Below are 72,089 nucleotides of genomic sequence, written 5' to 3'. Positions count from 1 at the left end.
GCAAAATTCCATAGGAACTATGCTACCTTCAAGGTCGGGCATTGTGAACAACTTTGGATAAGTATTGCTCAAAATTCTCAGCAAGTTCTTTACGTGGAGGTTTCTAGATTTGGACTGTGAGTGCTCCCCTGAATGCAGTCTTCAGATGACCATTTTGAAACAACAATAATACTGAAGTTAGTTGCAGGACATGTTACTTTCTCAAGCTTTATAAATCTGTTATTTAAAAAATAGTATGGAATTAATTACCTAACACATATATCTGTCATTTAAAAATTCTCATCCTTGTGTTCAAGCCATTTCATGGCTTCATCTACCCTATTTCTGTAGCTACCTCCCACTCCTGCAGGCTCACAAAATAATCTGGTGTGCTGGCACTTTGGGCTCTCCTCCTCCAAACCACCCGCACCCAACCCCCTGCTCATCCATCCCCCTGCGCCAATGCTAGGTGGCCTCTGGGCTGCCTAATCTTGTGTTATCCCTAATTTGAAAAGTAGCCCACTTAGGTAGTGGGCCACTGGTTCTATTTAAATGAAGTTTAGCCTTCAAAATGGTTTTAGACACTATGGCATCGGAGGCTTGTCAACATTCTCTGTTGGTTGGCTGCCCAAACGTTTAAATATACTGGACTTTGTCTCTGAGGGCTTCATTATTTTCTTCAGAATGTATATCTTGCCAAGCTGATAATTTGCAAGATTTTTAAAGGCCTCAACCCTTGTAGACTTCCTCTTGCAATGGTTGCGAGTTGGTGATTGTTACTTACCACAATGCTGATATAAGGGGCAAAGGTTCATCACTGTAGCATTGCCTAGTGCAGGGGAGGGAACATGTAGATGAGTACAAACTTGGACGTGAGGCCCTGTCAGCTACTTCCTGCATGACCTGCACTGCATTCCACTGGGTACAGGACCATGAGGATTTATCACCCATACATACTGGAAGGCTCTGAATCACTGCCGTCTTGATGTCTCATAGCCCAAGCAGCTGATAAAATGCCAGGAAGACCCATTTGGATCACTAAGATCTGACCAATAAACAACAGGTGCAAAGATGCAAGATGGACCCAGCATCTGTGTTCCTTAGAACGACATGCTCCCAACTTGCAGGTAAGGTCACTTTTAAGAACTTCTACTTTTTCAAAGTGCCTGTAATTTCTTTGAAGCTGCTATTGTGAGTTCCTGGATTTGACAGAGAATGTTGATGCATCCTGCTAGAGACAGCAGCTGATTTGGGTAACCTGTCCACACAAAGGCTGTAGCAAATATGGGGACAGCAATGACAATGTCTCTGTGTGTGCAACACATCAGAGTAGGTGGAGCGGAGACTGAGGACAGGAAAGCACTGCATGAGGCCTCTGACAACTTGGAGCCAGAATCATTCATATTCATTGATAGTGACAGTAGGCTGACTAGCAAATCATTCATTGTACCCAGCATCTTGAGGGTGTGGTACATTGAGTAGAATGTCAGATTGGCAATATGTTGGTAGGAGTTATCTGGGGAAGATACATTCACTAATGAGACCACCCACGTGAGGTCCTTAGACTTTCTGGCACTCTTGCCAGGCCCGTGGGTCCAGAAGGTGGGCATTGACTTCCCCAGCCATTTGTTCCCACTCCCTTCATAGCATGGTTCTTGAGGGCCTTCTGCTTCCAGTGGCCACCCTTCACCAAAACCATGGCATGTCTCCTCCTGTTCAGCTCCATCACTATTGCCTCCAGCACCCCCTCTATGCCAAGTATATCCTTCCTTAGTTAAGGAGACTAAAGTTGTACACAATACTCCTTGTGTGGTCTTACCAAAGTTCTATACAACAGCAGCAAGACATCTTCACTCCTGTATGCAAATCCTCTTGCAATAAAGGCCAACATACCATTCACCTTCCCAATTGCTTGTTTCTTCTGCATGTTAGCTTTAGTGACTTATGAACAAGGACACCCAGGTACCTTTGGACATTAATGTTTCCCAAACTCTCACCATTGAGGAAATTCCTGCAAAGTGGATAACTTCACATTTTTCCACATTATATTCCATTTCCCATGATTTTGCCCATTCACTCACTCAGCCTACCTAAATCTCCTTGAAGCCTGTTGCATTCTCCTCACAACTCATATTCCCACCAATTTTTGTTTCATCAGCAAACTTAAAAATATTACATTTGGTCCCCACATCCAAACCATTGATGTAGGTTGTGAATAGCTGAGACCCAAGCACTGATCCTTGTGGTACCCCACTAGTCACAGCTGCCAATGTAAGAATGATCCATTTATTCCTACTCTGTGTTTTCTGCCAGTTAACCAATTCACAATCCATATTGCTATATCACCCTCAAACCCATAAGCTCTAATTTTGCTTACTAATCTCTTGTGTGGGAACTTACTGAAAGCCTTCTGAAAATTCAAATACACCACATCTACTGGGTTCTTCCTTATCTATTCTGCTAGTTACATCCTCAAAAAAACACTAACAGGTTTGTCAGACATGTGAGGGGACTAAGACTTTACACTGTATATCTTAATATATATATATCCTCATGCCTATTTCTAAAGTTTCAAAAACTGAACAAAAACCTTTTAAAATGGCTGAAGCTATCTCTGTCTGCAACACTCGAACAAAAGAAGTTCCCTAGCAATATTGAAGAAACTCACACCTCGTTATCTCTGAAGAGACACGAACAGTCCCCTGGGAGCTGCACAGACCAAATACAAAGGAAACTGTACAAAGCCCATCTGCATTTAATAACCCAGGCTGGCCAAATGGAGTCTACTCATCTGCTAGGACAAAGGACCCCGCAATCTTCCTTTCAATTCTTAATGGTCGGGACATTTAACAATCTCCGGGACCCAGTCGAGGAATACACATCTCTTATCAAAGGTAATGAGGAGAGATGGGAGTCATGTGACATGGACCATTATTTTGTGAAACCAGTAATATTGCCTTGTGGAACTGGAGGCTCAGTTTGCTATTTACCATCCTACAAGTAGCCTCGCAGAGAAGGAGCTACGTTTGAATAGCTAGCCCTATTTACACTGTTTCTACAAGGACTTCTGTAGCATCACCTACAAGACTGATTCATCTCTGCATGCCTACCTCATTGTGTGAATTCACCAGCATTAACTTTCAGTCCACCAACTTTTGTGAAGGTCGGTGCCATGCCAATTGATCTGAAAGGCCAATAGGGTATGTCTCAGCAACTGATTCAGAAGACAAAAAGGCTACTCACAAATTGAGAAAGAAGGATTATCTATAATTTCTGGTGTCAAGACATTCCACCAGTATTTGTACAGTAGGCACTTTACCGTTGTTTCTGACTACTTTTACGTCTCTTTAACGATGACAAGGCTATTCCACCAATCACATCGGCAAGAATTCAACATTGGGTGTTAATCCTCTCCCCCTAAGAATATACCTTCAAGCACCGGCGTGGAACACACACACTGAATGTGGATGCATTTAGTCACCTACCTTTGCAAGAAAATGTTGCACCTCCCCCAGTACTGCAGGGAATTGTCATGGCATTGAATTTCTTGGATACATTGCCAGGCTCGGCGAAACGGATCAAGTACGAGACCAGTCAGGATTCACTGCTGTCCAAAGTAAGGTACAGAATACTAATAGGTTGAGATAATGAGCCAGTTTCTGAAGAGATGAAACCATATTTTATACCAAAAGATGAGTTGAATTGCCAAAATGGCATCATACTTTGGGGATCAAGATTAGTCGTCCCTGAACCAGGAAGTTGCTCCAAGTTGAATTACACAGTGCCCATCTGGGTAGATTTAAGAAGGAGATGCTCACAAGGAGTTGCGTCTGTTGGCTTGGCATTGATGCTGACATTGAAAGCCTCACCAAGCACTGTTCACAGTGCTAACTGTAACAAAGGTTGTCTGCTGCAGCCCCACTGCACCCTTGAGAGTTGCCTGGCCAGCCATGGGTACGAGTCCATATTGATTATGTTGATCCATTCATGCGCACAATGTTTTCCCTCCTTGCTGATACACAAAGTGGATGGAAGTGTTTGATGTGAAGTCTCCAACACCACAAGCATCAGTTGAGAAATTACCCCAATGTTTTTCCACCCACGGGATACCTGAAGTCTTTGTGCCTATTAATGGAGCAGCCTTTACTAGTGCTGAGATTCAGAACTTCACCACCCTCAATGGCATCAAGCACATTAGGCTGCACCTAACCATCCAGTATCCGACTAGCTGAACTATGCGCCATCCAAACCTTTATGTCTGGCCTAAAGAAGCAGTCAGGAGGGACCCTGGAGACCCGAATCACAATTCGTTCTGGGCTGCAGGACCACTCCACATGCAACAACGGGACTGCCACCAGCAGAGTTGTGAATGAGCCATCATCTCGGAATGAGACTGAGCCTCATGTTTCCAAATTTTCTGAGGAGGGTAGAGACCAGCCAAAACAGTCAGAAGACAAGCCATGAATCATGTAAGTCAGCACGGCCATTTTCAGTGGATGAAGAAGTATACGTGAGGAATTTTGGAATTGGGTCAATTTGGGTCCCTGGAGTCATTGTATCCAGAACTGTCTTATCCAGTCTTATCAAGTGGACATGGAAAGAAGAATCTGCTGGAAACATGTGGACCATTTGAAAAAGCAAGCATTGTCCCACCAGCCAATCCTTCCAGCAGGAGCTATATTGCCATCTGGGAATGTTGTTGACCACCCCAGAATTGATGCACCAGCTCATCCTGTTACAGGGCACAACTGACATCTCTATGGAAACAGATGAAACTGATGTGCCTGAAGATTGTAGTTTCTACTGACAGCACTCCAGTGGAAGCACCCCAGACAAAGAAGTTACTTCATGCCACTAGTAATCGGAAACCACCAGAAATTTATAATGGACTAGATTCAAGTATTAAATGAATTATCTGGGATGATGTAAATTGAGTATTGACATTTGTATAAAGGGACTTAGAGGGGGAGGGATTTAGTGATTGTCCCTTTAAGGATCAATCTGGAGAGTAAGGGTCATGTGAGCCGGGGAACCAATTGGGGAGCTTGATAAGGGATCACCTTGGTAAACAGGTGTTTCAGAACCTTCTCAGGAGCTGGTAGCAGCCACGAGGCTCCAAGCCTCTGCATAGTCCTTAGTTGGAAATAAATGTGTTTTTTCCCCTCTTACCTGGTGAACAAAGGTTATTACAAGAAGGCAGTTAGGGTTGGACAATAAATGCTGGTGTTGTTAGTGATGCTCTCATGCCATGAATGAATGAATAAATGAAGTGTGACAAGAATCAAGCCTTTTTGTCCCTAATGGATTATTTGATGGATTCTTTCCCTTTGGTTACAGTACATAGCAAGTTAAATGTTTTTTTTTCATAGAAACCCTACAGTACAGAAAGAGGCCATTCGGCCCATCGAGTCCGCACCAACCACAATCCCACCCAGGCCCTACCCCCATATCCCTACATATTTTACCCGCTAATCCCTCTAATCTATGCATCCCAAGACACTAAGGGGCAATTTTCTTTTAGCATAGCCAATCAACCTAACCCACACATCTTTGGACTGTGGGAGGAAACCGGAGCACCCGGAAGAAAACCACGCAGACACAAGGAGAATGTGCAAACTCTGCACAGACAGTGACCCAAGCGCGGGCGGCACGGTAGCACAGTGGTTAGCACTGCTGCTTCACAGCTCCAGGGACCTGGGTTCGATTCCCGGCTTGGGTCACTGTCTGTGTGGAGTTTGCACATTCTCCTCATGTCTGCGTGGGTTTCCTCCGGATGCTCCGGTTTCCTCCCACAGTCCAAAGATGTGCGGGTTAGGTTGATTGGCCGTGCTAAAATTGCCCCTTAGTGTCTTGAGATGGGTAGGTTAGAGGGATTAGCAGGTAAATATGTAGGGAAATAGGGGTAGGGCCTGGGTGGGATTGTGGTTGGTGTAGACTCGATGGGCCGAATGGCCTCTTTCTACACTGTAGGGTTTCTATGATTTCTAAATGTTAGGTCTATGAGCTCATTTTCCTAGCTGTACAGAATATATATAAAAATATGTCTGATATTCACGCCACAGGGCAAGGTAGAGACATGCATAGCTTAGGAGTGTCTTGGCGGACACATTTTGATTTTTCTCAATTAAAACAGAGGTTTGACATGTTGATACTTGTATTTGGAACGGGCTAACATTTTATTTAATTCAAACGTATTATGTGATTGACATAATGGGGGTCATTTTAAAATACAGGGGATAGTAGGATTTATTGTCTGCCATGTCTGTATTAAAGGTTTGCGAGGAGTTTGGATAGATGATTTATTAACAGGCAGTTCTTTATCAAAGAGTTTCCAATTGCGGGTTTGTATTTAGTTTCCTGCACTTGGCTCCTCATTCAAAGCGCATCGTGGAATGTGCCATGCAAAATGGTGAATTGGCCATGCTAAATTCCCCCTGAGCGTCTAAAGATGTGTAGGTTAAGTGGATTAACCATGGTAAATGCACAGGGTTATGGGGATAGGGCAGAAGGGAGGGCTTGGATGGGATGCTCTTTCAGAGAGTCAGTGCAGGCTTGATGGGTGAATTGGCCTTTTTCTGCACTGTAGGGATACAATGGTTCTAAGAAACAATTAGCCACATAGGAAGTAGTGACTGCTTTGAAGACCAATTTTATGGTTACTAGTTAGCAGAAGTAGTAGTGGCTGTTATTTTAGTATTCTGAAGAACAGTAATTACTGTAAAAATACTGTTTGGCATAGAGTATTATTCATTTACCTGCTTAATGTTTAATAAATTTATCCAGTATTTTAAGGTTTCAGTCTGGTAGAGTAATTACTTTCCTATCTTTCAAAGTAAAGTGGGTTACATGACAGGTCATTCTATATTCCAAGAGGTTCAATGATAAGAGTTTTCTGTTGAACCCTGGGTATTACTAAACTAAAAACAAAATGCTGAAGATGCTGACGATTTGCATACAGACAGTGCTGACCTTTATTCTGCTATTCACACCTCTTCATGACCAATCCTTTATTCTTTAGTACTATCGTTCTGACTCCTTTTGCCTTTCGTTCTATGATATCTTTGTAATATAATTTCACTCACAATTCCGGACCCCTTTTGCTTCACCTGCCCCTCCCCTTTTCACATTCCTGCCTCTCTTGGGTTCATGTTGAACTTGAAATATTAACTCTGTTTCTCTCTCCACAGATGCTGCCAGACCTGCTGAGTTTTCCCAGTACTTCCTGTTTTTATTCCTGGGTCTGGCTACATTTGCTGAGTATTCTGTTTCACAGGGGATACAAGAGCTGTTTATGGGAATGACCAGTGACACAGAACCAAAGAAAATACCTGCCATAAAGTGGTTGATTTGAATGGGAGATGGAGTCAGTGCATGAGGGCGGAGGTGGGGTGGGGCAGGACCAGGATAGACACTCCAGAGGCTGTGCACCAAATCCCCAACCCAAACCACCCCCCCACCCCACCCCGCCCCCTACCCAAGGTGGGTAATGTGTAGCCTTCACTTTCAGGGTCTCATCCACCCGGACCATTAGGCCCGGCTCCTTGTCTCTCACATTCCCACCCCCCTCCCCCTCCCCCACCCCATATGCCCCGCAGCCACCCCCATCCGCCCCGCAGCCACCCCCATCCCCCCATACTGCAGACTGACACTACACCGAAAGCTCATTTAGCAGCAGACAGCAGTCTTCAAGACCACCCACACCAATCTTGACCCCCCCCCCAACTTGCTGCACTACTGCAGCCTTATACCCCAGCACCCTCTCTTCTCTTTCTCTAACACCCATAAGACCATAAAACATAGGAGCAGAATTAGGCCATTCGGCCCATTGGGTCTGTTCTGCCATTCAATCATGGCTGATATTTTTCTCATCCCCATTCTCCTGCCCTTTTCCCCATAACCCCTGATCCCCTTATTAATCAAGAACCTATCTATCCCTATCTTAAAGACGCTCAATGACCTGACCCCCGCCATTCCCCTTGCTCCTCTCCGGAGCTGGCCGGCAGGCTCTGTCCCCTTGGACTCCCTGGTGTTCAATGGGGACAGTGGTGCTCACTTCCTCCTTCCTTCCTCTTGGGGGTCACCTGGAGTAGTAGCAGTACTAAAAGCAGTAGTGATTTGTGCTAGCGTGATATCACCCCTTAGTGGGTGGGAAGATTCAATGAGGGCTGAAGATGCGCCGTTAACCACACTAAGTACATGGTAAATGATTCAAATTCATGCAAATCACGCTCACGCCCTTCCTAGACGTGAACCTGATTGCGTCATCGGGGAAGATTGCGATCTGAATTCTCACTGGCGCAATCCTATTTTTGGCCGTGAGATTTAGCGGCCATGACGGGATTTGTGCCTGAGGCTGACATTGCTGCTAAATCTCGCCTTATAACTATGACTCTATATGAGACCTGAGAAAATTCAGGTTTGGGCACCAGCACACCCATCACTTTCTTAAAGCAACAACTACACAACTAATACTTTATAATCCTCTCTGGTTATGGGGGGGTTCTAAATTGACATCTGGTATTATGGCTAGCCTGCTCCCCTCACAGTAATTACTTCCATACAAAACACAAAGTCTCTGCTCTCTAATATAACACAGCCTCATATCCCCACATCCCTTATAACAGCTTTCCCATGCCATTTGACCATGCATTTCTCAACTGATATCCTCCTCCAAGCTAGTTCCTTACAACATCAACATGGACCACTGGCTCACACTCTGACGTGTGGAAATGAGGTGACATTGGCAGGAGGATCATGGGAAGTTAAAACACGAATCAGAAAACTTTGGGGACTTTTTTCAAAGACGCACGAGCAACAAAAATACCCTTCCTCCTCAATTCTCTCCTGAATAATACTTCCACTGCCACCCATGCTTCCAAAAATGCAATGAAGTTCACCTCGTAATTCCATTGAAAGGTGTAATTTAACAACAATGTGCCAGATACCAAGTTTTAACTTTTGACTGAAACAGTGGGGTTGCTGTCACACTGCAGGGAGACAGGGGGATTGCCAAGTATTCAAACTCACAGCATAAAGCGGAAAAATGTCCAACAAAAATAATCCTATTCACTTTAACAAGTCTACTGTAAAGATTCAGCAATCTGGTCAACCATCAAGAGAAGCAGAACCACAGTTTTAGCGCTTACATGTAAGTTATAAAAAGTTCAATACTTTTAATCATTGTGGGGTTGGTTAGCTCAGATGGCTAGAGTGATGCAGAATGATGGCAATGGCAGGTTCAATCCCCATACGAGCTGTAGTAGTTCTTGGAACACTGCCTTTTCACCTTGTGCCACACTTGTATAATCTAGAAATGTATATATAAAACTAATTGTCTCTCTCTAACAGATGTCTATGGTCTTTATGGATTATGGCTAATCACCTTACTTTTAATCATTGGCACAGTGGTTAGCACTGTTGCCTCACAGCGCCAGGGACCCAGGTTCGATTCCCGGCTTGGGTCACTGTCTGTGTGGAGTTTGCACATTCTCCTCGAGTCTGCGTGGGTTTCCTCCGGGTGCTCTGGTTTCCTTCCACAGTCCAAAGATGTGTGGACTCAGTGAATTGGCTATGCTAAATCGCCCCTTAGTGTCAGGAGGACTAGCTAGGATAAATGCATAGGGTTGTGGGGATAGGGCCTGGGTGGGATTGTGTTGGTACAGGCTCGATGGGCCAAATGTCCTCCTTCTGCACTGTAGGATTCTATGATTGTCGATATTACTTGGTTGCTCCAAATTTCTTATTTCTTAGTTAGTTAGTTTCTTTTACTTCTTCTTCTTGTCTTTCTTTCATCTTATCATTTATCTGATTTTAAACTTTGTGGGTTTAACTTAGATAAACACAATTTTTTTTTGAATAAGCATAGGAAGAAATATCTGAGACAGTTTGATTAACGCTGAGTGTAAATCAATCTGTAATTACAGTACCACTCTTTACTTAGCAAATGTTTAAAAAGGCCAATGTCTTACTAGCATTTTTCAAATAGTCCTGTCCTTGAGTTATGTGAATTAATTCGAGCCAAACTTGGCTGCTATGCTAAATTACAGCTCATTTACTCAGCAGCGATCCAATAATCCGAAATAGTTGGACAGAAGGTGACTTTACACTGCGTGGAATGCAATAACATGTAAAACTAAATTTCACACAAGCTCTGTCATTTGAATGAGAACCAATTACTTCTACGTTTTAAAATCTGAGTTCTGAGTTGTGGTAAAATGACTCTGAAAACCTGTAGTCCACTATGAAGAAAATTTAAATGTACAATGCCTCACAGATGCTCTTAAAGGAATATCACCTATTGGTTAGTTTATGGCTTTATTTAAGTAATATCTGTGCATATGGAACTCCTCTATGGGGTCCTCAGTGTCTTTCATCTTGTTCAATAGACTTGCAGGGAATTTATACAATGGGGTGATAAGGAGATTTCTTTCAGGAACACCTACAATGGCAGGAACTGTGGCTTGTCAAATGTCTTTTTACATCTCCTGTAGTAGAAGGATCTAGTATATTAAGAGTTAATCTGCCCCTGACTATAGTACCATCTATCAGTGATGTAAGAAAGCACCTGACCTAGAGCTTAGGACAGCAGTACGCAAGGTCGCAACATGCAAGGTTATGTCATGTAATCCTCTCCATATCTGTGCCCTCTGCTGTAAATATGTACATAGTTCAGTAATGTCAATAAAGACTTCTTGGAAACTTCTACAAGGCTGCTTAATGGTGTCTAAACATTACACAGCATAGGTAATGACAACCCAACCAAACATCTCCCATGAGTATTTGTGAAACCATTTTAACCATTTTCTCAAGCTGCCATGCCACCAACAATGATTGGTACACATATATCCTCAGGTCCCTCTGTTCCTGCAAATCTTTTAGAATTATATCTTTTAGGTTATATGATCTCTCATTCTTTCTACCAAAATATATCTGTGTTAATTTATCTGCCACATGTTTTTGAACAAGGGTGCAATGTTCTCCAATGTTCTGGCACCAAGCACTTGAATACAAGGAGTTTTGGAAGGTTACGGCGAGTGCATCCATAACATCTACCCTGACTTCCTTCAATATCCTTGGATGTATCCTATTCAGTCCCAGTCACCTATCAACTTTTAATTGCAAACAACCTTTCTAATCGCTCCTCTTTATAAATTTTTAGCCCATCCAAAGTCACATTTACCTTGTCTTAGACTACAATGTTGGCAGCATCCTTGTGTTATGACCAGGTGAAGAAGGGTTAAATAATTCCCTTCTTTTCCCTCTCCTCATTCAACCAAAACAAGTTCTTTTGTCTTTGAAAAGGGCATACTTTGCTAATTCAGTGAGTACTTAACTGGTTATGTGCTGTGATCATAAAATAACCAACAGGACAGTTTTCTTCTGGTACATTGATAGTTGCATAAATGTTCAAAACGTGTGTACAAAAAAATACTTAATACTTCCTCACTAATCCAACAATGTGTGAAAGCAATCTCAAAAGGATGATTATGCATGTATTAGTTTAAGCTTCACCCTTAAGGCAAACCTGTGGGCTAAGTTCCAGTTCTGCTTGGATCCATCCACATTGCAGACCTAAGCCCATGTATTTAAGTGCAGTGAACCACAATGAATCTGAAGAAGAAAATAATTTATGTAATTTCAGTGCAAGATACTGTAACGGTCAAATACTTGTAGAAATTTTGGAAGTTTATATGGGTAGTTTATTTTTTTAAAGAAAACCATAAAGCTGGTTGTGTGTACTTTGAATGTAACTTACTTTGAGCTGACTAAAAGGATACATGTACCTCTACAGGATTACTTCTCCTCTACCTTATATCAGGCTGGAAAGCCCAACTGTTTCCAGTAGTATCTCCTAATTGAACAACTGACACTAGAGGCTCAGTAATTCCCTGGAAGAAAGCAGGGTGGGGGAGGACTGAAGAACATTAAAAATTGGAGGAGTCAGCCATATGGTCCCTCCAGCCTGCCTCATTGTTTAAGAAGATCATGGCTGGCCCTCCATACCAACTCCACTTGCCCATCTATGGTGGCACAGTGGTTAGTACTGCTGTCTCACAGCGCCAGGGACCCAGGTTCAATTCCGGCCTTAAGAGACTGCCTGTATGGAGTTTGCACATTCTCCCATTGTCTGCGTACATTTCCTCTGGCTGCTCCTGTTTCCTCCCACAGCCTAAGGATGTGTGGGTTAGGTGGATTAGGTGTCCCTTTGTGACAGGGGGATTAGCAGGATAAATAAGTGGGGATACGGGGATAGGGGTTGAGTGGGATTGTTGTCAGTGTAGACTCGATGGGCCAAATGGCCTCCTTCTGCACAGTAGGAATTCTATAAAAATGGAGGCATGTAACTTCCTTAAGATATTTTGGTGATAGACCCGACCCTGCGAGCAGACTGATCACACCCTACTGATCAACCTCTGCAAAACTGGAAGAGGGAGGATTGGAAGCTGGTTGGGAATGGCTGTACCCCCGGAATCAGGCTCAAGGCTCTTCTCTATATTACCTTCAGCATTTGAATATCCCCTTTGTTTTCCAGTGATCAGGACCAAGTGCAGTTGCACCGATAGGGGAAGGTCGTTGAGCTTCTTGTTCCTGATTCACCATTCAATTTGGTCATTGATGACTGTTGCTTCATCTCCATTTGTCCTTCATTGCTCCATAGCTTTGTTCTTATGTGGCTGTAACAAATTTAAATTACCCCTCCTTATCCTTCTTTACCTACCTGTAGCATTTGACACAGTTGAACACATTATCCTCTTCCAATGCCTCTCCACTGTTATTCGGCCGGGTGGGACTGCACTCACATGGTTCTATTCTTATCTATCGAATCGTAGCATGAGAATTACATATAGAACATAGAACATTACAGCGCAGTACAGGCCCTTCGGCCCTCGATGTTGCACCGACCAGTGAAACCATTACCATCAATGACTTCTCTTCCAGCTCCCACACAGTTTCATATGGCATCCCCCAAGAATTTATTCGTAACCCACTTCTATTTCTCATCTACATACTGCTTCTCAGCAACATCATCTGAATATACATCAGTTTCCACATGTAAGATGATGACGTGCAGCTTAACCTTACCAGCACCTCTCTCGACTTCTCTGTCACTAAATTATCAGACTGATTGTCTGGATAAGCATAAATTCCATCCAGTTAAATATTGGAAACACTCGAAGCCATTGTAGTCAGTCTTGTCACAAACTCCTCGCCCTAACTACTAACTCTATCCCACTCATTGACAACATGTTTGGGACTGAACAAACTCAGTGGGGGCAATTTTCCCAAAAGAATTCTAAGTGTCGAATTCACGTCAAAACTGGAGTAAATCCCACTGGTTTTTCAGCAGGAATTTCAAAATGAATCTCCCACTCTGTGCAGTGCAGAGTGCCTCAGCGTGAATCACGCTGAATATCAGTGGGTGGGGCCTACTCTTGCTGAAGAGGCCGGCAACATAGCGCTGAGCGGGGCACTGTGCATGCGCCGATCTGTCAGTGCCGAGATCAGCACATGCACAGTGGCCTCGCACTGCCGGCCTCTCGATCGCTGGCCAGCCCTGTGATCCCCGCATCGTCAGTTGTGCAATACCCCCCCATGGCCCGATTGCTGGTCCACCGAACATGCCCGGGCCAGCCTCGACCCCTGCCCCCAGCCCGATCTTCTGATACCGCCCCCTCCCCATTCGCCCCCCCCCCCCCCCCTCCCCACACTGGCAGCCCCGATCCCCTCAGCTGGCTGACCCCTTCCCCCACCCCGATGGCCAGCCTGGATCGATGGCCTTCCTCCCTCTGTCACTCAGCTCAAATGTTCTCGTATGTCGGGAAGTTTGGAAAATCATAGCCAGTGCATTTTGTTAAGAACATGATTGATGGTAAATGCCGAATTGTTCCAAACCCAGAGGGGAATTAGAAACACTTGCCCTCAACTGTATCTTTGTAATTTGGTATAACGTGAGAAAAGGTTTGGAATCCAGAGAATGGTGCCCCAGGTATTTTGTGACGATTTTAAATAAACTAAATGTTTATTAGCAGTAAAATAAACAACAGTAACATAAACTAGAAGTACACTTAAATAAGACCACGGTATCACTAATTTAAAAAAGTTTCAAACAATCTTCATTTAGCTACGTTCAAAGCTAACTCTCCCCTTATGGTTCCACAACACCTTATAGATCTTAAAATATGCTGGTTTCGAAAACATTCCCAATCTGCAGGTTTTCTGATTTTCTTTGCCACATCAGCTTTTTTTAAAAATCTAATATTATCTTTAACTTCCTTACTCAGCCAGAGATATGCTATGTTTTTGATTTTTAAAGGGATGCATTCTTGGTGAACATATCGAATTGACACAAGGAGGCACGGTGGTTAGCACTGCTGCCTCACAGCACCAGGGACCCGTGTTCGATTCCCAGCTTGGGTGATTGTGCTGAGTCAGCATGTTCTCCCCGTGTCTGCGTGGGTCTGCTCTGGGTGCTCCAGTTTCCTCCCACAGTCCGAAAGACGTGCTGGTTAGGTGCATTGGCCATGCTAAATTCTCCCTCAGTGTACCTGAAGAGGCGCTGAAGTGTAACTTCATTGCAGTTGCGTAACTTGGCACTAAGAAGACATAGGGCTAATAAGAGCCACAGGGTTGGTGGATTGATATGGACTTGGCCTGGAGGGGGTATAGAAAGTGTGAAGGGGAGTTAGGGCTGTTTTTTGTTTTTTTTTCAAAGCTGTGACAAGGTTCCACAGCAGTGAAGAGGGCCTTTCTGCCAAGCCGACCTCCACAGCCCACAACTCCTGTGCTGCCTCTGCACTGGCTCCAGGGTCACCCGCCACAACTCCCATTACACCCTGCCACTCCCAGAATGAAAATCTGAAGCTTCGGGGCACTTTTTCCTGGGTTTGTGGAGTTTGTGGAGACTAGAACTGTCCCATCTCTCTGCTCCTGATCCTGGAACACAAATTCAGGCCAAAGAGTCTGCAAAGGGGTATAGATAGAATCATAGAATCCCTACAGTGCCGAAGGAGGCCATTCGGACCATCGAGTCTGTACTGGCCCTATTCCCGTAACCCCACATATTTACCCTGCTAATCCCCCTGACACTAGGGTCAATTTAGCATGGCCAATCAACCTAACCCGCAGATCTTTGGACTGTGGGAGGAAACTGGAGCAGCCGGTAGAAACCCACGTAGACACGGGGAGAACGTGCAAACTCCATACAAACAGTGACCCGAGGTTGGAATTGAACCCGGGTCCCTGGCGCTGTGAGGCAGCAGTGATAACCATTGTACTTCCATGCCATCCAAGACAGTGAGTGAGTGGTTAAGTGAGTTGGCAAAAATTTGGTAGATTGAGCATAATGTGGGAAAATGTGTGCTTGTTCACTTTGGCTGGAAGAATAAAAGAGCAGAATATTATTTAAATGGAGAGAGACTGCAGAAACCTGTAGAACAGAGAGATCTGGGTGTCCTGGCACATGAATCACAAATAGCTCTCATGTAGGTACAGCAAGAGATTGCGAAGACAAATGGAATGTTAGGCCTAACTGCAAAGGGAATGGAGTATGAAGTAGGGAAGTGTTGCTATAGCTATACCTTAGTGAAAATACAACAGGAGCACTGTGTGCATTTTGGTGTCCTTACTTAAGGAGGGATATAATTGCATTGCAAGCAGTTCATAGAAGATGTACTTGGCTGATTTCTGAGGTGAAATGATTGTCTTATGAAGGTTGAGCAGGTTACACCAACACTCATTAGAGTTGCAAAGAATGAGAGGTGATCATATTGAAACACATAAGGTTCAGAGGAGATGTGACAAGATGGATGCTGGGAAAATGTTTCCCCTTGTGGGGGAGTCCAGAAGTAAGAGGCATAGTATAAAAATAAGGGGTCTCCCATTTAGGATGGTGATGAGTATTGTTGAGAAGTGACATTTTTTCAAAGCTTTACATCTTGCACTCAGCAGGACAGTCACAAGAGTATCGATGTCAGGGAAAACAACAACTTTGTACTGTGTGAGAAGAGAGTGCTGATTGGTTGGCAGGGGGAATGTAATTGGTAGATCGAATGACATATTCCTGCTCCTTTTTCTTATCATCTTATGACTTTCAACACACCATTGTCAACATTTTAAAAGATAAGAAATAGGAGCAGGAGTAGGCCATTTGGCCCTTAGTGTCTGCTCAACCAGTCATTAAGAACATGGCTGTTCACCTACCTCAACAATATCCCCATTTCCTTAATTCCTTTCCATTCCAAAAAACTAAGTCTTGAATATACTCAATTGAACATTTATAGCTCCCTTAGGAAGAAAATTCCAAAGGGAATTTCCTCCTTCTCTATATCCTCACTTACCATTCTGCTGCCTTCCTTTCCTGTTGTTCCTCACCTCTGATGTGTACCTTTCGGCACTTAGCATACCCCATTCTCCCCATCCTCTCGGCACCTAGCATACCCCATTCTCCCCATCCTCTCGGCACCTAGCATACCCAATTCTCCCCATCCTCTCGGCACCTAGCATACCCCTTTCTCCCCATCCTCTCGGCACCTAGCATACCCCTTTCTCCCCATCCTCTTGGCACCTAGCATACCCCATTCTCCCCATCCTCTCGGCACCTAGCATACCCCATTCTCCCCATCCTCTCGGCACCTAGCATACCCCATTCTCCCCATCCTCTCGGCACCTAGCATACCCCATTCTCCCCATCCTCTCGGCACCTAGCATACCCCATTCTCCCCATCCTCTCGGCACCTAGCATACCCCATTCTCCCCATCCTCTCGGCACCTAGCATACCCCATTCTCCCCATCCTCTCGGCACCTAGCATACCCCATTCTCCCCATCCCCTCGGCACCTAGCATACCCCATTCTCCCCATCCTCTCGGCACCTAGCATACCCCTTTCTCCCCATCCTTTCTCTTTTGCCCAGCCTTTCTTGAAATTTCAAAGAAGAAAATGAGTTCTTTGTTTCTTAGAGTGCATCTATCAGCCTAAAAACACAATTGCAAATTTGTAGATACAGCTCTACATGTTCTGAGGTCCGGGTTCCTGAGGATGTCAGATGATAGAGGACAGATTTCAGGCTGGGATCAGCTGAAAATAGGCAAAAGATCTTGTACCGAGAGCAGGGAGAGGCTAGACTGGTAAAAGCAGAGAATGGGCTGATTCTGACAGACAAGAAACCAAAGTTGGGGAGCAGGTAGATGGCTGCTGAATCCAGCTAGGACTGGATCTGTTACAGTGTGCAATACATTTAGGAGATCACATAGGCTACTGTGCAGCAAAGGGTCAAAGGAACTACCAAACAGAATTGAAGGAGAGGGAGCAAGCGATGAACAGTCACAGTTTGGATTGTCAACGGACTGAGTAAACAACAGGAGTGGAGGAAAAGTGGCAATCCATGGAGTGAAGTCAGAGGTGGTGAGTGGATACTGGAGAAAGAAGATGAATCAATGGTCCAGGCGGGTACAATATTGTCTTTTAAGAAGCATTTAGACAGTTAAATGGGCAAGATGGGTATAGAGGGATGTGGGCCAAATGCAGGCAACTGGGACTAGCTTAGTGGTTAAAAAAGGAGCAGCATGGACATATTGGGCCGAAGGGCCTGTTTCCTTGTTGTAAACCTCTATGACTCTATCTTCTGAGGGGCAGTAATCGCTGTTGGATTGCTGCTCCACTCAAACATTCCCATTTCGACGCTGCTCCAGATTTCTTCCAGGATCTTCCAAGCCCAGCTTTCACAGGAATGTGGAGCGTAGTGCCATGAGGGTTCTCTGTTGCAGCAGAGTAGAGTTGAGGGGGAAGACAGGACATGCCCCTTTCTACAGCACTTGCCATCGCATGCGAAGTTTAAAGGTTGAGTGTGAATTTTAGTGTTTCGATGAATGGTGTTAGTGGATAAATGGGTGAATGGGTAGCATGGTAGGGTGGATTGTTGACTGAGGTATGTGGGTAGACTGGGTAGTGTGGATAGGTGGGTTTGGTGGGTGATGCGCGTTATCATACACGAGGCTAGATGCTCAGGAAATAAAGGCTTTTATTTGCTGTAACGAAGCAGCCAACAATTATATACACGATCCCAGACTGAGGGGTCCCAGCCAGAGCAGGTACCTTTATACCTCTCCCAGGAGGCGGAGCCCGACTGGGATGTACCACAACACTACAATACAAAGGTGTAACAACCCCACCCTAACGCCAACAGCAACAAGTAGCACAACCCATCCCTAACCCAACAGTAACATATGTACATCCTTGTAGTACTGGCCAGACCCTGGCTCAGTACTATCCAGTGGGAACCAACGATGGTTCACCACATTCACCCCTCCTTTGAGAACAAAGGCCGGCGGGGTACAAAAAACAGAATAAAATGTCATCAGTCTATAAGTTCAGACGGTCAGGGGGACCGCACCGTCATTGTGACCTCCTCAATACCGGCGGTGACACCGGAGTAGGCACTTGTGGTGGCGTTCTCCCCAAGGCGGCGTCCAGCTGTTCTTCCACGGACTCACAGGCCAGTTGACCCTGAGGTGACGGTAGTCCATGGAGTCCTGACACGCCCTGAAGTGGCGACAATCCTCTGGACTCAGGCAAGCTGTACACGGGAGTAAAAGGGTTAAGCAATGGTTCCGATGCTGCCCACGCTGTGTCCGGGGGAGAAACAAGAGTTGAGGGGTTTGTAACAGGGGGTATGGGAGCGACAGGGGTTCCTACGTCCCCTGCTGGCGCCAGGTCTCGGATCGAGACCGTGTCCTCTCGCCCGTCAGGGTATGCCACATAGGCATACTGAGGGTTGGCGTGGAGGAGATGGACCTGTTCGACCAACGGGTCGGACTTGCGGGCCCTTACATGTCGTCGCAGGGGGACGGGTCCTGAGTACGTCAACCAAGACGGTAATGAGGTCCCCGAGGAAGACTTCCGAGGGAATGAAAACATCCTCTCATGGGGAGTAGCATTGGTTGCCGTACACAGGAGTGAGCGAATAGAATGGAGCGCATCAGGGAGCACCTCTTGCCAACGGGAGACTGGAAGACTTTTTGACTTCAACGCCAGTAAGACAGCCTTCCAGACTGTAGCATTCTCACGTTCCACCTGTCCGTTACCCCTAGGGTTGTAGCTCGTGGTCCTACTCGAGGCAATCCCGTATGAGAGCAGGAATTGCCTCAAGTCATCGCTCATGAATGACGAGCACCTGGCGCTGTGAATGTAGCCGGGGTACCCGAACAGGGTAAAGAGATCACGGAATGCCTTGATAACCGTGGCAGCAGATGTATCAGAGCAGGGAACAACAAAAGGGAACCTAGAGTACTCGTCAATGATATTGAGGAAGTACACATTCTGATCTGTTGAGGGAAGGGGGCCCTTAAAATCGACACTCAGTCTCTCGAAGGGACGAGTGGCCTTGACTAAATGTGCCCGGTCAGGTCGGTAAAAGTGCGGTTTGCATTCCGCGCAAACCCGACAGCTTCTTGTTACGGACCTGACGTCCTCCACCGAGTAGGGCAGGTCGCGGGCTTTTATAAAGTGGTAGAGCCGAGTGACCCCAGGATGGCATAGGTCATTATGGAGAGTCTGCAAACGGTCCTCCTGTATACTGGCGCATGTTCCACACGAGAGGGCATCCGAGGGCTCATTGAGTTTCCCTGGACGGTACATGATGTCATAGTTATAGGTGGAGAGTTCAATTCTCCACCGCAAGATCTTGTCATTCTTGATCTTGCCCCTCTGCGTGTTATTAAACATGAACGCCACGGACCGCTGGTCCGTGATCAGGGTGAACCGTTTTCCCGCCAAGTAATGGCGCCAGTGCCTGACGGCCTCCACAATGGCCTGGGCCTCCTTTTCCACCGCTGAATGCCGGATTTCGGGGCCTTGGAGGGTGCGGGAAAAAAATGCGATGGGCCTGCCCGCCTGGTTAAGTGTGGCGGCCAGGGCGAAATCAGATGCATCGCTCTCCACCTGAAAGGGGATGGACTCGTCAACAGCGTGCATCGTAGCTTTCGCGATGTCGGCTTTTAATTTATCGAAGGCCAATCGGGCCTCTGGCGTTAGGGGAAAAGTCGTGGACTTAATGAGCGGACGGGCTTTGTCCGCGTAATTGGGAACCCACTGCGCATAATAAGAGAAGAAGCCTAAGCATCTTCTCAGTGCTTTTGCACTAGTGGGCAAGGGAAGTTTAGAAAGGGGGTATGGGAGCGACAGGGGCATATGGTCTGGATCAGGGCCAATGACCCCGTTTTCCACCACGTATCCTAGGATGGCTAAACGGCGCGTACGAAACACACACTTCTCCCTGTTGTAGGTCAGGTTCAGGCGAGATGCAGTGCGTAGGAAATTCAGGAGATTCGTGTCGTGGTCCTGCTGGTCATGGCCGCAGATGGTGACATTATCCAGGTACGGGAAGGTAGCCCGCAGCCCATTCTGGTCCACCATTCGGTCCATAGCATGCTGGAAGACCGAGACCCCATTGGTGACACCAAAGGGAACCCTGAGAAAGTGATACAAGCGACCATCCGCCTCAAAAGCCGTGTATTGTCGGTCCTCTGGGCGAATGGGGAGTTGGTGGTAGGCAGACTTGAGGTCTATGGTAGAGAACACCCGGTACTGCGCAATCTGATTGACCATATCAGATATGCGCGGGAGGGGATACGCATCCAGCTGCGTGTATCGATTAATGGTCTGACTGTAGTCAATGACCATCCGGGGTTTGTTCCCGCTCTTGACCACCACGACCTGCGCCCTCCATGGACTAGCGCTGGGTTGTATGATCCTTTCTTTGAGGAGCCGCTGAACCTCAGATCGAATGAAGATCCGATCCTCAGCGCTGTAACGCCTACTTTTAGTCGCAATGGGCTTGCAGCCTGGCACAAGATTCTGGAACAGGGAGGGTGTGGTGATCTTCAGCGTCGAGAGGCTACAGGCAGGGCGCGTTGGGCAATTTGGAGGCTGCTGTTCTCCCACTGACAGTGAAGGGAGTGGCCCACCGTACTGTAGGGTTACACTCCTCAAGTGGACCATGAAGTTTAGTCCGAGAAGTATTGGCGCGCAAAGGTACGGCAACACTAGGAGCTTGAAATGCTCGTAAACTGTGCCTTGCACCGTCAAAGTTACCACGCAACTCCCTAGCACGGTGACAGACCGGGACCTCGATGCCATAGAGATTGTCTGTTTGGCAGGTTGAATCCGGAGTCCACACCGCTTCACAGTGTCTGGGTGGATAAAGCTCTCAGTGCTCCCGCTGTCAAACAGACAATAAATCACGTGGTCATTTACCTGGATGTTCATCATAGATTTGTCAAGTCTATGAGGCTTGGCCTGGTCCAGGATGATCGACGCCACCGTTGGTTCATGAGCGCCACTGCAGGCAGCTGAAATCGACGAGGAGGACCCCTGCTGGTCGTTCGCGGTCGGTGTCGACCAACATGGCCGCTCCCATAGGTCGCACGTGGGTGATGGCGCCAAACTCAGCGACCCCTGGTGGTCACACACCTCCGACTCCGTCGACCGTAATGGCGTCGTCCTGGCCTCGCACGTGGACGAACTCCTCGATGATTTCGACGACGAAGAGCCGAGCTCTGAAGAATCACAGGCCGCACTGCCGTTCCTAGATTTAGATCGGCACACTTTCGAATAGTGCCCCTTCTTACCGCAGGCGGAGCACAACACAGCCTTAGCGGGACACCGTTGCTGAGTATGCTTCGCTCCCCCACAGAAGTAACACCGCGGGCCGCCCGGAGCTGCTGCCGTCGTCTGGCCCGAGTGTGAGCACGCCATTACGCAGCATTTCGAACCCGAGGGACGAGGCGGGATTGGCGACTGCTCCTGCCACGTTGTCTCCACGTGGTCTTCAGGATACAATACTAGGCTTTTGGAGGCCGTCTCCAGCATCTCCGCTAGCTCGATTGCCTGGGTAAGGTCAAGGTTACCTTTCTCCAGTAGTTTAAGTCGAATGTACGACGATCCGACTCCCGCCACAAACGCATCTCGGGCGAGGTCGTTCATACTCTGCTCAGCCGACACAGCTTTGAAGTTACAGCCCCTGGCTAGCTGTAGGAGCTCGTTCGCATATTCCTCCATCGTTTCGCCAGACTGCCGTCGTCGAGTGGCTAAGAGGTAACGAGCGTGTATTTCATTGGGCGGTTTGATATAACGCTTCTTCAGAAGCTCGAGGGCCTTTGTGTAATCGGTGGCCGCACGGATCGCGAGGTAGACAGTGTCGCTTACCCTCGCGTGGAGGACCCGGAGTCTGTCATCATCTGTGGTGACCGCTGCGGAGGCTGCCAGGTAGTCTTCGAAACACTTCAGCCAGTGGTCGAAGGTGTTAGAGGCGCCCACCGCACGTGGATCTAGTGTAAGGCGTTCCGGCTTCAGTATCTGCTCCATACTCTCTTTTTTTTTCTTCGACGAGAGTTTAACAACAGCAAATAAAATTGATGCGCGTTATCATACATGAGGCTAGATGCTCAGGAAATAAAGGCTTTTATTTGCTGTAACGAAGCAGCCAACAATTATATACACGATCCCAGACTGAGGGCTCCCAGCCAGAGCAGGGACCTTTACACCTCTCCCAGGAGGCGGAGCCCGACTGGGATGTACCACAACACTACAATACAAAGGTGTAACAACCCCACCCTAACCCCAACAGCAACAAGTAGCACAACCCATCCCTAACCCAACAGTAACATATGTACATCCTTGTAGTACTGGCCAGACCCTGGCTCAGTACTATCCAGTGGGAACCAACGATGGTTCACCACAGTGGGTGAGGTGGTAGTTGGTTCTGAGGGTAACCAGTTTGTGTTAGGGTGTTAGTCAGATGGTCAGGGTTAGTAAGGTGGTCATAAGGGTGGTCAGGTCTGGTCAGGTGAGTAGTTAGGTGGTCAGGGGGTTAGTCAGTTTGTCAGTGTAATAGTTCAGGTTGGGTCAAGGGGGTAGCCGGGTGGTCAGGGCATATGATGCAGTTACCAGGACTAGGTTTTAATCAGTCTAACATTGCCTGGCTAATTGTTCAAGTATGTACCGTGGAACTGTCCAAAATCGCTGACTAACTCAGATTCTAATGCGGAGGGTCTCAGGGAGCAAGGGAATTGCTGCTGTGGAGGACCAAACTTCCCAGGCAGTTCCCACATAGGGCAGCGCCTCAGGACTTCCACAGGGCCCCAATGCGCATATCAATCACATGATCAGTCTCCGACAGTCCGAAGACAGGAGGATTGGGGCAATGTTTTGGTCTGTAGATCCTGAAGAGCAAAAATATATTAAAATGTTTTAATTAAATAGAAATACAAATGCAAATTCAAAACCTACTTGGAAAAAAATCACCAACAAATGACTGAGCATTGAGGCCTAAAATGCCAGCACTGGTGATAAGCAGGAAAGTAGCAGACAGAGGTGTTACACAGCATCACCAATGGTGGGAAGCCTGTAACTACATCCTAAATAAAAGCATTGTGGTTTGGGATATTACAGGCAGTTGTCTGGTGCCTGGAGAAGGGCTATCTTAATGTAGTTGAAAAGGATTGGGAAGGGGGAAGATCCAGCTGTTGTGGTCTATATCATGACTCAGGGAAGAAAGGAAGGAGGTTGTACTGAGAGAGTTCTAGGAGTTAGGTGCTAAATTAAAATGCAATTAAACCACTGTGCCACCTGCACGGTGGCACAGTGGTTAGCACTGCTGCCTCACAGCGCCAGGGACCCGGGTTCAATTCCAGCCTCGGAGGTCACTGTCTGTGTGGAGTTTGCACATTCTCCCCGTGTCTGCGTGGGTTTCCTCCCACAGTCCAAAGATGTGTGGGTTAGGTTGATTACCATGCTAAATTGACCCTAGTGTCAAGGGAATTAGCAAGCTAAGTATGTGGGGTTGCGGGACTAGGGCCTGGGTGGGATTGTGGTCGGTGCAGACTTGATGGGCTGAAGGGCCTCCTTCAGCACTGTAGAGATTCTATCTCAATGGCAGTAATATCAGAAATATTGCCTGAGCCACATGCTAATTAGCAGTGGAACTACATATCAGAAAGATAAATATGTGAGCTAAAGGACTGGCATGAGGATGAAGGGTTCCATTTTATGGGAGTTTGATAGCGGCAGTTGGGTAGGTGGGAGCTGTACCATTGGGACCAGCTGCATGTGCACTGGGTTGGGACCAAGGTGAGAGCAGAAGGGACCAATAGATTGATAAAAACGGCTTTAAGATAAGAAATTGGACAGAGTTTGGTTGGAAGCAATGGTTAAAATTATAGTTTACAGATTTGGAAAAGGGGACAAAACAAGTTTCGGTCACAAACAATAATACAGATGTTCCAGGTGAAGGGAATACTAAAATAACTAAGATAGTTACGATAGGAGTGACAAATAAGTTACATATTAGGTTAAATGATGTCAGAAAGATAGTATCAGGGCAGAAGGTTAGATGTGAGTCTCTGACCCAAAAAATAATTTTATACATACTAACACATGGAATATAGGCAGCATGGTGGCACAATGGTTAGCACTGCTGCTTCACAGCACCAAGGACCCAGGTTCGATTCTGGCCTTGGGTGACTGTGTGGAGTTTGCACATTCTCCCCGTTCTGCGTGGGTTTCCTCCGGGTGCTCTGGTTTCCTCCCACAGTCATGATGTGGAGATGCCGGCGTTGGACTGGGGTAAACACAGTAAGAAGTTTAACAACACCAGGTTAAAGTCCAACAGGTTTATTTGGTAGCAAAAGCCACACAAGCTTTCGAGGCTCTGAGCCCCTTCTTCAGGCTTCACCTGAAGAAGGGGCTCAGAGCCTCGAAAGCTTGTGTGGCTTTTGCTACCAAATAAACCTGTTGGACTTTAACCTGGTGTTGTTAAACTTCTTCCTCCCACAGTCCAAAGATGTGCAGGTTAGATTGATTGGTCATGCTAAATTGACCCTTAGATGTGTAGGTTAGGGGAATTAGCAGGGTGAAATGTGGGTTACAGGCACAGGGCCTAGGTAGCACGCTCTGTCAGAGAGTCGGCTGGATAGGCTAAATGACCTCCTTCTGCATTGTAGGGAGTGTATGACTCTATGATAAGAAATAAACTAAGTAACTAAAAGGCTCAAATGCAGTTAGAAAGTATGTCATGGTGGCCATTGCAAAGACATGGCTGCAAAGTCATCGTGACTGGGTATTAAATATTCCATATTATAAGGGCTTGCTTAAGAAAAAAATAAGGAAACTGGAAGATGAAAAGGGTAGCCTTAGTGAGGAAAGGTGTCATTACAACATTAGTGAAGGACACAAGCAATAGAAAGCAAGCAGCAGAAGCTCCATAAATAGAATTGAGGAATCAGGGGGAATAAAGCTGTAATGTAATTATCTACAGGTCTCCTGATAGCAGCAACGAGATGGTGGCATGTATTAATTTAAAGATTATAGAGAAGTGCAGCAAAAGCAAGGCTGCTTTAATGGAAGTTGTTAATTTTCAGAAAGATTCAGAAGAGCAGATTGGCTCTATTCAGAAAGGTAGTGAATTGGTCGAGTGGATTCAAGGTCATTTTCATGAGCAGTGTGTTCTAGAAAGGGGTCTGATTAGCTCAGTTGGCTTAATGACTAGTACATGGTTCAGAATAATGCCAACAGCATTAGTTTGATTCCCATTCTGGCTGAGGTAGATTTTGGACTTGCCTCCTGTCCCTTCCCAGGAGTGTGGAAGGAAATGGCAAACCACCACTAAGGAAAGTTGCCAGGAAAATGGCCCAGGATGAAGAATCCGCAGACAATGATCCAATAACCTGCCTTTGAGCAGAGCACATGACATGTTCTAGAACTGACAAAGGAACAGACCATTCCAGATTAATAATGAGTAGCAAGCCCGACTTTATTAAGGGAATAGGGCCTGGGTAAGGTCCTCTGTCAGAGAGTCGGTCAAATGGCCTCCTTCTGCACTTTAGACATCAAACAAAAACTAGCAGTAAGGAAACATTTATCTAACAATAACCAACATATTTGTGAAGGCATTTGATTAATATTAGAAATATTAACTAAGTGAATAGATGAACTTTTTACAGATGAATTTTAAGCAGGTAATATAAGGCCATTTGCTTTAATCAATTTACTATTTATGTGTTGAAAAGCTAGGAACAATAGAGGTCCAAAGTGATTTAGGAGCCCATTTATGTACATCACAATATGTGTTATTCAAGTAAACAAAAGCTAATGAGATGGTAGCCTCTCTAACCAGAGAGAAAGAAAATAAAGGAGGAAGTTTTTCTACAGTTGTACAAAGCCCGGACTACTGTTTATAGTGTGGCCACCACACCTTAGAAAGGATATATTAATCTTGGAAGGAAAGTAATGCAGATTAGCCAGAATGTTACCAGGGCTCCAAGATCTAGGTGATGAGGCAAAATTACAATAAACTAGGTTTATACTCTCTGGAACATGGATAGTTAAGGGGTGATTTAATTTAAATGTTCAGGATTTTGAAGAAATTGATAAGGTAGATAGAGGAAAAACTTATTCAGCTGATGTGGGAGTCTAGGACAAAGGGACACGATCTTAAAGTCAAAGTCAAGTCAATCAGGAGAGAAGTTAGGAAATACTTCTTCATGGGAAGACTGGTAACAGTGTGAAACTCTCACAATATCAGCCAATGCCAGTTTAATAATTTTAAATCTGAGATAAAAAGGTTAGGAAAAACCTATGTGGAGCCAGGGAGATGGATGAAAGTAAGGTACAAATCAGCCATGATCTTACTGAATAGTAGAACAGGCTTGATGGGCTGAATGGCTTACTCCTATTCTTGTATTCCACTTTAGGTGAGTGTTCAGAATAACATTAGAAATTCTGTTACAATGACACCTACTGGTATTACAAGGAACATCTGGGAAACCATCGCCAATACTTAGCATGAAAAACCCTACAGGAATGTTTACGTTACATTTATCAATAGAGTACACAATATATGTATCAATATTAGTATGTTATAATTTATATACATGTTATCAGAATATAAACGTTTTGAAATGTGGCCTGTGTGCCTTCTCTCGAAATATAATTTTGAAAACCAGCCAGACAGATTTAGTTAGAGACTGAGAGAAGTATTCAATCACTTGGCTCGGCTAAAACACTGCTACTGTATCCTGGGAAATTGTGCACACACACTGCATATGCTCAAGACAACAGGAGCCGCCTTCAGCTCACAAGCAAAAATATCAAATTCAAGCTGTGGCTTTGGGGAGAGGCAGAAGCCTCCAGATAGAAACTTTAACGAAAGTAGTACACGAGACAAAAAATAACTAATAAGTTAAATAATGTTGTGGAAAAGTATTTTTGTTTAAAACCTTAACACTGAATATTAAAAACGACAGTTGAAAATTTTGAACGATTCCATTGATTCGACAAATGATGATGGCAAAATGTTTACATTGTGTTCCAATCATAAAATATTTGTACACAAAATTCTAATGTAGTTATATTTTAAACCTTAACATGAAGTGTGACAAAGTATCACTTTTGGGCAGGAAATGTATGGGCTGGACAAGATTGTTAACATTAGAGGTACAGTTTAGTTCTCCGTATTAATCAGGAACAAACTTTAATTCTTATAGCTCTCCGACCTTCGAACACTCTGAAGTATTAAAATAGAACACCATCTTGGTTACTGGTCTGCCCTCAAGCGATTGTACCTGAGCGCCGCACTACTTTAAGGTTGGGATGTGTTAGCTTAACGCTGGTATATTCAGACTTCCCAAAGTGAGAATAATGAGGTGAGAGATGTCTATAATTTTATATAAAGCTTGAGGGGAGGAAATGTTCCAAAGCATTTGGCAGAGTGGTGGTTAAAAAAAAATGAAATCGGTCGTGGATGTAGAAACTTTTAGCCCCAAATCACCATTGGTGCAGTTTTATTCAAAATGTGTGGGTAAAGTACGAGTTGGGTGTACATGTATAGATAGACGCAGCGAAGCTAAAATATCTGAATTAGGGGAGGGGGGAGGGGGGGGGGCTGCTATACGCCACATAGTTGTTACATCTCAAAAATTCAGAGTGAGCAGTGGCAGGACTGGAGTGCACATTCGGCAGAGAAAGTCATAATAATTTGATACGTTTCCATTTTATGCTGATTTGGATGGGGACTAATTCTGCCCCCCCCCCCCCCCCCCCCCGGTCATGGTAATGCTGATGACATGGGGACAACCTAGTGTCTCCTTCAATAAAAAGCATAACATTCCTGACAAGTCGGTGTCCTTAGGATCACTTTTTTTAAAAAAAGGCTTGTTGGGGATCATGTGCAAATGTGATTTTTTTTATTTGATGACACTGTTTTTATGAGATACCTCACCTTGTCAGTCTGAGATTTAGCAGTTCCTGTGTGAGATTTGCTGCAAGTGTCTCTAGTGGTGATTTTCCTCCTCGCTCTATTTCAAGTCCCCCTCCCACCTTTGCTCACGTGATATTTTTTTAAAAATCCTAATCTTAACCTGCTGCTGCTTCTAGGCGTTCAGAGGTTGCTAAGTGGAAGTCTCGCCGCGGAGATGGAGGGTTGTCTGTCGCTGCTGCTCTTGGTTCTCCAATTTCAGCTCGCTGTTGGGCAGCGCTCGGATGTGAGTGAGCCGCTGGGGGAGAGGCAGTCCAGTGGCGGCGGTGGTGGTGGCGGCGGCGGCAGCAGCAGTAGCAGCAGCAGCGGCGGCGCTGCTGCACAGGGGAAGGTGCGAGGGTACACGCAGCGTGCAGGTGAGCTCCTGGACAGGCGCAGCTGGAGGAGGGTGGGCTAGGGGCTTGGGTGGGGGGGAAAACTAGAGTGTGGCAGAAAGCTGAGGATGTCGGAGAAAGTGGGTAAGGGAGAGGGAGAGAGGACTTGAGAGGTGAGTTGGATAAATCTGCTCCACCACTTTTCCGTTTAACACTCCAGTGTTCCTGCAGGTTAAGGAAAAGCCGAGGTGACTTCTTGTCCCGTCTCGCCTTCTGTCCTTTCCACTTCTGCCCGCCCTTCATTTTCCAATCTGGCTTTTAGTATCGTGTTGCCCTTGTTAGTGTGCGCCTCCTTAACTTAAATAAACTCTCTGCCTTAAATTCCATTTTAAAATGAAATGTATGAACAGAGACTTGTTGCATACAATGTCGTGATAATCACATTCCTATACCCGCATGATGAGCGTTATCTGATCTGAGGTTGAATCGACCTGATCAGTATCACTCGTTTATGGCATAAAATAGTTCTGTATCTTCAATTCCTATGCTTACATGTTTCTGTATGCGCTACTAATGATGTTGCTAATGTCCAAGTCCTAATGCTTCCTGTTCGTGTGACCCAATAAAATGACAGTATAGATATATATAACTACATATCGAGGATTTTGTAGTACAGCGTATGTGTATCTCTCTCCCTCCTCCTTCCATCATATTGTGGAATAAATTCAAATATTTATTTATGGGAGAGAATGCAAAATTCTCTGATAAAAGATAACATCGTAATAACATTGCTACAGTTCAGGTCATTGTATAGTTGAGAGCTTCTCACTGTACCATAATGCCAATCTTAGTAATGCGTCTTTTTGTCATCCTACCCTTTGAGAATTGTCCTCGGATTATGTTTGCTGCTCAAGTATAGCGAGATGATGAGGAAACTTATTGTCTGTTACTTTCTATTTTCGACAGTTGAAATCAATAACTGTTTGCAAAATGCTCCAGATGTGGGGTGTGATGTTTTTGAATGTTTGGAAAACAGCACATGTGAACTAGATAATCTGTACGATATCTGCAGACTTCTCCTCCAGAATGCAGGAAGTTTTAACACACAGGTAATAATAGCTCCTTTTCTTAAACAAAACTTTGTTCCAGTTTCAAAGTTGTGGACATTTCCTTAAAGGAGGAGGTAGCAGACGGCATGGTTAAAGTTTCCGATTGCGTTTTCTCTTGTTGGGATAGGGTCAAATGGAATGAAATCATTCCCAATAGTTTGGATTTGGGATTCAGGAGGTCTGCTCCAGCCAGCTGATTCTTGAAGTGCTTGCTCCTGTATTTGGATTAATGGAGCAAAAACAATAACGTTAGTGGGTTTGATGTAATGAAATGTCCCAAGGTATTTGACATGAGCATTATAAAACAAAGTGACACCAAGTTGCATGAGTACATATTAGGTCAGATGACCAAAATCTTGGTCAAAGAAATAGGTTTTAAGGAGTGTTTTAAAGGAGGAAAGATGGATAGAGCATTGGGAGGGATTCCCAGAGTTTAGGATTGAGTACACGACCACCAATGGTAGAATGATTTCAATCGACGATGCTCAAAAGAGCAGAAATAAATGAGTGCTGATATCCTGAAGGATTGTGGAATGGGGGAGATTAAAGAATGGAGAGGTGAAGCCATGGGGAGGTTTGAGAGCAAAGATTGGAATTTTTAAATTGAGGTGTTGCTTGATCAGAAGCCAATGTAGGTGAAGGTAAGTGAGCACATGGCTGGCAGATGAATGGGACTTGGTATGAGTTGTAACATGGGCAGTAGAATTTTGGATGACTTCAAGTTTACTGAGGGTAGGATGTTTGAGACCAGTAGAAATGCATTGGAATAATGTTATGATCTGGCACTAGACCCCAAGTGTTTGGTACTTCCAGTTAGGAACCAATAACATTTTATTTAAAGTAGACAAAGATTGATATTCAAGACATTTGCTAAGTGAATAAAGCCACAAGATTCCATAAATTTTGAACAAGCAAAAATGAACTTTACTACACAAGGTCAGAAAGATAAAACAATTGACTACATCTCTTGGGCACTCTAACACTCAGTGTTATTATAAGGTACATGTGAATTAACAGGCAAAAGTGTGGTCAAACACACAACACTTCGCAATAAATGGGAGATGCAACCAAGATACATTCCACAGATTTCTCAACAGCCCACCCAGGCATCAGTAACACTGAAAGTCAACCGATCTCACTGGAACTCTATCTTTCTCATGAGGAATTCCAGTCTTCACCTTCGAAGATGTGATCTTGGAGTGACTTTTGGAGAGAATTCCAACTCAGATGGCTTCAACAATGGCCTACTTTGCAGGATGTTAATTTTATCTCCTGAGGCTCTGTTCTCTGGATTCCCAAATAAGCACTGAGCAGAATACTTCTGCTTCAGAGAGCCACCTTCATCCCAATGACACGCAACATAGAGTCACCAACTTTTCATTGCCTTCTGAGATCTTCAGTGCTTCTTCTGAGCCCTCTTTGATTGACAGGGCTTCCCCTGAGCCCCCACAAAGTTTGCCAACATAAGCCCCTTTTTCTCCTTGGAGCCTCTTTCTCGGCTCCTCTCCTTAACTGGGACCTCTCCCTGTCGACTGCCCAGGACTCTTCTCTGCTCCCAGTCACATGACCCAGGTTTTCATGGCATTTTCCCTTTTATGCAGGCACACTGACGGCCGAGCCCTTTAACAGCCAGAGGAGAACCCCAGAACATGCATGGCCAGACACACAGCTGCTTACTGTGGATGTGATGAAACTCATAGCCTGCTGAGGATCAGAGAGTCCTTGGCCCAAGAACTTAAAATGTTGAATTGCATAAGTGCGGAAACTCTGAGGTCTGTTTGGGACTTGGAGTTCCTGACCTCTTGCTTTCGATGAGAAGGTAAGCTGGCTTTTGTAACAGTAGCTAGTCTAGAGGTAACAAAGGCATAAATGAGAGTTTCAGCAGTAGATGAACTGAGATGACGTGAACTCAGATAATGTTACAGAGGTGGAAATAGGTGGCCTTGGTGATGGTGTGAATTTGTGGCCAGAAGCACATTTCAGGGCTGGATATGACAGAGGATGCAAAGAGGCAGGCTTAGTTTTAGACCATTACCAGGGAGAAGGATGGGGTTGGTAGCGTGCAAATGGAATTTGGAGGGGGGATTGAAGACAACGTTTTCGGCCTTCAAAGCATTTATTTGGGGGAAATTTCTGCTCATCCAATACTGGATGTCAGGTAAGCAGTCCAATAAGGTAGCTATAGTGCTGGAGTTGAGGGAGGTTGTGATGAGATAGAGTGGGTGACTTCAGCTTATATTGGGAAACTAATGCTGTGCGTTGGTAGCATGTTAATAAGAAATAGGAAGGGGCTAAGAGTATATCTATGGGGCACATCCGAGCTAATGCTTTGGGAGCAGGAACAGCAATGGTTTCGATGGTCATGCAAATTTCTGAGAGAGTATCTGGGGAATTAATAATGGAAAATAATGAAATGGCAGATAACTTGAACAGATATTTTGCATCTGTCTTCACTGTACAGGGTACAAATAACATCTCAAAAATAATTATAAATTGAAAGGTAAAAGGCAGGGAGGAACATTAAACAATTACAGTCACCTGGAAAACATAATGAGAAATTTATTAGAACTGAAAACTAAGAAGTGCCAGGGTTCTGATGGACTTTGTCCTAGGGTCTTAGAAGTGTCTAATGAGATAGAAGATGCATTGTTTTTAACTTTCCAAAGTTCCCTAGATTCTGGAAAGCTCTCATCAGATTGGATGTGACTCTTCAATTCAAGAAAGGAGGGAGACAGAAAGCAGGAAACTACAGGCCAGTTAACGTAACATCTCTCATAGGGAAGATGCTGGAGTATATTATTAAATAGGTTATAGCAGATCACTTAAATCCCAGTGCAAATAGGTAGAGTCAACATGATTTTGTGAAAGAGAAATCATGTTTAACTAATTTATTAGAGTTCTTTGAGAGCAGGACAAGCAGCATAGCTAAAAGGTAACCTGCAGATGTGTACTTGGATTTCCAGAAGGCACCTGACAAGATGCCACATCAAAAGTTACTATGCAAAATAAGAGCTTGTGGTGCAGGAATGAACATATTAACGTAGATAGAGGATTGACTAGCCAATAGGAAGCAGAAAGTATGTGTAAGTGGGTCATTTTCAGGTTGGCAAGATATGTAATGAGAGAAGTGCCATAGGAATCAGTGCTGGGGACTCAAATATTAACTAAACCAAAGACTTGGATGATGAGGCCAAACGAATGGTTGTTAAATTTGCTGATGGTACAAGGATACATAGAAAAGTAAGTTATCAAGTGTTCATATCAAATCCTTATCCCTTTGCAGATTCTTTAAGTGAGTGGGCAAAAATTTGGTGGATGGATTATGTGGGAAAATGTGAACTTGTCCACATTGATAGGAAGAACAGAAAAGTAGCACAATATTTGAATGGACAGAGATTGCAGAACTCTGTGGTACTGAGGAATCTAGGTGTACAGGCACATGAATCAGGAAAAGTTAATTTCCAGGTACAGCAAGTGATTAGAAAGGCAAATGGAATGTTGCCATTTATTGCAATGGGAATGGAATAGGGATGTTTTTATGCATTTGTACAGGGTATTGGTGAGCCACATCTGGAGTACTGTGTACATTTGTGGCCTCCTTGGTTAAGAAATGATGTAGTTGCTTCAGAAGCAGTCCAGATAAGGTTGACTCGACTAAATCCTGGATTGAGGGCATTATTCTAATGAGGAAAGATTGGACAAGTTGGGACTGCATCTATTGGTGTTTAGAAGAATAAGAGATGATATTGATAAGATCCTGAGGGGACTTGACAGGGTGGATCCTGAAAGGATATTTCCTCTTATGGGAAAGATAAGAAGTAGGGGATACAGATTAAAAATAATGAGTCTCCCATTTAAATTTAAGTTTATTTATTAGTATCACAAGTAGGCTTACATTAACACTGCAATGAAGTTACTGTGAAAATCCCCTAGTTACCACACTGCAGCACCTGCTCAGCTACACTAAGGGAGAATTAAGCATTGCCAATGCACCTAATCAGCATATCTTTTGGACTGTGGGAGAACCGGAGCACTGGGAGGAAACCCACACAGACACGGGAAGAACGTGCAGACTCCACACAGACAGTGACCCAAGCCAGGAATCGAGCCCGGGTCCCTGGTGCTGTGAGGCAGCAGTGCTAACCACTGTGCCAATCTGTTGCCCATTTAAGATGGAAGTGAGGGTTCTCTCAAAGGGTCGTCAGTCTATGAAGCTCTCTTTTCCCCCAAGAGCGACAGAGGCAGGGTCATTGAATATTTTTAAGGTTGAGGTAGATGGATGTTTGACTAACAAGGGAGTCGAAGGTTCTCAGGGCGAGGCAAGAATGTGGAGTTGAGACCACAATCAGATAAGCCATGAACTTATCGAATGGTGGAGCAAGTTTGAGGGGCCAAATGGCCTACGCCTAATTTGTATGGTCACGTGTAAATAGGTCCACCTTCTTATCAATGGGAATGTTTCTTTTTAACTAGGTGAAGATTTGAATATTGTAAGTGGTCATGCATTGACTGTTAGGAGTCATGTGTCTAAAACAGAAAAATGAGCGCTTATTATGTATTTTAATGTTAAAGTTTCCATTAAATGTAATGAGTGCTTTTCCTGAGAAAGCATTTTTGTAAATGTGATTTTTTCAGGTAAAACATGAGGCTACACTAAACAGGTGATTGGCTGCAAAATTAAGTTTAAAAGTTTATTATTTAGTGTCACAAGTAGGCTTACATTAACACTGCAATGAAGTTACTGTGAAAATCCCCTAGTTGCCACACTCCAACACCAAGTTACACTGAGGGAGAATTTAGCATGGACAATGCACCCAACCAGCACGTCTTTGGACTGTGGGAGGAAACTGGAGCACCTGGAGGAAACCCACGGAGACACGGGGAGAAGGTGCAGACTCCGCACAGACAGTGACCCAAGCCGGGGAATTGAACCCGGGTCCCTGGTGCTGAGTGCTATAGTTTGTGGGAAACACTTCAAATTCCCTGAAAAAGGCTATGGCAGATAACTAACTATGATGTGGAGATGCCGGCGTTGGACTGGGGTGAACACAATAAGAAGTCTCACAACACCAGGTTAAAGTCCAACAGGTTTATTTGGTAGAAAATACCATAAGCTTTCGGAGCGCTGCTCCTTCGTCAGATGGAGTGGAAATGTGCTCTCAAACAGTGCACAGAGACACAAAATCAAGTTACAGAATACTAATTAGAATGCGAATCCCTACAGCCAGCCAGGTCTTAAAGGTACAAACAATGTGGGTGGAGGGAGCATTAAACACAGGTTAAAGAGATGTGTATTGTCTCCAGACAGAACAGCTCGTGAGATTCTGTAAGTCCAGGGGGCAAGCTGTGGGGGTTACTGTTAATGTGACATAAATCCAACATCCCGGTTTAGGCCGTCCTCATGTGTGCGGAACTTGGCTATCAGTTTCTGCTTAGCGACTCTGCGCTGTCGTGTGTCGACCTGATACGCAGTCTACCTGATACGCTGCAGGAAAGGATGTCCCGAGGCATGGTACATTGGGGAAACCATGCAGACACTATGCCAACAGATGAATGAACACCGCTCGACAATCACCAGGCAAGACTGTTCTCTTCCTGTGGGGGAGCACTTCAGCAGTCATGGGCATTCAGCCTTGGATCTTCGGGTAAGCGTTCTCGAAGGAGCAGCACTCCGAAAGCTTATGGTATTTGCTACCAAATAAACCTGTTGGACTTTAACCTGGTGTTGTGAGACTTCTTACTGAGATAACTAACTATCCCTGTTCTCTCCCAAAACCTGAATTTCTCAGACAATATTACGAGATAAACTTGGGGAATTTTCTCCGAGTTCATTCCACCTTTGTGACTTAGCCAGGTGGCGGATTTCCCACTGGGGCATTGAATGGTATAACTTTTGAAGAATATATCTGGTGGCTGCAATTAGATCAATCATGATATTATTGAATGGTTATGCAGACCCCGAAGTGCCAAGTGACGACAACCTCTTATTTCTTATGTTCAAATACTAGAAAGTGCAAATACTTGAATAATTTAAAAATAAATTGATTGAATCTATGCATTTGAGAGCTGTGCTACATCAAGGTGAACAGTTTATGCTGGGGACGGATATTTTACAATTCTGTGCACAATAAAGCAGGAAGTACATGTTAATATGAAAAAGCGTAGATTCGTCAAATGAGGTTTAATTCAAGGTGCAGATTATTACTTTAGTTTCTATTTTTTTTATTTTAAATTTTAGGTTCTATTTTTTAATTCCCTGCTCGTAGGGGGTTAAGATTAGAGTATAATGGCTTTTTATTTATCCCTGCACCTTTCCTATGGATTCCCTTTTAATTGAAAGGAGAAAGCATAGTCTTGTGTATAACATCTTGGGTGCCCACTAAACATGCAGACTTGATTATTCGCCAATTACTGCAGATTCTAGAAATCAAAATAAAAACAGTAGGACAGGTAGCGTCTGTGGAGAGAAAAACTGAGTTAATGTTTCAGGTCGATAAGGTTCATGAGAACTTGACTTGATTTTTGAACCTTGGGACTTTGCAACTGTATGGGACAGGTTAGATAGACCAGTAGGCCTGTCTCTGCTGCCACTGGTTTTCTGGTGTTTAAATCCAGCATCATGTCAACAGATGGATGTACTTTATACAGTTTAATTAAGCACTTTGTAGCACCTCAGAAATTGCACCAAATTCATGCATATGAAGGTGGGTCAAAAATAGCAGGATTAATTTTTCTCCTCTTGTGTTATCTGTGCAAAAGGATTCTACTTTTGGAATTTGTTTCTTCAACCCTTCTCCAATTACTGACAAGCAGTGAAGTTTCCCACTGCCTTGTAAATGTTTATGATCCCTCTCTACCTTGTCCTCTTTGGATTATTGTAGCTCTGTATCTGATGTAAATCACCATGTTGCATAAACTTTGGCTATTAGCTGCCTCTTGAAGCTTGTTTATATGGATTTATCTGTGCTTCTACAGCAATGAGGAGGTCCAGCTGCAACATTTGACACAGTGCCATCACAGCCAAAGCTTGAATATTGAACTTTTCAGCTAGATGTTAATATAAACTAAAGCCATAATCCACATCTTTAATTAAACTTCAAAGAATCCAGCTATTTAGACATTCATGTGAATAGTTTGTTACATTGTGCACAGAATTGTAAATTGCCTGTTCCCCACGTGAGCTGCTGTTGATGTCTCTCTAATGCATAGATTCAGTAAAAAAATTTTAATGATTCAATGCACTTCCTTGCATTTGGAAATAGGAACAGGACTAAGCCATTTGGCCCCTCGAGCTTGTTCCATAATTAGTAATATCCTGGCTGATCTGATCTGTTTTAATTCTATTTTCCACCCTGCCCCATGTAATCTTTGACTCTTTTGTAATCAAAAATCTGTTTAACTTGGCCTTGAATATATTTAATGATCCAACTTCCACTGTTCTCTGTGCTAGGCAATTGCAAAAATTAATAACGCTTGGAGAGAAAAAATTCCACCTCATCTCCATCTTAAATGGGAGGCCCTTTATTTTGAAACTATGCTCCCTGGTTCTAGATTTCCCCATGATGGGAAATATCCTCTCAGCATGTATCCTATCCAGCCTCCTTCAGAATCTTATATGTTTAAATGAGATCGCCTCTTTCATTCTTCTAAACTCCAATGAGTATAGGCCCAACCTGCTCAGCATTTCCACATAAGACAACTCTTTTAACCTTGGAATCAACTTAGTGAACCTTCTCTGAACTGCCTCCAATTCAAGTATATCCTTTGTTAAATAAGGAGACCAAAACTGTACACACTACTCCAGATGTAGTCTTAGCAATGCCCTGCACAGTAAGAAATATAGGAAATAGGGGCAGGTGTAACCATTCAGCCCCTCGAGCCTATTCTGCAGTAATGGGACTCTGTTGTTACAGGAATTTCATGCTCCATCCCCTTGTAATTGAAACCATATTCCATTTGCCTTCCTAATTACTTCTTGTACTTGCATACTGACATTTTGTGATTCACATACAAGGACACCCAGATCCTGCTGTACCACAGCATTCTGCAGTCTCTCTCCACTTGAATGATATTCTGCTATTTATACTTCCCAACAAAGTGAGCAAGTTCACATTTTCCCACACTTACTCCACCTGCCAAATATTTGCCCATCCTCTTAGCCTACCTATTTCCCTTTGCAGACTCAATTGTATCCTCCTCAAAAACTCCCACCTATCTTTGAAATATCAACAAACTTGGCTACAATATGCTTAGTCCCTTCATCCAAGTGATTTGAGTATAGATTTGCAATCAAGGCTGTATAGTGAGGTTAATTCTAGGTTTTTGTGTATGTCTTTACCAGGTTTATATCACTTCTGACAATCTTGATACCTTTTTCTAAAATACTCATTCATTACAAATCTTTACATGGAGCAAAGATGGGCAGTGAGTAAACAAATATTTGAGGAGGGGTAAGAGGAGATCAATGCCATTTTTAGGTCAGGATGGTGGTAGTGAAGTGAGTGTTTGGACACATGGAATGTGCCTTTTACTAGGGTAAATTAGGGCATGAAAGGAATTGTCACATTGCTTGTCTGACATTTAGTACTGGATGAACAGGAATTGCTTTGAACTAAAGATGAGAAAGACCAAAGCAATGGTTTTCAGTCCCTGCCTGGGAGAACAATTACATCCCTCCCCAGCTACCGTATGAGGCTGAACCAGACAGTTTGCAACCTTGATGTTATTTTGTCCTGAGATGCGCTGCCATCCACATCCCTCTGTCGCCAAGACTGCTGACTTTTATCCCCATAATATTGCCCAACTCCACTGATGCCTCAGATTATATGCTGCTACGGTCACCTTTCATGCCTTTGTTTCCTCTAGACTTGACTATTGCAATGCTGTCTTGGCTGGCCTCCATCACTCAACCTAACCAATATAAACTTGAGTTCATCCAAGATGCTCACCCTTAAACCAAATCCACCTCTGACCTTGCATTGCCTCCCTGTCTAGCAACACCTGTATTTTAAAATTCTTATGTATTCAAATCCCTGTGTGGTTTTGCCTCACCCCAAATCTCCACTCTCCCCAAATAGTTTCAAGTATTCCACCATTGGTGGCTGGGCCTTCAGTTGCCTGGCATCTAAACGTAAATTCTAATCCTAAACTATTTTTACCCTCATCTTTTAGACTCTCCTTAGAACCTAACTCTATGACCAAACATTCGGTCGTGTGTTTTAATACCTCCTAGTGTGGTTCAGTATCAAATTTTGTTAATGCTCTGATGAAATATTTGGCTACTATAGTAATTGTGAAAAGTCACGGACTTGAAACATTAACTCTGTTTCTCTCTCCACAGATGCTGCTGGACCAGCTGAGTATTTCCCACGCGTTTGTATTTATTTTTCTTTTCAGATTTCTAGCATCTGCAGTATTTGCTATTCTACATGTTGGTGTTGTGGGTCTAGATGATTGACCTTGCAGAGATTCAGCACAGACATGGTAGGCTAAATAGCCCCCTTCTGTCCTGCAACCATTCTATGATCCTTGCAATGATGAGTGAGTGACCTGTTACTAGGAGCCGACTAGCTGAGAGAACTCAAGGTTGACTATATGAAAGAAGACTTGATCCACTGTACAGGAGAGCTGAGAGTACAAGAGGTCAACTGCAAAGTGAATTCTGTTTGATGTGCAATTGGAGCAGTGGAGTAACCTTCAAGGAGATTTTTGCATTTCCTATCTTTTTGCCTGACCTCGACCCATGGCAACATTGGCAGAGGAACCGAGCATGGGTTGCTGGAACATCTTTGGTGTCTTTCAAATTCTTCCCATATGGGGAGGTGATTAGAGCTGGAGGGTCTGGTCATCTGTGGTGACTTGGCTGGAATCCACAGTTTGCTGCCAGGAGAGTCATGAGTGTGAGCTTGTCATCCTGTATTAATTCATCTTGCTACAATATGAATCAGAATACACTTGCCCTTTTCTCCTCTTTCCCCCATTTAGCATGACAACTGGTCCTCAAACGTGAGATTTGCTCTTCCTAGGGAGGAATAATTACTTAAGTGGTCCACGTGGTTTTTTTTTGTGCTTGCTGTCTTTTTTTAAAAAAAGTTGATATCACCTGAATTTATTTATTTTGGCAAATTGTGTCGATTTTCGGGAATTTTCACTCCTTCATGTTCTGCTCAAAAGCTCTTGTTTACCAACAGCATTAAAAACCTTCATGAACCAGTGCAATGAGACTGGGCGCGATCTTAAGGGCTGTTTATGCCACACACCCGCTGCAGTGAAGTCGGAGAATTTGGTGCTCAGTCAAATCTCCGTTCACTGCAGCAGGATGGGAAAATCCTGCCGGCATGAATGTCCATAACATTCCAGTCCATGTTCTTATAAACAGTCTCTGTTAAACAAGATTTAACAAAATAGCCAGTTTGTAATTATTAATACAGCTGAAAATGGGTTACATGAACTAAGCATTTTGAATTGGTATCTCCTCCAAGGCCTCTCCACTGACGGCCAGCTGGGTGGGACTTCTGTCACCTGGTTCATTCTTACCTACCTCATTGTGGCCTGAGAATCACTTGCAATGGCTTCTCTTCCTGTTCCCACACTGTTGTCTCTGATATCTACCATGGGTCTATCCCTGACTCTCTCCTCCCCCCTCCCATTTCTGATTTACATGTTGCACCCCTGCGGCGGCATCTGAAAAAATGCAGCATTGGTTTCCACAAATTCATTGACAGCCCCCAGCTCGCTTGGCCCACTTCCACATCTGCTGCCAAACCATCAGACTGCTTACCCGACAGCCAGTAATAAAACTGCAGAAATTTCCTCCGGTTAAATGTTGGGAAACCTGTGAAGCCATGTTGATAGTCTCCGCTCCAATTTCGGCTCCCTTTCTAACAGTTCCACCCCTCTTGCAAAATACTGTGGATGCTGAAGATCTGAAATAAAAACAGGATGTGCTGGCAAAACTCAACAGGCCTAGCAGCAGCTGTGGAGAAACCGGTTCAGGTTTTGAGTCCAATGTGACTTTATTTTGGTTCTAAAGAAGAGTCATTTTGAACTCAAAACTTTAATCTGTCTGTCTCTCTCCACAGATGCTGCCAGACTGACTGAGATTAAGCCAGTCTATTTGCAACCTTGGTGTAACATTGATCCTGAGATGAGCTTCCAACCTCGTGTTTTTGTCATCATTTTCACCTTCTAACACTTCCTGACTTTGCAGTCACAGCTCATTAGCTGAAACTTTCATTCCTGCTTTTGTTCCCTCTAGATTTATTTCAACAAATCTGGGGCTGGTGTCTCACATTCTACCATCTGTAAACTTGAAGTCATCCCAAATTCTGCTGCCTGTATCTTAATTCCTAGCAAATCTCGTTCCCCTATCACCCTTGTCTGTGCTCACTGACCCACGTCAGTCCTTGTGAAGTAACAATGTGATTTTAAAACTCTCTCACTTGTTTTCAAATATTTCCATGGCCTTTGCTCTCCCTGTCTCAATCTCCTCCAGCCCCACAATCCTCTACAAGGGAGACGGTGGCATAGTGGTAATGTCACTGGATTAGTAATCCAGAGGCCCAGACTGAAGCTCTGGAGACAAGGGTTCGAATCCACTATGGCAGCTGCAATAATTTAAATTTAATTAATAAATCTGGAATTAAAAGTGCATCTCAGTCACTGTGACCATTAAGTCATTGTCATAAAAACCCATCTGGTTGACAAATGCCCTCTAGGAAAAGGAATCTGTCATCCTTACTGTGTGATGTGGTTGACTTTTAATTCCCCTCTGTGTGGCCTAATAAGCCACTCAGTCCAAGGGCAATCGGAAATGGGCAACAAATGCTGACCTTGCCAGCGATGCCCACATGAAAGAATAGTTACCTGCTTTTCAATAATCAAACATAATATCTCCTCCGTGTCATACTTTGTTTTCTAATGCTCTTGTGAAACACCTTGGGATGTTCCTTTACGTTAAAGGTGCTATATAAATGTAAGTTGCTTAGTTCACCGACTCGGATAACTGAATAACTAAAATTGAATTGAGGAACTATAGAATTATTCACTTGTTATAGTGATGCACAATATTCAGTTTCTTAAGATGTGCCTGTTGATGTCCTTGTGCCAAAGGAATTTCCTCGGGGAATTAAGGGATATAGATAAGGAAGGGATAAAGGGCTATGGGGAAAAGGCAGGGAAGTGGAGTTAGAATAAGATGAAGATCAGCCATGATATAGAATGGCGGAGCTGGGCTCGAAGCAATTCAGCCCTTACTCTCGGTCCTAATTCCTATGTTCCTATGAGAGCGGGTGGGGAAAATGGAATTGAAGCGCAAGATCACCAGGATTGTGTTGATGCGGAGCAGATTCGATGGACCGCGTGGCTTCCTCTTGCCCTTATTTCTTATGTTCAAAAAACTCTGCTTAAGTAAGAAGCAAATTTGAAATGGTGGTTAATTCAATATGGGGTGTGGTCTCTTTGGGAAAGACCAGCTTCCCACACTGTTTTTAAACAAGTGCAAAGGTTGCAGAAATGCAGTTTGCACCTGAAATTTCTCTCTTGCGCTGGCTTAGCTGATCTTGGGTGAATTTCACTGAAGAAACAGCACAGCCTAGCAGAAACTCTCACTTATTTTGGCGGGACAGTGGCACAGTGGTTAGCACTGCTGCCTTACAGTGCCAGGGACCTGAGTTCTCACATTCTCCCCGTGTCTGCGTGGGTTTCCTCCGGGTGCTCCGGTTTCCACCCACAGTCCAAAGATGTACAGGTTAGGTGGATTGGCCATGCTAAATTGACCCTAATGTTGGGGATTAGCAGGGTAAATATGTGGGGTTACGGGGTTAGGGCCTGGGTGGGATTGTAGTCGGTGTAGACATGATGGGCTGAATGGCTTCCTTCTGCACTGTCGGGATTCTATGATTATGAAGCAGTGACTTTCATGAAACGGTGAAAGATGCATTAGTTTCTTTTGACGTTTATGACCTAGTGCACTTGTTTTTATCTATTTTTCTGTCCCCTTCCAGGGAAAGCAATTTATCAAAGATTTCCTGAGGTGTAATGCTATTGGGATTAAATCCAGATTCAGCTGTAGTATTCGAAGATGTCCTGCCATACAGGAGATCCTTTCTGAACTGCAGGAGACCTGTTACCAGAAGCATGACATCTGTGCTGTAGCAAGCAATAATGTTAATGCTTTTGCTGAAATGATTGATCTACACAATATGCTATTAAATGGGTAAGTGTATATTGGGTTGTCCGGCTTGTTTTTGTTGCACATATGTGGATAAGGTAGGTAATAAAACTGTAAACATTAGCAGGACACTGCTTTTCCTTCTTAGATTATCTAAGATTGCGTTGGCTTATCTTGTCGTTACTTTATCACCTGACATTTTTCAAGTTGCTTGCATTTCGAGTTTTTTAAAAAATAGTATTGCTTGTTGAATTTTTTGTATCGTGTTGTTCAGTATTTTTCACCCATTGGTTTTAAAAGGCTTATTTTATATTTGCAAGAAATATTTTGCTAGTCTGGCTAACTATCTGAAAGCATTGACAGGAGTGGAAACTGAAAAAGTGAAGTCTGCACTTCTCACTCCAATTGAGATTTTAGATATTGGTATAAAAAAGCCTTCATCATAGAATCTCTACAGTATAGAAGGAGGCCATCCAGCTCATCGAGTCTGTACAGGCCGCAATGCCATCCAGGTCCTATTCCTGTAACCCCACACTTTTACCCTGCTAATCTCCCTGACACTGGGATCAATTTAGCATGGCCAATCAACCTAACCTGCACATCTTTGGAATGTGGGAGGAAACCAAAGCACCCAGAGGAAACCCACGCAGACACAGGTAGAAAATGCAAACTCCCCACAGAGACTTGAGGCTGGAATTGAACCTAGGTCCTTGGTGCTGTGAGGCAGCAGTGCTAACCGCTGTGCCAGCGTGCCACCGCTCATTAAAATGATTCACCTGACTTTGTGTCTCCATCGTCCCCACACTTCCAGCAAGTCAATTCTGTTAAGTGATTTACACTGAATACTCTATTCTCATTCTAGCTGGAACAGGAGTAGGCCTTTAAAGCCTATTTTGCTCCTCAGTGAGATCATGTGTAGGCCAGTCAATTTAATTTCAGTGGTGGGGAAACTTCTAGAAACAATAATAAATTATTAGTCACATGGACAAATGTGGGTCAATTAGAAAAGGCAGCATGGATTTCTTGAGGCAATATAGTGTTTAACTTGCTGGAGTATTTTTGTTTGAAGAGATAACAGGGAGGGTTGATGAGGGCAATGCTGTGGATGTGGGATACACGTACTTCCAAAAGGCATTTGAAATAATGTCACAGAACTGACCTGTGAATTGTTATGGCTCATGGATTAAAAGAGGCAGTAGAAACATGGATATGGACTTGTGTCCCGTCACTCAGCCAGAGTAGTAGTAAATGGTTGGAGGACGGTTTGTAGTGGAGTTCACCAGGGGTCAGTGCCCCTTTTTCCTGATGTGCATTAATGACCTAGACCTCGGTGCACAGGGCAAAAATTTAAAATTTGCGGATGATGAGCTTGGATGTATTGTGAACTGTGAGGAGGATCGTATAGAACTTCTGAAGGCCATAGACAATTTGGTGGAAGGGGTGGACAAATTGCAGATGAAGTTCAATGTGGCAAAGTGTGAAGTGATTCATTTTGATAGGAAGAACATGGGAGAGACAATATAAAGTAAAGGGTACCAATCTAAAGGATGTGCAGGAGCATAGGGACCTAGGGTATATGTGCGGAACTCATTGAAGGTGGCAGAATGGGTTGAGAAAGAGGTTAATAAAACATATGCCATTCTAGGCTTTATTTATAGGGAAATAGAATACAAGAGCAAGACGGTTGTGTTGAATTTTTGTAAGATACTAGTTCGTCCTCAGCTGGAGTATTGTATCCAGTTCCAGGCACCATGCTTTAAGAAAGATGTGAAGGCATTCGAAATAGTGCAGTAAAAATTCATAAGAATGGTTCCAGGCTGAGGAACCTCAGTTATGAAACTAGATTGGAGAAGTTAGGACTGTTTTCCTGTAGGAAGGAAAACTGAGGAGATTTGATTGAGGTATTCAAAGGCATGAGGGGTCTGGACTGAGTACATGGGGGAAAAAGCTGTTCCCACTTGTGAAAGGATTGAGAATGAGAGAACACAGATTTAAAATAATTAGCAAAGGAAGCAAAATGAGGGAGAACTTCTTCAGTCAGCGAGTGGTCAAAGTCTGGATTGCCCTGCCTGAGTGTGGTGGAGATGGGATCAACTGAAGCATTCAAAAGGGAATTGGACTGGGAAAAGGAAGAATGTGCAATTCGTTCTCCCCGTAATCCTGCACAAAGTGAATTACTCATTTAGAAAGTCAATGCAGACGCAATGGACTGAATGGCCTCCTGTGTTGTAACAAGTCTGATTCTGTCTTCTAACTCTATCTACTTTTGGTCCATACCCATTAACATCTTTGGATAGCAATCTGAGTTCAATTGACCGAGCACCAACTGCCATTTTCAGGAAGAGTTCCAATTTCTACTTTTGCATGTAGTTGCGATTCTAGCTTTACTCCTGAAAGATCTGCCTCTAATTTTTACCCTATGTACTCATTACTAGTGTCCAACCCATCAAAAACGGTGTCACTCTTTTACCCGCAGTTACCTAGGAATATGACTCTAGTTGCTGTGAAGTTCTTGGGAAGAAACAATAAGATATTACATAAGAAGCATTCAGAATCTGAACTGTATATGCTGTTATAACATGGAATCCTTTTGATTTCATCTAGACTCCCTCTGCTGGTATATTTGTGTATGGTAGCCTTAAATGGTCAAAATAGCAAAGACGCTTTTAATACATTACAGTTGTGTAATCGCTCATAATTTAACCCTTTGAGTTGAAGAATCATTCTGGTAAATCGACATGGCAATGCTTCCAAGGCCAATATATCCTTCCTAGGGTGTGGTCTAACTAGGGCTTTGTAAAGCTGTAGCATGACCTCTACCCCTTGTAGTCTAATTCTAGATATAAAGAACAGAATTCCACGAGCCTTTACAATTATTTTCATGTACCTGTCTGTGACAGTTTAACTTATAGGAATAGGAAACTCCTCCAAAGCATTTGCTTGCTAAATCTGGGCAGTTATCTTTTTTATTAACTTTGTTAAAATGGTGATAAAAGCCATTTGCCAATTTTTGAATGAAAATCAAAGTCCAACTAAACTATCTATATATGTCGATCCTGGAAGACAAAGAATGCTGCATACAAAAGATTGGATTATTACTCCTCGTTCACACTCTTATCCTGTATGATCTGGAAGAAGTTTGACATGTTTTGATGGTGCCCTTCATGTATTGGCAACTTAAAAATGTAATCTCTATGTTGCTGATGCAAATAGAGAAATTTTAATATAATCATTAACTTTGCAACTATAATTTTTTTGTCTCTCTAACCAGTTCATACAAATACAAACAAATGCTGAAAGAAGTGTTAAGGCCCAGGCCAGAAACTCCAAGGTGTTTTGTGAAGTAAGCCTAGACCCTAAGTTTTACATTTGATTTTGGCATTGGTGACCATTAGCTGGTTCACTCCAGGTATGATTCAAGTGATCGACTAGGAAGCTTTTATACAACAAAGAACAAAGAACAATACAGCACAGGAACAGGCCCTTCGGCCCTCTAAGCCCGCGTTAGAATATAACAAAAAGAATTGGCATTATTTTTTACTAATTACAAGACTTACACATGACACAGTACAATTCTTAACAGCTAGCTATCTCTGTTGTTCCAATTTAAAAGCAATATCCCATAGGCATACACCCTTCTTCAGGATTAGTTAGCACTAAAACAAGTATGGTCACGTGATACCAGATTTCCAGCTTTTAACACCTATAGACAGAAATCCAAACTGTACCTTTTAGAGGAGGATATATCCTCAAAACGGAAGTAAACCTAGTCTCTAGCAGCTTCCAGTCTTTAGACTTCAGAGATAGGAAAGGATACCTCTCTCTCTCTGCAACTTCCAAAACAGCAATACTCAGACAGCAGGATCTCCAATTCCAGAGAGGGGAAACAAGAGACACTGCTCTCTCTCAACTCCAAACAGCATCTGAAAACAACGAAGCTGGAATCCTCTGTGAAAGCCTAGCCATCCCCAGTCATATGACCTGACCTGTCCATCATCCCAATCAAACTCTACTCTGCACTAAGTATAATCCTGAGATTTCATGTATTGTCAATGGAAATATTTTACATTATTTGGCAGGGGTGGGAATAAACTTCATCCTTTTAAAAAAAAAACAGACCTTATTTCATAGATTCTGAGGAAAAATGGTGTATTCTGCAATGTGAAATAAACTGGTAAGACTTGTAATTCTTGCGTCAACAAGCCAGAAATCACATCAGAGAGACAACCTGTTATTACAACTTCTTTAAACTGTCATTCATTTTCAGATGAATGGAACACCTAATGTGCTGAAACCCATTTGCACTTGAAACTCATCCAAGCATTAATAATGGCCATAACCTTTCAAACAATAGACTACCCTCTGGGAAGAAAATAACAAAAAGTGCTCATTTCAGTTTCAAAGCAGATCTCCCCTCAGTCAATGTAAGGGAGTAGGTATTTCTTTCAAATATCAAAACCCGTTTTTTATATTAGCCAGAGCCACTTTATTCAAAGTAGAAAAGATAACTTTACAGGTTGACAAGGCAATTTGAAACATTTTCCATTGCATTATGGTGCATGCTTCACTGGAAAAGCACTGTGATGCATGTGAACAAATACACAAAGTTGGTCAATGTGTCAACTTACTTTTAAAGGTCATATGTCTATGATGAATCATTGTATTAACAACACAACTACATTACAAAACAGCACCCAATAGTGACATTTGAGGAGTGAAAATCATTTACACTTCTTTTTCAGAATCTTCTAGATCCCCCAGCAGACTTTCCATTTTCTTCACAAACTGGCATGCTTCTAATCAGCTTGTAAAACACCACAGCACCAGATAAAAATGGTGTGCGGGAGGCAATTCAATTTTCATTCACAATTTGCAATGGGGAAACCAACCTCAGTGAGGGCAACTCAGCATTTGTAACCTGCTAAAGCCAGAGGGAAATTGGGCTGGCAAATGCTGAGGAAAATTAGATTTCCTCCAAAAGAAAACATGGGTGTTAAGAGGCCTTGAAAACATTTCAGAGGAGAACCACCAGGTTGATGAATAAGCTCCACGCCAGATATACTAGGTAGGACTAGGACACAGTATAACTTACATAAAACTAGTTTAGATGCTGGAGGATAGATCTCTTTAGAACTGCTAGCCTCTAGAGCAAGTTAACCAACACGTGTGAATGTGTACTTCCATCCAATAGGGCGATGGTCAAGAACAGGTGGTTTATTAGGATTGTGTTATCCAGTGGCTGGAATTTGGTCAAGTTTTGGAGTTAGAGGATTTGACTAGTTTTTCTTTCCCTAAATTGGTTGACCTATTGTTTATTCCAATTGATTTAATGAGTTGAAGGGGCTGGGTGATGTACTGAAATTACATCGTACCTGTATAGGCCAACCGTTACCTGTTAGTTTACTGTAGAGCAGCAAACTATGGAGCAACATTTAGTACTCATTCAACATTTCAAAAAAGACATTCTAATAATCAATGTACAAGAGTCAGGGGCCCCTCTACCTTTTGATGAATAAAAGCTCAAGTAGGAGTTGGGGAAACTTGATTTCTAAAAGAAAAGAACCATCAGAATTAAGTACTATCAGAATTAAGCTGTTTGGCATTGAAGAAAAAGAAAATCAGAAGTTAATCCTGAGACTTGCCTAAATTTGAAGACCAACAGCTGTTTTAGTTTTCCAGGTCAGCTGAGGGACAAATATTTGAAAGCAGTGCTGACTGCAAAAAAGGAAAAAGCTGTAATGCTCAGATTTGATATGACAATAGTTTGAGTTTTATGAGCTAATGAATTCAGCTTAACACTGAGTTTGAGCCTGAAAGATTGAAAGTTGGCAGTACTGCAGTATACTCCACTGTTAACATGTGAAAAGCGAGTGTGCATTCTACATCAATCTGAAGCAAACAAAAATCTCTCATTGTCCTATTGTTAGCATTCCAGTTTTTGAAGAACGCTTTGGCATCTTGTCCTTTCAATTTTAGCATATTCTTGGTAATTTGAAATTCTGTTCACTTTGAACTTTTCTTTAGAGCGAAAACTCGCCAGTGCAATTATTGAAATTGCTTAATTCTGTCCATTGTATGATTCACTTTTTAATCTAAATGACTGTTATCAGTAGAATTAACCAGTACAACTGGGCCCTGTCTGCAATGTTGCTAATGCTCCTTAAGTGATGACCCCTCTTTCTGCAGTGAATCTTGATAAATGGCTTTAATTTTGGCTGGATACGTGGCTGAACTTCAAATGTAGAATTGTTTTAAGTAACGATCCATATGCCGTTTGTTAAGGATGCATTGGCTCTGCTCTCGGAGCTGAATAACTATTGCCAATTCCATGAAAGGTTCTAGTTTCCAATATTATCACCTGCCATAATATGTTGCACTCTGCCTTGTTAACACAATGCTCATAATCCACTACTTTATCTTGGGTCAGCAACGTGCAATTCATCTAGAAACCATTATTTTATTCTCCAGATTTTTTGCCAATAACTTGATGGAATAAATTATGAACTGCAGTTAGTGATTCTGTATCAATTATATTGATTTGTAGCCAACTTGATTTTTTTTCCTGTAGTAAATGGAGGAAAGAGAATCTGTTTACAACCAAAATGTCACAGTAAATGTGAAGATGTTCCAGGATTGTTCCAAGTGTGATGTGTAATTTTGGTTTTGTCAATTCTTGTACTGATCAATAGGGAAGAATGCTGGTGCTTGCTTTACTCCCCACTCCCCATTTCTCACCCAGTGCCATTGTTGATCTTTCGGTTCAAGTATAAACTGATTCAAAAGAGAGTTTGTTCTTTCAATCTTGGAAAGAGCAATCCTTGCAGAAGTGTGGATTTTTGTATCTCCTGCACCTACTAGCTTTAGAGTAAAATACTCAGCATCCATGGGCTGAAATGAAAGTAATCTCAGAAGTGAGAGATCAGTATGTTATGGGTTTCTTCATGCATTCACTTTGTACGTTGGGCTTCAGTCTCTACAACCTTCAAAGCGGACTGAGTGTACAAAATTAAATGGACTAAAACAAAAAATGTCCTTTCACTTCAAATTAGCTCAAACTGGGCTGACTGTCAAGCTTCCATGTGAAACTTAAATTTGTGTGATGTTGACTGGCTCCTGGATTTTGAGGAGGGGGGAGAAGAAATTCTGTAAGGCAAAACTGTTCATAATGTGGCGGAAATGCACAACTCTAATAAAGGAGGGCTGGCGCAGAAATAAAAATTACAGTTTTCCCAAGATTGGGTAAAGTACAATGATGCACACTAGAAGGAACTTTACAAAAATTAAGTAGTCTGAACATACCATATCAGCAGTAAATGAGATTCTATTGCAGAGGTTTTTACACTTGGCCAACTCAAATGGTGAGGGGGATATCTTGCCAATGGTATGTGGAGTATGTTGTAATTTTACCAAATTGTGGCTTTACATTTTCTTAAAATAAGTTTGCAGTTCCTAACATGACACGATTGTCCTCCTGTCCTTTGCAACTCGATTGCAGTACAATAAATGTGTCACAGCCTAAACGACAGCACAAAAACTTGTGATTATATTTATAATTTATAATTACATTTTCTGTGTGGATACTGCAACTAAAGCTTGCTGGATTCTTGAATGTTTGTGGTTTTCTTAGTGCACTAGTAAAATATTTTGGCCTGCTTTATAATCTTTGGTTTGGATCATTGGCCCAGGAACAACCAATCTTTAAACTGGTATGTGTAGGAAAGACCATTTTGGCTTTAAATTTTAGTTCCTTAAGGGGGAAGAAAAAGCTAGGCTGTCTTGCTTTCAATATGTTTGAAAGTGCAGGAATGAGTTACCTAGTAATAGTTTTTAAGTCGATGGTGGCCAAAGTATACAAAACTAATAGATTAGTCCCCCATTAGATCCAATGTTCTGACAATGAACAGCACTGTAACCTTGACTTATAGAATGGAAAGTAATTGATTTTTAATCATCTAATCTGCATAGGTGGATTTTGCTGTTGGATTAAAGCCTGTAGTATTTGGAGTTGGGGGCCATTGTAAATAATAAGCAAAAAGAAATGGGATTTAAATTGCTTTGTTGTCTCAAATTGTTATCTCGCATGCCATTGCCCATAACTTTTCAGTTTAGCAAATTTGTATTTGCTTTAGTTCAATGGACAGGCATGTTCCAATGCTGGGCTGCAAGTGTTGTCCAATTGATATTAACTGAACAGATTAGGAAAAGTTAGCATGTGCAGGATGCAAAGAATTGAGTGAATTTGTTTCATCTTATCTGAATGAAGTAAAGAGAAATTATGCATGTTCAAGTATGAGAGTCCAGGTTGATTTTTGGGCATTCCTCCTCTAGATACCATGCCCTAAGAGGGCATTGGCCACCAAAGACTACCATTGGATTAGTCCATGATTATGCTTGCGGGAAAATACTGCTGAGGATTGCTGTTGCCTTCTGCAGTGTGGCTGACCAGGAAACTCTCCTGCTCTTAGCACCAGTCATCACGTGCAGTGGGATTTACAGGCTGATAATCCACCTATCTGGTAACTTTCTGAACACACCTTCTGTGACCATCAAGTCCTGAAGTGGGCCTTGAAGCCAAGGCTTCTGACCCAAAGATAGGGATGCTACCCACTGCACCACATGACCTTCAACTAGGCATTCATATTGTATTTTTATCATAAAAATCTGCCTTTTGTGCCCTTGCTGTTCCTTTCTGTCGGGTCTTCTGCCCTTGTATAAGAGTTACAAATGCCAGTGTATGATATTGAGCTCTGAAGAAAGTGAAAAAAGTATTAAGCTGTTGAGTGATTTCAGATATAACTGGGTAAATGTGGTCTGCTTAGGAAGAACAGGCATTTTTACAGCTATAGTTTCAAAAGATCTGAATCAATAGGGTTTTCCCCATGTTCCAGCTAATTTGTTGTTGTGGTTAGTCAACAAATCCAGTCATTGTATCATGCAACTAGCAGGATAGTAGAAGACAAGCTAAATGGACCTTGCTCTTTTGTCATCTGGCAATTTGTAAGTTCCTGTATTTCCAATCAGGAAAGTATGTTGATTGAGATGAAGTGAGGATGGAGCGGGTTCCTGTGGGGCGTAAACACACCAATCGGACAAATAGCCTGTGTTTGTGACCTGGAAGCGAAATTGGAGCTGATCATGTTTCCATGACATTGACATGATGTCCAAGTGTAGCAATGATGGAAGGGGTGGATATTAAGCTCAGTGGCCTCACCATTGTTCAGGATGGTGTTGAGCTGCAGTCCATCTCGGTGAGATGTGTGTGTTTCATCACATTAAATCTTGTAAATAATGGCTTAAACTACCCGTGGCAAACTATCCATGTTCTTGCAACCATGATAAGGCTGATCCAGTTCAGCTTCAATGGTGAATGGTGGCACCTGTCTTAAGGATGTTGATGGTGGTGATTTAGTGATAACAGTGCTATTGGAATTCAGGGAAGATTATTTGGCTGTTTCCTCATTGTCCTTTTTATACAAGAGTTCAAATGTTATTTTTGTCAGTCCAAGCCTAGATATTATTTAGGTCCCAGTAGAGGTTGGTATGGGCACTTTATTGGCAGAGTTGTGAGTGGAGCCAATCAATAGCATCAATGAGCAGCTCTACTGCCAACCTTGTGGCTGAGAGAAGATGGTGATGAAGCGAGTAAAGGTGGCTGTGCCAAAGAATCATCAGGTGAAAATCCAAGAGTGATTTTGGACTGCTGGTCTCTGCAACTGCTGCCATCTTCTATGTGACTGCTGCCGCCTGAAGATTTTTCCATTGACATCAATTTTGCTGTGGTTCCTTTCACGCTGTACTCTGTATAAGTGCTGCCATGATGTTGAAGGCAGCTACTCCCCTGTACTCCCATTCTGAATAATGTTTGATGGGTGCAGGCTTTCTAGAAAGGCCTATGGAGTATATTTGAAAGTTAATGAGCAAAAGTATTTTGAGTAGATTGGTATTAGATTCTGATACAATTAAAGGCTGCAGCCACATCTTTAGAAGTGAATCAAGACATTTCTTTTAATTTTTAAATGTTAAGAAGGAGGTCCATCTATTGAATTAACTAACATACAGCTATGTAATTTTCCTTGCTGATACCATTAGAACATGATTAACGATATACATATGATATGCTGTATGTATTATTAGAAAAAGTTGGATAACCAAATAAGCTGTGTTGTGATGCGGACACCATTCTAGAAGCTTCTGTGTTCAGTGTTTTCCAGGACATTCTGTCATCCCTTAAAAATGGCAGCACTGGTGGAATTTAGTGACCTCCCCCATGGTGAGTTTGGTTGCATTTAATAGGGTAAGAGAATGACAGGTGGGGACCATGCCACCTTCCTGCTTCTGCCTTGATTAAGTCTGTGGCGGGAAGGCCCAAGGTCGGCCATCCTGCCCTGCCATTGATTGAGACTCTTCCCACTACCACTGCTATTTTTCCAGTGACACAAAGCATAACATTATAGACTCCTTATAGCGCAGAAGCAGGCTGTTTGATCCATCGAGCCTGCACTTGCAGCAATCCCATCCAGGCCCTATCTCCGTAACCCCAGAAATGTGCCCTGCTGGTCCCCCTGACAGTAATGGACACCATCATTGGTGTGGGGGAGGAAACCGGAGCACCGGGAGGAAACTCACGTGGATGGGGAGAATGTGCAAACTCCACACAGATAGTGACCTGAGGCTGGAATTGAATCCAGGTCCCTGACGCTGTGAGGCAGCAGTGCTAACCACTGTGCCACCGTGCTGTCCTTAAGCACAAGACATTAACCCTATCAGGGTTTCTTGCGGGCTTCCAGGGAGGGTGGCGGGGTTCCTTGTTCAAAGACGAGTGTCTGATTGATGAGCCTGGCAATGGGAAGGGGAGAGGGCCCATTGAGAGCCACCTTTTATCTCTTGCAGCTAACCCACCTTCTACGCCAACTCTCCTTCCCTCCTATGATCACCACCAGTTCTTGGGTCCATTGGTGAGTGTGGCACCAGCAGCTGCCGGCACTGCTGAGCAACGAAGAACTGTCAGCCTCTGGATGGTTAGAACCCCCTCCCCCGGGGTCCCTGATCCTGAGAAAAGCCTGTCACTGCCCATTTGAGTGCCTGATTAGCACTCAAATGGCCAGCCTTCCTGAGAAGTGGCAACGCAGGGCCCACGCCACACTCCAGTGGGTACGACGCCCATCCCCTCCATTAAATACCATTGCAAAAGACTGAGTATTTTGGTAGGGCCAAGTTCAAATTAAAACCACTGCATCCTACCTTCCAGAAGACAGCTGTGTGTTTTGTGAGCATACAATTAAATGCAGTGTGAAGAAATTAACATATATTCTTCGAAGAGATGTAATTAATATTAATGTAAAACTGTGGATGTCCTTTGTTTAAACAGGGCATACTTGGAATTTGTAAAGATATTATTTGACTGTGATACTGCCATTGCTGATACCATAAGGAGAAGTATACAATCTCGAATTGGTTCAAAGCTTGGTGTTTTGAGGAGGATGGTACAAGATGACTCCTGCAGACTAGCTGAGAAAGCAGCATTAGTCGGTGAAAATCAAACACCAGGATCTACTGTGAAACCCAAGAAGGTCAGTAGAAAAGGAAGAAGCATTGGATTAGACAACATTACATCTAGAGATGAATATTGGAACCAGAAAACTGAAAAGCCTATATATAGATTTCCATAATTGTACACAGATTTCTGTATTTAGCAGTTGAATGTGCAGTTTGGTAAATACACCAGTGTTTTATCAAGCTACTAGTATTACAGCACCTTTTTATCTATTTTCCCCAAGTCGGGCATTAACTGTTACTGTTGAATGCAATAGTTCTAATACTAGTGAAAATTCAACCTCTTAAAAAGGAAGCTATAAAGTTATAATGCACGATATTTTAAAGGCAATTTCATAACTGGATGATCGGAATATTCCTGTGTAGTTAAGTAATTATTTAGTGTAAAGTATCAATCTTCCTTGGAGTGGAAGAGGAATTTAAAAATGAAGTCTCAATCACTGTCAAATTCATTTGCTTACTGGAAAATATCTATCTGTAAACATCCAATGGCTTTGATTGTTCAGTACTAATCAACTTGTGTATATAGAGTTGGAAAAGATGTAAATAGTTGTACAATGATTTTTTTGCCCATGCACCTTTTTACTAATTAAACCTACTTAATTATATCTGTTTTTTCCCTTGTTGCAGGCCAGGTTTATGTTGCACTGAGATATATGGCCTTCATTGAGTCCGTTTACCAGCACAATTAGCTAATTGTGGCCAAAATGAACCCCTAAATACTATTTGCATCTTTTAAAAAATAAAAAAATAGGGAGGGGTGTTTGTACGAGCATGTGAGTATTTGCTAAGATTTTGCCAAGTTATGTGTGTTGAATTTCACGGCTGTTCTTTTGACCAATTTAGAGGCAGGTAATCAATTTAGTTCCCACTTAGTTTGAAGAGAATTTCGATAGGTTTCATACATATTTCCTTTTTTCCCTGGCTCTGGTCCATCGATGCTGTAACCTTTCCTTGACCCTAGGAGATGTGAAAATAATGAACTGATGTACGCTTAAGTATTTGGTCTCAGTTTTACATCATCTTAATCATGTATCAAAGTTAAGTTTTTGCATTCCTCCACACTTGTAACCTATTGTTCATATATACCTGTGTAGTATGATTCTTCTTCCTAAATATTCCCTCCACAAGTCATTACTTCCTTGCTGGCTGACCAACTAAGGAGGCTATGGCTAAAATGCAGTATGTCGGGAGAAATCGTATCGTCCCATGGGTCAGTTGGGTTTGTGCTGTTCTTTATCTACTAGACATCGACTCACTTATTCCAATCTGAATAGCTGAATGTCTGACTTTGAAATCTTTCTTATTGATCTTTTTATTCAACAATTATTTTTGTCATTTGCTTCCACCTTTTTCAACAAATACTGGCTTCTTTGGGCACTGGTCAAGATATTATTCTTTGTGCAACAAGAAGAGAAAATGTTGGAAAAGCTCAGCAAATCTGGCAGCATCTGCAGAGAGAAACAGGAGTTTGTGTTTAAAGTCCATATGACTCCTCCAGAGACCGTTCTTTATATACCTGTTTTGGCAAGCCATTGGGTTGTAGATAGGAATGAAAGCAGTGTGATTTTAATGTCCACCAAGATGTACTTTCAGTAGGTATCATTACATACTGAGCAAGGGGAAGCCTGGCATTAAATTTCTGCCTTTTTTTTCTGGTCTGGGGTTGCGGAGGCCAAATATTGTTTCCTGACTGGGGAAAGATAAATGGTTCAAATAGGTGATCTTGCTGGCCTGTTTTCCTCTCAAGCTGAGCGATGATATGCAATTCAGCCATCAAGAGATTAGATGATTCAGTTGCTGGATTAATCAATGGAATTGCCTCTGACAAGTGAAGAAACTTTTTTGATTGTGCCTATTTTCCATGCACCTTTTTCCATCCGAGATCTTCCAACGAAGAGCTGCTGCTGTTATAAGCTCCCACTAGCCATCATATGTGTAGGATTCCAGCAATTTGGCATCTTTCTTGATCCTTGATGCCAATTAACATTTGTCTGGGACAGGAACGTTCAGTACCCAGCTGGTATTAAATGCTTGAGTCTCGCATGCCTCAATTTGAGATGAAGGACTAGGAACTATGCCAAGTGTTTATTGATGGGGACTCTGCTATCCACTGAGTGAGTCTATTGTGCTGGACATACATAACAGCATTTCTCCAGGAGGTTTTCTGCAGGAGGTTGCAAAATGTTGCAACATCTCAAAGTCGAAGCAGCGCTAGTTACCAAATGTGAAGCTTGTAGAATTCCCTCGAGACGTTTTATGTAAATGTTGGTGGCATGCTAAATGTGGGAAATGTTGAACTGGCTTGTGTTTGATTGCATTCCTTTATGCCAGCTATTTAATATTTCTTGTTTGAAAGTGAAAACAGAGATCTTGTATGCAAAATATGCCAGCAGTGCTTTTAAACCCAATTTTCCTTGTGTCCAACTTCTTTACCTCTTATGTTTGACACTAATGTATTTTAACTGTTTTAAAATATAATAGGTGCTATCCTCCATGTAATGGGTTAACCACATAATCTGTAAGGTAGCTAAACTGACATCTAAATGGTTCCAAATTTAAGTATTGGCAGCCAGATGCAGTAATCTGTTAGAACAGCTTTTGGTGATAAAATGTGCCATCTACGCTATATTGTATTTAGACATTTGGGATTCCATTAATGGGTTCATAAGCTGTGTTCACTGGCCAGAATATGCTCCTTCTTCACAAAACTGAATTAAAATTCATCTGTAGTATTGAAGATGTGTTGTGCTCCAGATACAACCATGCCTCTAATGAAACACTTGCAATATGTTGTATGTAGTTCAGTAGGTCTCATGAAGAGTTTCTGAGTCTTTTATAGTTTAACAGCGTTAACTACTTCTAACTATGTGTGTGTGTATAAGGTCTAAGCATGCTTGCCTCGACACACACCTCTGTCTAGTACAAGACTGACATCCAGACTTGGGTCAAGTGTTCCTTTGCATTAAATTGTGGGTGGTACTGTACCCAATCCCATGTTAACTCTTTCTGTGCCAGACTCCAATATTCCACCTCATCACCACCCCCACCAAATCTTTATCCAACTTGTTAATGTACTCCCATTTACCCAACATATTTACGTTCCTTTATTACTTTCTCCCTTCAACACCCCTCTTTCTTCCCCCCCCCCCCCAAACCATTTGGTGAATCGCTGCATTGTATCTTGTAGATAGTACACACTGCTGCTACTGAGCATCAGTGGTGGAGGGAGTGGATGTTTGTAGATGTGGTGTCAATCAAGTGGGCTGCTTTGTCCTGGATGGCGTCAAGCTTCTTGTGTTGTTGGAGTTTCACCTTTCCAGGCAAGTGGGGAGTATTCCATCACACTTCTGACTTGTGCCTTGTAGATGGTGGACAGGCTTTACAGGTTCAAGCAGTCTGGAGGCTTTATAATTCTTCCAGATCTTGTCTTCACAACAATTGGAGGAGTGGCAGACTCTATTGTACTGGGTAAATGTTGTTGAATCGAAGTTGCTTTGAATGTGTTCATTTCGGCATTTGGTTCATCTTAATTCTCTTTTTTTTGTTCTTGAGTTGAACCACTCCTCAATTCCCCATCTGGTGTTGGAGATGGTCATTGGTTTATCCTATTCCTTATGGTGAGAATGAATGTGTAGCTGGTTATAGTGCTCATTTTGTTTTTCTTCCTATGTGCACTATTCCATGATGCACATCGAGATGGAGGATATCTCTTCCAGATGTGTGGGTGTGATTTATCAATGGCCTCACCTTGCAGTTTGGCTCTCATTGGTTGGCTTCTTTGCCTTATTGAGCTGTGCTGCGGTTGGTAATTTTTCTCTGTTCCAGCATCATCTGGCTAACAGTTATACTGGCCAGAGGTTGCAGCGTCTGTGTTGTGGTATCTTGAGATATCCTACCAACAAATCTCAGAGCTGGAGATTGAAGCTGTTCTTGCTGCTGGTTTATTCCTTGGCTGTCTTCCATTCGAGGTGCCATGGTAACCATCTGAGTGCTTGGCTGGCCTAACCGACAATGAGCTTCTGGCACCTGCAAATAAAATGGACAAACTCACTCTTCAAACAATTCCGAGCTGAAGTCAAGGTTGAGAGTATCTTTTCTGTTGGTGCTTTAAGAAGCTTGCAGCCCAAAGTAATTGATGACAGATTGTTTTGCCATCTTTGCCATTTTAAGATGGTTCAGGATGTCAGAGGCACCTCTGAAAGAAGAGAAAAAGACTGGTTGCAGATGATGTACATGGTTTCAAATATTTGTTTGCCGCTATAACTTAATAGTTCCAGAATGATTCCTATAACTGGCCTAGAGTGTTACTGCTCCTCTGCTGTTTTACTAGCTGTGATGTGGAGATGCCGGCGTTGGACTGGGGTGGCCACAGTAAGAAGTCTCGCAACACCAGGTTAAAGTCCAACAGGTTTATTTGCAATCACGAGCTTTCGGTGTGCTGCTCCTTCATCGGGTGACACTTTAGGCCACGGTTATAGCCATCATTTTGGAACCATTAAATTATGGTGGCAAACAAATATTTGAAGTTATATACACCATCTGCAACCGGTCTTTTCCTCTTCCTTCAGAGCTGCGTCTGTTGCCCTGAACCATCTTAAAATGGCAAAGCTCGTGATTCCAAATAAACCTGTTGGACTTTAACCTGGTGTTATGAGACTTCTTACTGTTTTACTAGCTGGACAGTGGGGGTTGCTATGTACCATGGCTTGTTTAAGATGGATCTGTACTGAGGGAGGAACTTAAAAACCATTACAATCACCAGGGAAAGATAATTGAGAAAATTATTAGAATTAAAAGCTGACAAGTCATAGAATCCCTACAGTGCAGAAGGAGGCCATTTGGCCCATCGAATCTGCACCTACCACAATCCCACCCAGGCTCTATTCCCGAAATCCCACATATTTAGCCTGCTAATTCCCATGACACTAGGGTCAATTTAGCATAGCCAATCAACCTAACCTGCACATCTTTGGATTGTGGGAGGAAACCGGAGCAGCCGGAGGAAACCCACGCAGACACAGGGAGAATGTGCAAACTCCACACAGTCGGAATTGAACCTGGACCTCTGGCGCTGTGAGGCAGCAGTGCTAACCACTGTGTCACCGTGCCATCCCAAAAATCCTCTTCACCATCTCCCCTCCAGTTACAATCATAGAATCTCTACAGTACAGAAGGAGCCTGCACCGACAATAATTCCACCCAGGCCATATCCCCGTAACCCCACATATTTACTCTGCTAATCCTCCAAGGTCCTAATGGACTTCATCCTATGGTCTTAACAGAAGTAGCTGCTGAGATAGTAGATGCATTGGTTTTAATTTTCCAAAGTTCTCTAGATTCTGGAAAGGTCCCATCAGGTTGGAAAATAGCAAATGTGACTCCTTGTCAAGAAAGGAGGGGAGGAGGCAAAAAGCAGGAAACTCCAGGCCTGTTATTTTAACATCTATTGTCGGGAAATTGCAGGGAACTATTATTAACAGAGATTATAGCAGGGCACTCCGAAGACATTAATGCAATCAAGCAGAGTCAGCGTGGATTTGTGGAAGAGAAATCAAGTTTCACTAATTTATTGGATTTCTTTGAGGAAATAACAAGCCCTGTGGATAAAGGGGAACCTGTGGTGTAGTTGATTTCTAGAAGTCATCTGACAGGGTGCCACATAAAAGGTTAACATGCAAAATAACAGTTCATGGTGTAGGGGGTAACATATATTAGCACAGATAGAGGATTGCTTAGCTGACAGGAAACAGAATCGGCATTAACAAGTCATTTTTGGGTTGGTAGGATGTGATGAGTGGAGTTCCACAAGGATCTATGCTGTGGCCTCAACTATTTATATCAATGCCTTGGATGAAGGGACTGAACGTATGATTGCTAAATTTGCTGGTGACACAAAGATAGGTTGGAAAGTAAGCTGTGAAGAGGACATGAGGACTATGGGCATATCAATTGGTTAGGGAAGTGGGCAAACATTCGTCAACTGGAGCATAACACGGGAAAATGTGAACTTGTTCACTTTGGCAGGAAGAATAGAAATGCAATTATTTAAATTGAGAGATTGCAGAACACCTCCTGATTCATAACTAGTTCTGGGATCGAAGACGGAAACAAAATATTTGTTCAATTCCACTGCTATACTGCCCAATTTATCATAGGCAAGGGTCTATAAGGAGTCAGTATTAATATAAATTAAAGTGCAATGGCCCTAATGTGGTAGACATTGGTATTCAGGCCATCACAGAGGCAAGGAATGAATATTGGCAGGATCAAAATTCAGCAGGGTAACAGGAGGCAAACCAATAGATTAAAAAGTCCTAAATAATAAAATGAAGAAATGGTTTACTGCTTCTGGGCCCTCTTTTCAGCCACTCTTCTAGGTGGTGGCTACTGTCCCCTGGTCCTTTTTTCAGCTGTTCATCTGGGTGCTGCTGATCCAGGTTCTTTCAATAATTTTGAATAGTTTAGTCTAAGTATTACCTTACTTGGGCTATTATTTGGCTAGAGTGAACTACCTCGCCGTTTAACTTAGTAAATTTATTGCTGTTGCTTTTTTTAAATGTGTGAGGTGTGTTGAGAAATGTAACCCTTTGAGCAGTCAACGGCCACATCAATAACTGCCTCATAGATTTACAATGGTAAAGCATCTAAGCTGCCTCAACAATGTGCCAAGGCCCCAACCTTGGAATAACACCAGAGCTGCACTGGTATATTTTCCAGTTTTCCTTTCACAGCAATCCTGTGGTTTGTGTGTGTGCCAATTTGTGCAACAAGTAATGAGTATACAGATTTTCATGCTGAAGTGTTCTGTTTGTGTGCAAGTCCCTTGGTGAATGTTGCAGAATTCATGAATGTTTATCACATTGTATGTGAAAAAAAGATACTTGAGATGAATTTGCACAATCAGTAATCAGTATGATAGGTTTGAACCATTTTGCTGAATTTCCAATTGATCAGAAGATAAATCCTTAATCAAGGATATCTAAAATAACTTGCCAAGGACACTTGGTTAAATTAAATCTAGTCTTGTTGCTCCACTTTGAATATAGGAAAGGAACTCTTTCTTTATTAGGTACATCTCACATCACCACACCATGTAAAGGAGATGGAGGAAACGATATTGTATATAGATCAATGCTGGAGCAGGATTATAATGGGCAGCCATGCTGGATTAGTAATACACATTAAGTTTCTACAATTCATTCAGTATTGCTGTTTAAATGTGTGTTTTTGTTTACTTTGTGGCAGATAGATGCAGTACTGACTCCCAATTCCAGTGAATTGTGAAGCTAATGAATAAAAGAGCAATAATTATTATTCCTTAATTACTGAAATAGTCATTGTTACTACATTACAGTCCACTTCAAAAGTACTTTGGCAATAAAGCGCCTCAAGACATCTGTGGTCATGCAAGATAGATACATGTTTCAAGACTTCCTTTCTTCCTTCCTTTAAATCTAAATGGACTGTTCGTTTCATTGCTGTTTGAGATATATTGCTATACACAAGAATAATCCAAAACTTAATAACAGTGAATTTCAAAGTAATGGTATGTGAAAATCTTTGAGATGGTTCTATGACATGATCCGGCTTTGTATGAATGCAAGTTGTTTTTTATTCCCTCTGTTTTGGACCTACGTTCCCACCTTCCTCCTTTTGAGTCCAAGACCTCTGGACGTTCTTCTGAAGGATCTTGAGATTTTTTTTTCAGGAATCTATGTTTGCTGCAACAGCCTTCAGAATTGGGCGGCACGGTAGCACAGTGGTTAGCACTGCTGCTTCACAGCTCCAGGGACCTGGGTTCAATTCCCAGCTTTGGTCACTGTCTGTGTGGAGTTTACACATTCTCCTCGTGTCTGCGTGGGTTTCCTCCGGGTGCTCCGGTTTCCTCCCACAGTCCAAAGATGTGAGGGTTAGGTTGATTGGCCATGCTAAAAATTGCCCCTTAGAGTCCTGAGATGCGTAGGTTAGAGGGATTAGCGGGCAAATATGTCGGGATATGGGGCTGGGGCCTGGGTGGGATTGTGGTCGGTGCAGACTCGATGGGCCAAATGACCTCTTTCTGCACTGTAGGGTTTCTATGATTCTATGAATATATGTTGTCTTAATTTTGAGTACTGTAATGATCAAGTCCAAATTTATGATCATTGGGAGAACCCATAGTTCTAATGTTCCCTATCTTTCTTCATTTTGTTATTTTGCCTCCAGTGTAATTTAGGACTTTTTTATCTATTGGTTTGCCTCCCATTTCCTGCTGAATTTAGAAAGACTTGCCAATATTCATTCCAGGCTACTTGCCTCTGTGATGGTCTGTATACCATTGTTTATCTCATTAGGGCCATTGCACTTTAATTCATATTAATGTTGACTCCTTACCAATTTATCATAGGCAAGGGTCAAGAAGTATTTATTACAGAAAAATAAAGTGGAAATAAAAATTGAAGGGAAGCAAGACATTCTGAAGGCTGGGGGAATGTGAAGGAACACTTTTAGGCAACGGAAAGGGAAATCGTAAAGAATTTTATAAATGTAAAGCAAAAGGGTAGTGCTGCTTTGGACCTGAAGAAGGAATGCTAGCAATACAGTGACTACTTTGCACAAGATTGCAGTGGTAGGAATGAAAGGAATTAGATATCATAGAAACCCTACAGTGCAGAAGGAGGCCATTCGGCCCATCGAGTCTGCACCGACCACAATCCCACCCAGGCCCTACCCCCACATATTTACCCGCTAATCCCACTAACCTACGCATCTCAGGACTCTAAGGGGCAATTTTTAACCTGGCCAATCAACCTAACCCGCACATCTTTGGACTGTGGGAGGAAACCGGAGCACCTGGAGGAAACCCACGCAGACACGAGGAGAATGTGCAAACTCCACACAGACAGTGACCCGAGCCGGGAATCGAACCCGGGACCCTGGAGCTGTGAAGCAGCAGTGCTAACCACTGTGCTACCGTGCCGCCCCCAATATGTTGGCATGATACAGAAAAAAATGTTTAAATTCTCGAAAAGGCATGTGGTATTTGCATTATGCATCTTAGACAATACTGAATACAGCAAGGTTATGGGTTGTGCTGCAGTAATCAAAGTTGTTGCTCCAGAATTAGCCACACCTCAAGTCAAGCTGATCCAGTGCAGCCACAATACTGGCATCTACCCGACAGTCTGGAAAATTGCCCAACTATGTGCTGTCCACAACAAGCAAGACTAATCCAATCTGAGCAATTAGCACCCATCAGCTTACCCTGAATCATCAACAAAGTGATAGGTGTCAATGACAGTCGTATCAAATGGCACTTCTACAGCAATAACTTACTCGCCAATGCCCAGTTTACGTTCCACCAGGGCTACTCAGCTCTTGTCCAACCGTGGCCAAAATAGGTTAGGTGAGAGTGACTGCCCTTGATGCCAAGGCAGCATTTGACTGACTGTGGCATCAAGTAGCACCAGCAATATAGAAGTCAATCAGTATTATAAGGAAAGCACTCCATTGGTTGGAGTCATAGCCAGCACAAAGGATGGTGGTTGTGAGAAATAATGGAGGTCAGTCATCTCCGTCTCAGGCCATCGCTCCTCGGGGTAGTGTCCTTTGCCCAACCATCTTCAGCTGCTTCATCAATAAGCTTCTCTTCAGTGTAAGGTCTATAATGGGCATTTTACTAATGATTGTATTGTGCCCTGTTCCATTTGCAATTCCTTGGATACTGAAGCAGCCCATGTTTACATGCAGCAAGACCTGGACAATATTCAGGCTTGGGCTGATAAATGCCAAGTAACCTCTGTGCCACACAAGTGATGGACACTGACCGTCCAGTCTAGCCATTTTCTCTTGACATCCAATTGCTAGTTCCCCGACCATCAACATCCTAGGGGCAATATCAGAAACTTAATGTAGTTACACAAGCGATCAGAGGCTGGCAATTCTGTAGTGACTAATTCACCTTCTGACTCCCCAAAACATGCCCACTATATGGGAGGCAAAAGGCAGGACTATGAGGAAATGCTCTTCACTTGCTTGGTGAGTGCAACTCTAACAATAAGGAGATTGACATCACCCATGACAAAGTAATTCCCTTGATCAGTACCCCCTCCACCACTTTAAGCATCCCCTACCTCTATCATCCATGCATAGTGGCAGCAATCTGCCCAGCAGGAACTCTCCAAGCCTCCTTCGACAGCATCTTTCAAACCAACAAACTTTATCCCCAGAATAAGGAGGGCGACAGAGGCATGGGAACACTACCACCTGCAGGTCCCCCTCCAAGTCACTCACCATCTGGACTTGGAACTATGTTGTCATTCCTTCACTGCCACTGGGTCAAAATCCCTGAACTCCCTCCCAGCACTGGGGGCATACCTACACCATAGGACTTCAATGGTTGAAGAATTTTGTGGATGGGTGAGTTCAGAGCTGACTGATCCCATTCGAAACAGGTAAATGATTAGTGAGTAATTCTCTCTCTCGCGAAATTAGGGCATTCCTTCAGTTTAGAAACTGAGAAATTAGAATCTTCAACAAGGGTAAGTACAAGAGTGAATTAATAAGAGAAGTACTGAGTAAGTCTAAAGGAATTAGTTAAAATTAATAGTTTAATCAAGATATTAAGTTTTTTTTTTAAAAAGGGGTGTGTTTTAAGATCATGGATCGGTATCTAAGGCCTGTTGCTCACACTTCCTACACCACACAGGAACCTCAGGACATTTCCACACGTTTTGGATGACCATGTGAATAAGAGGTGTCTCCAGTTGCTTCAGTTCGAACTCCGAATGTCCGAGCTTCAGGGGCAGCTATAGTCATGCAGATCTTCAGGTCAGATGAGTGTTTCCTGGCACATTCCTTTCAGGAAGTGGTTACCCCACATGCTGCGAGAGTTCTGGAAAGTAAGGTGGGTGGCCATTGGAAGAGTAGGAAAAATATAGATAGTGCAGGAGTCACAAACAGGTACTCCATATTAACAGATGACTGGGAGTGACAATATCCTGAGAAGTGCAGCCCACACCACAGTGCCAATGGACTGTGTAGAAGGGAACATCAATTAGTAGAAATTGCAGCATTTCAGGCAATCCTGTGGTCTGGGGTGCAAACAGGCATTTCTGTAGCCATCATAGCGAATGCCACACGGTGTATTGTCCCCCCACTGGTCCAAGAATCAAGGACATCACCGAGCGGGTGCAAAATATTCAGCAGGAGACTGGGAGTGAGCCAGAAGTTGTATATGTCAGGATCAACAATATAAATGATGAGGCGGATTTTGAGGTTCTACAGTCAGATTTTCAGGAGCTAAGAGGAAGTTTAAAAAATTGGACCTCAAAAATTAGTGATTTCTGGATTGCTCCCAGTATCACACACTAACCAGTGTGGAAATAGGAAGGTAGGGAGGATTAAGACATGGCTTGAGGGAGGAGGAAAGGTGTTAGATTCTTGGGATACTAGAACAAGTGCTGGGGCGGGTGGTACCTATTTGAAAGGGAAGGGTTACACCTCAACAGGATTGGGACCAAGATTGTCATGGGAAGGTTCACTAGTGTGGTTGGGGATGGTTTAAGTTAAATAGACAGCGGGTTGGGCACCAGCAAATAGAAGTGAAAGGAGGAATAAAGTACATGAAGTGAGAGTGTTGGACAGTACTAGAGAAGTAATACCATAGTGAATAGGAGCAGACTTAGAAACATAGAAAATAGGAACAGGCCATTTGACCCTTCAAGCCTGCTCCACCATTATGATCATGGCTGATCATCTAACTCAATAGCCTGATCCTGCCTCCCCCCTCCCTTCCCCCAATCATTTGATCCCTTTTGCCCCAAGAGCTGTATCTAACTCCTCCTTGAAAACATAAACTATTTTGGCCTCAACTGTTTTCTGTGTTAGCAAATTCCACAGGCTTACCACGGAGTGAAGACATTTTTCCTCATCTCTGTCCTAAAAGGGTTACCACGTATCCTTAGAATATGACCCCTAATTCTGGACACCCCCACCATCAGGAACATCCTTCATGCATCTACCCTGTTTAGTCCTGTTCAAATTTTATAGGTTTCTACGAGATCCCCCCTCATGCTTCTAAACTCCAGTGAATATAATCCTACCAATGCAATTTCTCCTCGTATGTAGTCCCGCCATCCCAGAAATCAGTCTAATAAACCTTTGTTGCACTCCCTCTATAGCAAGAACATCCTACCATAGGGTTTAGACGAGTAATGCAGAAGAGCAAGGAACAAGCTAAAGCAGAGCATTTAAATTGTAAGAAGGTTAATTTCAGTGGGATGAAAAGGAATCTAGCCAGGGTAAGATGGAACCAAAGACTGACAGGGAAAGCTGTACCGGAACACTGGGTGATTGTTAAGGAAGAGATCATTCAGGAATGGACTGCTACTTTCAAAAAACAGAGAAAGATAGGGGGAATCAAAGCCAGAGATCCTTGGATGATGAAGGAGATAGAGAAGATGATGAAACAAAAACGAGTGTGTGGAATGCATATCAGGTGAATTCTTCAAGTGATAACCTGGTCAAATACAATAGGTTGAGATGGGAAGTGAAGAGGAACAGAAGACTGGCAAAGAGAGAATATAAGAATAGAATGGCAAGTAACATAAAAGAGAACCCAAAGATCTTTTCTCGGCATGTAAATAGCTAATGGGTAATGGTGAAGTGTGTGCTATTTGGAACAAAGATTGTGGTAACTATTTGGAAGCAGCTGGGAAGACTAGATTACTTGTATCAGTATTTACCAAGGAAGAGGGAGCTGACAAAATATCTGTAAAAGCAGAAATGGTAGAGGTAATGGATGGGGTGAAAGTTGAGAGGCAGAAAGTACTTGAATGGCTGGTGTTGCTTTGAATGGCTATGTCACCTGCTCCTCACCTGTCCCAGATGGCTAGCGTCCAAGGTTACTAAATGAAGTGGGGTGGAGACAGCAGAAGGGCTTGCCATAATCTACTAACCTTCCCCAGATACAGGGAAAATGCCAGCGGATTGGAGGGTGGCAAAGTTCAAGAAAGGGTGTCAGGAAGTTCGAGTACCTACAGGCCAGGCAGTTTAATATCATTGGTGGGTAAGATTATAGAAACAATAATCAGGGGAGGGTAAAATCTGAGCTAATTAAGGACAGCCAGCACAGACTTGTAAAAGATAGATCATGTTTGATGCATCTAATTTAATTATTTAATGATATAACAGGAGGTTGATGAAGGAAATGTGGTGGGTGTTGTCTATATGGATTTGGAAGTTGTTTGACAAAGTCCCACATCAAAAACTGTCGAGCAAAATTGTGGCTCATGGAATAGAAGGGCGAGGGCTAGTTTGTTTTTTTTGAAATGACTTGAGGATAGAAGCAGCAAGTTGTGGTAAATTAAAAGCCAAAGTAAATCATGGTAAATTGTTATTTTTGAGACTGAAGGGCAGTAGACAGTGGTGTTCCCCAAGGGGCTGTGCTAGAACCACTGTCTTTGATGTATATAATATATAAATGACTTAGACATTAGAATATAGAGTGAAGTTACTGATGATTCCAAACTTAAAGAAATGGCAACCAGGGAGGATGATACAAACTAACTGCAGCAGGACGTTGGCAGGCAGACAAGTGGCAGACAGAATTTAGTACTGAGAAGTGTGAGGGGATGCATTTTGCAGAAAGGGTCGGAAGGGACTATAGATTGAATGGTACAATTCTAAAACCTGCAGGGCCAAAGGGACCTAGCGGTGCATGTGCTTAGATCTTTGAAGGTGGCAGATGGTATTGAGAGTGTGGTTAGCAAAGCATATGAGATCACAGGCTTAGTAAAAAGCTTACATTTAAAGAAGCACAGTGGCTAGCACTGCTGCCTCACAGCAGCAGGGGTCCAGGTGCAATTCCGGCCTCGGGTCACTGTCTGTGTGGAGTTTGCACATTCTCTGTGTCATGCCTTGGGACATCCTTTCCTGCAGCGTATCAGGTAGACAACGTTGGCCAAGTCGCAAGAGTATGTACCGTGTACCTGGTGGATGGTGTTCTCACGTGAGATGATGGCATCCGTGTCGATGATCCAGCACGTCTTGCAGAGGTTGCTGTGGCAGGATTGTGTGGTGTCGTGGTCACTGTTCTCCTGAAGACTAGGTAGTTTGCCGAATACAATGGTCTGTTTGAGGTTACGCGGTTGTTTGAAGGCAAGTAGTGGAGGTGTGGGGATGGCCTTCGAGATGTTCTTCTTCATAGATGACATGTTACATTGACGAGACCATGTAGACGCTACGACAATGGATGAATGGACACCGCTCAACAATCACCAGGCTGGAGTGTTCCCTTTCTGTCGGGGAACACTTCAGCCGTCACGGGCATTCAGCATCCGATCTTCGGGTAAGCGTTCGGGCCTTCATGACACACAACAACACAGAATCACTGAGCAGAGACTGATAGCCAAGTTCCACACACATGAGGATGGCTTCAAACGGGATCTTGGGTTCATGTCACACTATCTATAACCTCAACAACTTGCCTGGGTTTGCAAAATCTCACTAACTGTTCTGGCTGGAGACAATACACACCTCTTTAACCTGTGCTTAACCCTCTCCCCACTCACATTGTCGGCATCTGTAAAGACTTGATTACCTGTTAAGACTTGCATTCCAGCCATTATCTTGTAATTGAGTTTGTGTCTATATATGCCCTGTTTGTGAACTGAACTCTTCACTCACCTGATGAAGGAGCAACGCTCTGAAAGCTCGTGCTACCAAATAAACCTGTTGGACTTTAACCTGGTGTGAGACTACTTACTGTGCCTACCCCAGTCCAATGCCAGCAACTCCACATCATCTGTAATTATGGCCAGTGAATGCAAAAGCGAAAAGGCAATTCTATACCTTTAGAAGGAATTGGTTCGGCTGAAGTTAGGATATTGGCTGTTTTTTAAAAACCCTACAGCTCCTTCCTGTCAGGATGTGGCTTAAAATGGGCCCCAGTTGTTAAAGTTTCCAGAAAACTTTGCATTAGCAAGGCATCTACTTATTCTTTGCATAGCCATTGGTGTTGAACTGGTTGTGGTGTCTTTCTATGTAAAGATGTCAGATGTGTCTCAGTTGGTAACACTCTTGTCTCTGAGTCAGAAGGTTGTGGGTTAAAATCCTACTTCGGAAACTTGAATGGAAAATCTAGATTGATATTTCAGTACAGGATTGAGGAAGTGCTGCACTGTCAGAGGTGCCATCTTTCGTATGAGATGCTACACCAAGGTGTTGTTTGCTCAAGGTAGATGGTTAAAAAAAATCTCATACTATTTCAAAATAAAGCATGGAAGCTATCTCCAGTGACTTGGCCAATATTTTTATCTCTCAATCAACAGTACAAAAACAGATTGTCTGGTCCTTATGACATTGCTGTTTGTGGGAGCTTGCTATGTTTTTATTTATTCTTTCACAGGATGTGACATCGCTGGCTCAGCAACATTTGCTGCTCATCCCTACTTAGCGTTGACAGAGTGGTGGTGAGCTACCTTGAACTGCTGGAGTCGGTGTGATGTAGAAACATCCACAATGCTGTTAGGAAGTGAGATGTAGGATTTTGACTCCGTGACATTGAAGGAACAGCTTCAAGTCAGGATGGTGTGTGGCTTGGAGAGGAACTTGTAGGTGGTAGTGTTGCCAAACCTCCGCTGCCCTTGTCCTTCTAGGTGGTAGAGGTCATGGGTTTGGAAGGTGTTGTCTTTACAGCCTTGGTGAGTTTCTGCAGTGCATCTTGTGGTGGTGCACTTTGCTGTCACTGTGCATAGGTGGAGGGAGAGTGTGTTTAAAATGGTGGATGGGGTGCCAATCAAGCGGGCTGCTTTGTCCTTGGTAGGGTTGAGCTTCTTGAGTGTTTTTGAGCTGTACCCATCCAGGCAAGTGGAGGGTATTCCATCACACTCCTGACTTGTGCCTTGTAGATGGTAAACATGCTTTGGGGAATCAGAAGGTGAATTACCCACTTAAGAATTCCCAGACCTGACCTGCCCTTGTAACCACTATATTTTATAGAACAAAGAAAGTACAGCACAGGAACAGACCCTCCGACCCTCCAAGCGTAAACTGATCATGATACACTAACTAAGCTTAAAAAACCTTGTGCCCTTACTCGGACTGTATCCCTCTATTTCCTCCCAATTCAGTACCCATCCAGATGCCTCTTGAATGTTGCTAATGTGCCTGCATCCACCACCTCCTCTGGCAGTGCGTTCCAGGCACTCTCTGCTCTCTGCATAGAAAAACTTCCCCGCACATCTCCCTTAAACTTATCGTTTCTCACCTGAACCCCTTGTAATTGACACTTCCACTCTCGAAAAAAACCTCTGACTATCCATCCTGTCTATGCCTCACAATTTTGTAGACCTCTATCAGGTCTCCCCTCGGCCTCCATGCTTCCGGGGAAAACAGTCCTAGTTTATTCAACCTCTTCTCGTAATCAACAGCCTTGAGACTAGGCAACATCCTGGTGAAGCTTCTTTGCAGTCTCTCCAAAGCTTTCACATCTTTCTGGTAGTGTGGTGACTAGAACTGCACGCAATACTCCAAATGCGGCCTAAGCAAGGTTTTATACAGCTGCAACATGAATTTCCAACTCCTGTACTCCATGCCCGGCACAGTGGTTAGCACTGCTGCCTCACAGCACCAGGGACCCCGGTTCAATTCTGGCCTCAGGTCACTGTCTGTGTGGGGTTTGCACATTCTCCCCGTGTCTGCTTGGGTTTCCTCCCACAGTCCAAAGATGTGCGGGTTAGGTTGATTGGCGATGATAAATTGACCCGAGTGTCAGGGGATTAGCAAGGGTAAATAGGTGGGGTTACGGGAATAGGGCCTGGGTGGGATGGTGGTCGGTGTAGACTCAATGGGCCGAATGGCCTCCTTCTGCACTGTAGGGATTCTATGATTCTATGATGAAGGCAAGCATGCCATGTGCCTTCTTAATCATCTTGGCCACTTGTGTTGCCACCTTTAGGGAACTGTGGACCTGCACACCCGGATCCCTCTGTATGTTAATGTTCCTAAGTGAACTGCCATTTACAATATAATTCATACCTAAATTTGATCCTCCAAAATGCATCGCCTTGCATTTGTCCAGATTAAACTCCATTTGCTATTTCTGTGCCCAAGTTTCCAATCTATCCAAATCCTGTTGTATCCTGCACTATCGGCAACTCCATCAATCTTTGTGACATCCGCAAACTTACGAATCAGACCGCCCACATTTTCCTCCAGATCATTTTTATATATACTTCAAACAACAGAGGTCCCAGCACTGATCCCTGTGGAACACCACTAGATTCAGATTTCCATTCTGAAACAAAAAACATCCTTCCACCACTATTCTCTGTCTTGTATAACCAAGGTGTGGAGATGCCGGCATTGGACTGGGGTAAACACAGTAAGTGAGTGGCGAGAGCGTTAAGCACAGGTTAAAGAGATGTGTATTGTCTCCAGACAGGATAGTTAGTGAGATTTTGCAAGTCATGGGGGTTACAGATAGTGTGACATGAACCCAAGATCCCGGTTGAGGCCGTCCTCATGTGTGCGGAACTGTTCTGATGCGCCACAGTGAAAAACCACCGACCTCCTCAGAAGACAAATACAGGACACGGCGGACAGAGTACCCTTCATCGTCCAGTACTTCCCCGGGGCAGAGAAGCTCCGACATCTTCTCCAGAGCCTTCA

The 72,089-nt window shown here is 43.3% G+C and overlaps 1 protein-coding gene across 1 annotated transcript; it reads left to right on the top strand.

The window, feature by feature from the left end:
* Nucleotides 1-28,363: 28,363 nt before the first annotated feature.
* On the top strand, nt 28,364-55,041 carry LOC144496581 (stanniocalcin-like). Its single transcript, XM_078217213.1, has 4 exons — nt 28,364-28,643; nt 29,568-29,710; nt 42,715-42,926; nt 54,250-55,041. The coding sequence occupies exons 1-4, from the start codon at nt 28,445-28,447 to the stop codon at nt 54,548-54,550; spliced, it is 855 nt and encodes a 284-aa protein (XP_078073339.1). The 5' UTR covers nt 28,364-28,444; the 3' UTR covers nt 54,551-55,041.
* Nucleotides 55,042-72,089: the final 17,048 nt, after the last annotated feature.

Source organism: Mustelus asterias, chromosome 1 (genome assembly GCF_964213995.1).
Source record: "Mustelus asterias chromosome 1, sMusAst1.hap1.1, whole genome shotgun sequence".
In the NCBI taxonomy this organism is placed as follows: Eukaryota; Metazoa; Chordata; class Chondrichthyes; order Carcharhiniformes; family Triakidae; genus Mustelus; species Mustelus asterias.
This window is presented reverse-complemented; position numbering and strand designations above follow the sequence as displayed.

Bases quoted from the DNA above. Each gene is read 5' to 3' on its own strand.
- LOC144496581 (XM_078217213.1), top strand. From the start codon at position 28,445: ATGGAGGGTTGTCTGTCGCTGCTGCTCTTGGTTCTCCAATTTCAGCTC. The intron at 29,711-42,714 runs GTAATAATAGCT...GTCCCCTTCCAG, and splicing joins CAGGAAGTTTTAACACACAG to GGAAAGCAATTTATCAAAGA. The intron at 42,927-54,249 runs GTAAGTGTATAT...TTGTTTAAACAG, and splicing joins CACAATATGCTATTAAATGG to GGCATACTTGGAATTTGTAA.